This window comes from Pinus tabuliformis, chromosome 6, assembly GCF_031772625.1.
Source record: "Pinus tabuliformis cultivar Carrire ecotype Pingquan chromosome 6, CPIR1, whole genome shotgun sequence".
In the NCBI taxonomy this organism is placed as follows: domain Eukaryota; kingdom Viridiplantae; phylum Streptophyta; class Pinopsida; order Pinales; family Pinaceae; genus Pinus; species Pinus tabuliformis.
In genome coordinates this window covers 531,619,792-531,691,880 of record NC_142292.1, presented here as the reverse complement: position 1 = coordinate 531,691,880, position 72,089 = coordinate 531,619,792, and the positions used below count along the sequence as shown (strand labels likewise).

Sequence of the window (72,089 nt, the reverse complement as noted above, 5' to 3'; positions counted from 1 at the left end):
AGAATTACAGTAGATCAGTTCTCAACGAGGCTCGATGATCAAAGTTCCAATCTTTAGAGAAATTACATAAAACATAAGGATTTGACCCCTCGAGCTAACAGTGTTGCCCCTTTTATAATGGTGAAGGCGGAGATGTCTAGGTGCAAAAATAGTTAAAGCAGCGATCCCTCAAGATCAAAGGATCCTGAGGGATTCGCCGAACCATTAGTTCTCAGTTATCTCTTTTCCTTCTTGCGCCGAGCCGACATCTCCACTTCCTTTCCAGGGCTGATTCGCTTTGATCTGTTTTGCCTTGTTTGCATACGGTTCCCCGTCAAAGGGACAACGGTTAACCCGGCCTTGTTCTTTCCTTCAGCACGACAGTCTTTTGTTTTCCCTTCTTTCTGCATAAGAAAATGACAATTGTCAGTGTTTCCACTTTGCACATTAATCTCACAGGTTTCATTACAATTTCTTATCATTTTCCTAGTTCATGATGCAAAAGGTTTGTAAGTTCTAATGAAAAGATGCTGAAATAATTACCAAAAACATACCTTCTTTAGTACTCCACACACCCCCCTGCTTACCCTTTTTCATGCCCTCATGAAAACATTGTAGTTGACATGTAAGGCAGTGAGGGAGTAGGCTAGAGATGGAATCTCATGTGGAGGTCTACAGCCATGATGCATAACTAGGTGTTCAAAGAAATGGCCTGTCTGACCCTCAGGCATCTCATACAGGGCTTGGTACCCAGGTGCAGGGTGCCAAATAATTGGACTCCGGAACCTATATCCTAACCAGGATGGCCCTGCCCTCAAAATGACTTCGCCATAGAGGTGCAAGCGGTCGGCAACTAACTTAAAATTTTCATACTTAAATGGCTCCCTGAGTTGGATATTTGGATTAGAGATTTGATATCGAAATTTAGCCACATCAATGGCAAGGTATTTAATAGTGAAAAAGTATTCTATTCCTTGCTGATTGATTGCTGTGTGAATGGGTCCTAATGCTTCAATTACACCTGGAGTCTTCATGAGGTTCCTATGTTCTCTCCACAACTGTACTGGATTCCTAGGCTCAGCTCTTACCCACAAATCTAATCCATTTTCTTGCCTTTGGAAAGCGTTATAGGCTTTAAGCCATTTAATTTGATTAACCCCAAATGAAATAAATCCCTGCAATTGAATATCCCCAACAAAAGGCCCAGGGTTCAGCTCTGTCTCCTGGTCTAATACAAGGTTATGTAAGTAAAACTCACACAGTAGTCTTTGAACTTTTACCCCGTAGTGCTTACAGTAGTTTATAAAATCATCGAGGGTATTAATTTGTATGGGAGCACCTGCTTTAACAGCCTTTATTTTCAATTGCAAATATCATTCCATTAAGAACAAGGCATAATTCTTAGTAGGGGCTCTACATGCTAGGACGTCATTGTACAAAGAACATAAGGTATCCATCTGCTTGATAACTATATCTAACCTACGAGTTACCTTCGCGACTTTTTCTTCTTCCCTTTGCCACCCTTCAAAGGCCTGGCTTTCGTATAGATTGATGTTTCTAAGCTGCTGCTGTAGCTCTTCATACTTTTCTCGAGGGACCGTTTTCTCTCTAAGCTTTTCTACTGCTTGATGAGCTTGCTTCAAACCCTTTCGTAGGGTTACCGTTTTTGGATCTCTTTTCCATGCGGCAGTGGAGGCCGGGAGTTTTAACTGAATTTTCCTATTACGCTGTTTTGCGTTCATGACCCTTATCACTCCTGAGGGTGGTGCCATTGTCTGAATTTCCTTATTGCAGGTCAATCTATCATCCATTTCTATCTTAATGTGGATATCAAGCGAATGCTGTTCCTTTTTAATTTGAACAACAGGCTGTTTCTCAACAACATTTGGAACATCATCCCATTTTTCGACAAGGTTTTGAACAGTAGGGTGGACTCCGGTCCTCCGTTCCTTTGTCTTGAGGGGTTTTGCTGGATCAATTGCATGTTTCCTCCCCGAAGTCATTTTTACCCTTTTCCTTGCTTTCAAAATCTTGATTTGCTGTCGAAGCTGGACTATTACATTCAGTAGTCGCTGCTGTTCTTTCCGTAATTTCTTAATTTCCTCAATTTCCTTAGAAGGAACAATAGACTGTTCACTGTGGCCTGGACTATGATCAATTCCCTGATTTTGTTTCTGGGGTGCTTCTTTGTTGCTCTGCTCTGGCTGCTCCGGGGCAAGAACCCTAGCTGGTTCTGTTATTTCTTGGGTGACTTCCTTTTCTGCCCCCCTGCCTCCGGAGTTTCTTCTGGTGTCGTCTGGCTAGGAACGGATTGTTCCTGTTCTACATCTCCTGTCATGTTTTCATCATGAATGGGCTGACTCTCCTCTTCTACTTCCTCTGCATGTGATTCTTCAGGTGCATTTCCCTCCTGAGCAGAGTGTTCTTTTGGTTCTTCTTCAGCATGGAGGTCTGATGGGCTGGAAGATTGGCCATATTCACCCATATTGGCCAAAACTTTGGCCAATTCATCTTCTCTCAATGGATCCTGCACTGGGTTGCCTTCCTGTTGTCCCGTTTCCTCCTCCTGCTCAAATTGCTCGGTTTCTTCCTCATTTTCTCCTCCCTCATTTTCCTGCATTACTTTCTCATTGTTTTCTTCTTCTAATCATGGGGGTTGCTCATCCCCTGTATCTTCTATCTCTACCGGTTGGCTGGTATTTCCTTGGGGCTTCTCCAACCTCCCTCGTAGCCGTGCTAGTCGGGCCGATTTCCTTCGTTTTTCTGGACGCTCAGGTGTACTGGTGGCATGTTTACGTTTCGGGGATGGTGTGGTCAATCTTCCATCTATTATGGAAATTAGCTCTTCCCAGCTGCTCTGCTGCTGGGTAAGGCTATGGCTGACTATTAACCATATCAACCCATGATGACTAACAACTGATTCTACATGCTGTGCCTTTTTCATGCTCCGTGCAACATCATGCAGTAATGAATTCAAGAATGCAGGTAAATTTACAGAGCATTTTTGTTTTAACACAGCTAAAAGTTTAAGGTGCCGTGGTCTTACCACGTCTTTTCTTCCTTCACAGGTGATGTAGCTTTGAATGGTCCTTGCCAATTCCACCCACGGTTCTCCTAATGTTGCTGGCAGAACCCCCTTTCCTCTAATTGTCAGGCTCTGGCCTTCGTCTTGGAAGGTTTCTATAATCTTTTGCAATCTCTCCTTCTTTAGCGTCCATACAGGCCTAGTGGCTGAGACCTCTGCGATTATGTCATCGATGACTGCTATGTGTCTCCCCCTCACTGTGAAGTGATCCTCTTACAAGTTCTGCAAGAATTCAATTGCTACAGTCTCGTTGGATTCCTGTAAGCAATTGAAATAAGTTAGCCACCCGGCTCTTGCTAGGATTTCCCGTGCAGCATCAGAGACTGTTAACACCAGCGGTTCTCTCCGAATCGATCTCCCTCCCATGTTTATAGTTTTGCTATGAAATCTCAGAATTTTGACAATGGAACGGCAGCTGTTCACGCTGTTAGAAACACAGAGAGGCTGACAGACGCGAGAATCGCTCAAAATCTAATGCTGCAGAATATACAATGGAAATGGCTTAGGAACAGCAAGTCATGCAAAAAATAAAAAAATAGTATACCGTTGAGCCGTGCTATTCCCAAGTACGTAGTTTCCCGAATGGCAGTCGGACACGTCATCCAAGGAATGATGAGGTTAACCTCCCCCCTCGCAATGTGATAGGCCATCCTGGCCGTCTGTTCTGAAGCAGAGTCATAAAGGAACAGCGTATGGCAATATGCCATGTTTACAAAGGTAGCAGATTACCGAAATCGAGGTGTCAAGTTGGATCGCTTAATACGTAAGAGACTGCTGTGATATGATGCGAGGCTGGGAGGATAGGACATCTGCCGTACATACCGAGTCTCATGCGGTCATTGTCAACTGCTTTGTCATGATTGGTGATAATAGATTTCATGCGTTGTATGGTTCGGAAAATAATATGCATTCATCTTATATGATTGATTACTAAGGTATAAGAAACAGAAGGGTGATAATAACTACCTATTGGTGTAAATAATGTGACTTCAATACCATTAACAGTGCTCTGCTGCCGACAAGTGTCCATAACCTTGGCAGAGTTGTTTATTTCACCCATGGAATCATGATCCTTTGTGTATGCTTAGGAAGTGTTGTGTGATGTCAAAATGTAGGCCATTATGCTGGCTTGTTGACCAGTTAGCCATAATTCCATTCACGAGGAAGGAGCGAAAGGTGGGCAGGCTGGCTCGTGATGAGACCTCCTGTTCCAAGGGTTCTTTATTTGATATACCTTTTGGACCATATCCCTGGTGTGGTGGCCATAGTGGGAATGCCACTTCACTTTCTTCCTCATGATCATGGTAGGCTGGCTCTTGGTGAGACCCCCTATCTTGCATTTCACAACGTTATATAAACAAGTCAGTTTGCTCTTTTTTTCTCTTCTTTTTTCTTTTTCATAAACTACTATCCCATTTATACACAAAGGGTGGTTCAACACTCCTTAAGAGTGGAATGGTGGAAGAAGTCTTAACATCTCAATAGGAAGATATAAACCCTTTGCTCTTATTCCTGAATAATAATCAAAGAGGATTTAAAAGGAATCAGCATGCTAAAGATAACCAATCAGATTAGAGTTAGTGAAGCAATGACAGCAAAAGATAATAGGTAAGTGTGTCATTCCCTCTGTCCTTTTACCAATTCAGAGCAATTTCTTATAAAAATAACGATTTTATAATTCACCTGATTTCAGTATGTTGTGATTTTGTATCCATTGCATAAGTGCATCACTGTATTCCAAAAGACTTGAAAGAACAGGAACAGTAAGCATCCTTAATTTAAAATAGCAAGGGGAACAAGCATAAGTAAAAGGAATACGAGGATGTTGCTACTTCAAAGAGAAAGAGAAAAAGAATACAAGTGGTGTTCCTTTTAGAAAAAGGAACAACAAAGATCAGAAATGTTGTTCCTTTGGAAAAGGAACAGCAAAACACACAAATGCCATTCTTTTGGAAAAGGAACAGCAAAGATCGAAATTGTTGTTCCTTTGGAAAAGGAACAACAAGACACGCAAGTGCCGTTCCTTTGGAAAAGGAACAGCAAAAAGCAAAAGCGTTGTTCCTTTGGAAAAGGAACAACAGAAATCGAAAATGCTATTCCTTTGGAAAAGGAACAACAAAAATTGAAAATGTTGTTCCTTTGGAAAAGGAACAGCAAGACATCCAAGTGCCGTTCCTTTGGAAAAGGAACAGCAAAAATCGAAAATGTTGTTCCTTTGGAAAAGGAACAGCAAGGCACACAAATGCCGTTCCTTTGGAAAAGGAACAGCAAAAAGCAAAAGTGTTGTTCCTTTGGAAAAGGAACAACAAAAATCGAAAATGTTGTTCCTTTGGAAAAGGAACAGCAAGACACACAAATGTCGTTCCTTCGGAAAAGGAACAGCAAAAAACAAAAATAAAGAAAAAGAACAAAATTAAAGCAAAATGACGGCTGATCCAACAGGTGTTGTTCTTTTGAAAAAGGAACAACAGAACGAAAAATGTTGTCCCTTTGAGAAAAGGAACAACAAAAATAATAACATTGCTGCTGGTTCGAAAAGTAACGGCAAAGCATTTGATTCAAAAATATGTACAAAAACAAAATAAATTATGTACAAACTATGAAAAGAGATAAATTACTTAATGAATCACAGGTGAGGAAGACTTCTCTCCCTCCCCCAAAATTTCCATATTAGAGTCTTGGCGTAGCTGCTGGCAGAAGGACTCCCGAGTGAGTGGTTTGCGATAAAGGTGAACTCGATGGCCATTTGCCTTGAAGGCATATCCAGAACCATCAATAGTGATTAGAGTAAGAGTACCATTGTCATGTACCTTCTGGATTTCGTATGGTCCCAACCAACGAGTCTGGAGTTTCCCGGGAAAGTCCTGAAACCTGGAATCGTACAAAAGAGCCCAATCTCCTTCATGGAAGACTTTATTTTTAATGAGAGCATCATGCCATTTAGCTCGCTACTGTTGGATAAGTGCAGTATTTTGGAGTGCAGAGAGCCTGATTTCATCAAGCTCATTGATCTGCTGTAATCGATTAATCTGTGCCTCTGTTAAATCTAAACCAACTTCCTGTGTTGTTCGCAGTGTTTGGATTTCGAATTCTATGGGAAAAATGGGTTGCTTGCTAAACACTAATTGATAAGGTGAGTAACCAGTGGTACTTCTCCATGTTGTTTTGTAAGCCTACAGTGCCTCTGGTAGTCTGGCAGCCCAATCACATCTATGTGACGCGATTGTTTTTGTTAGGATTGCTTCTATGATTTTATTTCTGCTCTTTACCTGACCATTTGCCTGTGGGTGGTATGGAGTAGTGATTTTGTGCTGGACATGATAGTTTTTTAGTGTTGCAGCTATTTTGTTCCCAGCAAACTGTGGTCCACCATCTGTAATTATATCTCTTGGAAGGCCATAACGCACAAATATATGGAACAAGAACTGTATGACAGAATCTTCTGTAGCTCTCGGCAACGCCTCTGCCTCAACCCATTTGGTGACATATTTTGTTGCCACCAAAATATATGTTTTCTGGTTTGAGGGTGGGTTAATTGGTCCGACGAAATCAAGGGCCCATCGTTCGAATGGTTCAATGACTAACTGTGGATTCAAGGGCATCTCATCGGACTGACCAGGGCGTCCTGCTCTCTGGCAACTGTCACAAGCTTGGACGAATTTCTTTGCATCTTTGAAAATTGTAGGCCAATAATACCCTGTTTGCAGGACCTTATGTCCAGTTCTGCGATCGGCGAAATGTCCGTCATGGTAGGCTTTTAAAATGTCGAAGATTTCATCCTCTCGAACGCATCTTCTGATATGCATGTCTGCCCTTGTGTGGAACAGGTAGCCTCCAACCCACGAGAATCGAGCACTCTTCTGAACAATCTGTTTCCGCTCATTAGGGGTTAGATGTTTCGATAGTTTACCTACTGCTAGGTAATTGGAAACATCAGCATACCAGGGTGTTTGAACAGCAACAACAAATAGATGCTCATCCGGAAATTGATCTTCAACTGCTGCTACATCGATTGGCTTTGGCATTCTTGAGAGAAAATCGGCTACAGGGTTTTCTTTTCTAGGTCGATCCTTGATTGTAATATCAAATTCCTGCAATAAAATCAGCCATCTAGTTATTCTGCCATTTGTGATAGGCTTGTTTGCTAAATATTTGATGGCAGAATGATCTGTATACAAGATAACAGGGTATCTAGTAATGTAATGTCTAAATTTATTGACAGCATGTATTACAGCTAAAAATTCTTTCTCAGTAACAATGTAGTTTAATTTAGCAGGGGATAAATCTTTGCTAATATAATAAATTACATATGGTTTTTTATCCTCTTCCTGCCCAAGGACTGCTCCAATGGCTGTATCTGAGGCATCAGATGATATCTGAAATGGCAAATCCCAATTTGGTCCTTGAAGGACTGGGGCTGTGGACACAAGCTTCTTTAGATCTTGGAAAGCATGTTCACATTTTTCTGTCCAAAGAAAATCAATGTTCCTAGTTAGTGCTTACAGAGGTGCAACAATATGCGAAAAATGTTCTATAAACCTCCTATAATAACCAGAAAATCCAAGAAAACTGTGTACCTCCGTTTGAGTGGTAGGAGTAGGAATAAGCAAAATTATTTGGATTTTGGCTGGGTCTACCTGAATGCCAACTGCTGAAATATAGTGTCCGAGAATAAGTCCTTCAGTCATCATCATATAGCATTTTTCATGGCTTAAACAAAGCCTGGTAGCAATGCAGCGTTGTAGGACTTTTTCTAGTGTATCCAATGCTGGATCGAAATTGTCTCCATACGGTGTAAAGTCATCCATGTATACTTCAATTCCTTCATTTATTAAGTCTGCAAAAATGCTGAGGATAGCCCTTTGGAATGTGGCAGGAGCATTGCATAAGCCAAAAGGTAGAACTCTGTAGGCAAATGTTCCCCAAGGACAAGTAAAAGTGGTTTTGTCTTGGTCTTCAGGGGTAATCTGGATCTGATTGTATCCACTGAAGCCATCTAGGAAAGAAAAGAATTTCTTTCCTGCCAAAGTGTCTAATACTTGGTCAATGAATGGGAAAGGGAAGTGGTCTTTTTGTGTTGCTTTATTTAGTTCTCTGTAGTCCACACAAATTCTCCATTTCCCATTCTTTTTTGGTACCACCACAAGTGGAGAGACCCATTTACTATCGGAGATAGGATAGATGAAGTTGACATCTAAAAGTTTTTGAAGTTCAGCTTTTACCACATCTTTTAGATGAGGATTAAGTCTCCTCTGAGGCTGGCGAACAGGTCTCGCATCTTTTTCTATGTAAATGTGGTGGGTACGTAATTGAGGGTCAATCCCTTCATATCAGGATAGTCCCATGAAAATGCTTCTTTATATTTCCTCAACAGATGGATGAGCTTCGTTTCTTGTTCGGAGGTGAGGTTGGCATTAATGTTTAAGGTTTTTCCCGATTCGATTTCCACAATTTTACTATTTGCAACAGAGGTAACAGGTATCGTTTGATCATGTGTATCTTTAAGAGGATCTTCTTCTAATTTGTTATTGAATGCTGCCTCTATCATATGACACTGTGTGCGGGATCTAGATTTAGTTTGACTAATAAATTTATTAATGGCGTCGTCCTCTGTCTGATCTTTAAAATCAAGTGCCTCTTGTATAGTTAATGGAGATCTAATGTTGTCAGTAAGGTATGATACAGGGTTCTTATTAGTTTTGATCATTGTGACACTTGGCTGTGCTGGAGGATATAAGGCTAAGTTCTTGATATTTGCTTCCCTCATTATGGTCATATTGCCTTGTCAGCAGCCAATATAGGCATCGGCAGTTGCAAGCCAAGGTATTCCTAAAATCAATGGGTGTCCATCGAGTCGGCTTTTGGAATTTATTACCAGAAAATCAGTCGGATATTCCCAGGAGTCAACAGATACCATGACATCATGTAGCATGCCTTCTGGCCTAACCACAGATCGATCAGCCAGCTCTAACAATGTAGAGGTGGGTTCTACAGATGTAATGCCTAGCTTTTGGCAAGTAGTAGTTGTTAAGATGTTGATTGCAGCTCCTAGATCAACTAAGGCATTAGGGAAGGTTTGACCATAAATTTGTACGGTGACTATTGGATTTCCTGGGTCTTCGTATTTAATGGGCGTTTCTTTTCCTGATAGTAAGTCAGATAGAGTGCCAACTACTTGGACTTTTGGATTGTTTGCTGCATTCCTCCTTAGTTTCTTTACACACAATTCTTTGATAGTCTTTGCATATATCGAAATGTCTTGAATGGCTTTGAGGAATGGAAATTTTATGCACAAATTTTGTAATTCTCCCAGAATGTCAAAATCAGGATATTGTGTAGGTCGAGGTATGATTAATCGTTCTGGGAACGGGGGAGAGGATGTGGTTGTTTGGTTATGAGTTTTTTGTTTGTTCACATCCTCTTCTTGTGACAGATGTTCTCTGGGTAACTGATTTTCAACATGGGTTGTCTTTTCTCCCTCAGTTTCAATAATACGCCCAGATCTTAACTGAAGATCATTACACCCTTAGATCAGCTCCTATTTCTGATGTTTCTATTATTTGGATAGATTGGACCAGTCTGTTATTTGGATTGGGGTTGGGTTGGGCTGGGAGTTGTGGTCTTAGATTAGACTGGGGATTTTGTTGTAAGGCTGGCAGTGTAGGTTGAGGGAGTGGCATGGTTCCTACTAGCTGATGCATCGGTCTTTGCTAGTTTGTCTGCCAGGTTGAACTTTGTGAAGTAGGCGGAGTCCATTGTGGTGGGTATGCATTACTTTGCCAATATGGTGGAGTATAGGGAAAATTCGGCCAACCAGATGGGCTTGCCTAATTCAGCCACGGGGTTGATGAAGGAAACGACTGAGGTGACCAGTTTGGGGGCGGGGGTTGGGATTGACTTTGCCACATATTATATTGTTGAGCATTATACTGCGGAGACTGAAAAGAAGAGGTTGGGTCCGAAAACATACCAGATTGTCGCGGCTGCCACTGACGGCGCTGGTTGAGCAAATATACCGATTCTGGCTCTTCTTCTGCTTCCTTATATACTGCTTTTAATCCGGGAAGTGAGGGACAACTTTCCGTAAGGTGATCTTTTGTGCAGATGGTGCATGTTCGGACTGCATCTAGTGGACACTCCTTATGGCTATGTTTCTTCCTGCATCAGGGATAGAAGATTGCCAAATTCTGTTCTGCCTCCATTTGCTTCTGCTTGGCCTGCATAACATCAAGTTGTGTAGTTAGCGTCCCTAGTATATCAGTTTTAAAATTTTCCAATAGATTTCCAATTTTTGCACGCGTTACTCCTTCTGTCGAAATTTTATTATCTCTTACAAACCGATCATGTTCTGCCGGTTTCAATCTTGTGCTGCCTCTCGAACTCCTGATACATAAGTCAATAATGTCAGCAAAATTTTCCTGATAAATATCTCCTTTTCCCATAATATTTAATGTTTCAATCCATTGTTCCTTCATGCCCCTAATTAATGCTGTTTTTAACACATTATCAGGTAAAGGTAGTGATGCATAAGGAGATCTTTGAAGATTATACTGAAAACGTTCCACATACTCCTCTAATGTTTCATTTGGTCTAGCTACCATCTGGAATATTTCATCCTTTAGTTCTCTAGACCTGCAATAGTCTTGATATTTCTTTAGAAAAGATTCTTTCATTTGATCCCAGTTATTTATAACCCTGCCACCTAATCCCATAAACCATCTTAAGGCAGCCCCTTTTAATGTAGAGGGAAATAATTTTAGTTTCTGGGGGTCGGTGGTGTAATCATATCCCCTACATAGCACATCAAATTCAAATAGAAATACATCTGGATCTTCTGATGTAAGACCATGGAATGTAGGGATATGTTGAAGAGGTATTGCTTTCATGGGTGCATTTGTTGCAGTATCCACTATGGGGTATTGCAATGTAGAGGTTTGGGTGTTTGGCTGATTTTAAGCCATTTGGTCGAATATATGCCAATAACCTTCTGGGATATCTAGGAGGGTATTCCTAGGTTGAGAAGGAATGGCTTTGACAGGAATGGTTTTAATAACACTTCCTCTGTCTGGGATAATGAGAGTGCCTAATGTCTGAGGAGATTGAGTTTCTTCAACAATGATTTTTGCTGCACTTCCCTTGTCTGGGCTATTTAATGGCTGAGTTGTTCCAAGAGGAGACCTTGGTTCCTTAGTTTCCCCTGTCTCTCCTCCTCCTTCACAAAGATTACTGAAATTCCCTTCCTGCAATAGTTTTGGAGTAGAATTTTCAATTTCTTGAAATTCCTGCTCTTCAATTTGACTATGCACCTCAGCAAAGGCTACAGATGGTGATCCTGTGGCCTGAAGGGAACTAGTAGGCTATTTAGAAATAACTTTCCTGGGTCCTACTGAGGGCTGAGATTCTACTTTCTTGAAGATTTCGTCTATGAAGGTTGATCGGCCAAGGGTCACCGACCCCTTAGCTTTTTCTGGCTTGGGTAGAGGTTTGGAATTCTTTTCTGGCTTTTTCTGCTTAGTCATGCACACAAATCAACTGCTAAATTCTACCCAGACAAAACAACAGCAAATCTATAGGAAAGCGGGCAGGGGAGCAGGGCTGTTACATGCTCCACACATAGGTTCTTACCTTCCGTTTTTAAAACCCAATTCTTCCCTAACAGGTTCTTACACTACTCTGGAAAAAACAAATGGCTACACTCTTTCCCCGGCAACGACGCCAAAATGTGGAGCTATAAAAAGGGTCTCTTTCACCTCTAATTACCTCACATTAGTTGTCAATCCAGGAACGTTTTGTTATTTCAAAGAGTGTCTCAGTCTGAGGCTATCATTTGTCAGAGTAATGCTCGTAGCACAGTCTTTGAAAATACAAGAGTAAATGGGTGCTTGTTTACAGCTAACTACTTCAAAAGATTAAACCACACATTCAGAAAACTAAGCAATTTATCAGTCAAGGGTTCGGTAGCAATAACCCATCCCTTTGTAAATTGATGGAAAAGGAAACCAGTTAACAGATCATGGATCTGGGAGCCGGACAGTAAATGTCAATGCTCACTACAGCCTGAGATCATTCTTCACACCAAAATAACAAATGACAAGAAATGAAATGACAGATAAGAAATGGAAAAACAATTAAGAAATAGAACAGCAAACCTAAAATGGAACAGCAGTTAAGAAATAGAACAGCAACTAAGTCTAACAAGAAGTAACACCTTAGTCTATAAGATCAAATGCACTAATCGTAATCTATAGGAATCAAACGACAATCCTTCACTCTAAGGGCGGATTGAATAACACACCAAAATGGAACATCACTGATCAATGATGGATTATCAAACAGGGCCTGAAAAAAACCTTTGTAATGATATTTTGATTAATACAATTGTTGATCTTTTGAGTATTTTATAAATCTCAACCTTGCCACATCCCTGATCAAGAAGTTAGGCCCACTCTCCTCACCAAGCATTGTTAGATTAGATGTGTGGATAGTTTTATTTTTTGTTGTGTTATCTCTTTGTTGTGTAATGATTTAAGTGTGTTGTTGTGAGTCTTAATTTGTTGTTACAGTTATAACTTGTTGTTACACATTGTTATGTTATGATTAAATGTTCAATGTTGGGTAGGGAACCTCTGGCCTGCATATACCTTGCATGATAGCCTTGAAATAACCAGTCGAGCCCCAGGTTGACAATTAATGTGGAATTGGGTAAATTTCATTATTCATATCTTAACAAAAAAAAAATCCATCTCAACACTTTCCACCTCTAGGGAAAACATTCCAAATTCTCCAGTTACTAACACACCTTTACATTCATTCACCAAATTTTTATTTACCAAATTTAAATGCATTAGCTTTCCATTTGCAGTCCCATTTTTTGCAAGTTCCCTTGGAATGTCATTCTCCATTATCACCTCAGACTCATTGCTCTTCCTTTCACTGGTTGAACTCTATTTTTTGTCCTTGTTTGTTAGAGATAAATTCATATTATATTCCTTCATTATGACAATATTTTATGGTTTTCCTCCTTTCTTATCCGAAGGCTTGCATCCACACACATTTTACTAGTTTAAAAAACACAAGGTTCTTTAGTCTCATCCTCTGTCAACAACTCCTGTTGTTGTTTTGGACTATTTTCACATTCCATGAGACTTTCCACCAATCTCCTCTCCTTATCTTCGAGGAGTGGTCCTCCTTCTAGTTTTCGGTAATGAACTACTCCTTCCTTAGGCTCAACTTCTCTAAGCTCTTCTTTTTCCATCTAGGATTTTATAAAAGGACTAATTTTTCTTTTCCCCATCTCTATAGATTTTGGAAATTTATTCTTAAAATCCTTTTGTCTAATAGATATTCTAACCTTCCTCCTCAGGTCCCACATCCATCTTTATCATTCTTCCCTCTCTTGCACTAGCTTACTTATCTCATCGAGTCTTCTCTTTAACTCAACCATCACTTTATCAAATTCCTCTTGGATTAATTTATTCCACATGCCATTTCTCTTGCAATCCTTCTCCCCTCCATTGTGGATTTTAATAGAACCTTCATCATTACTAGCAATGGTCAGCTTCTTCTTTCTATGCATGAACTCCTCCATGCTCTTCATGAGTTTCAACCGAACCTTGTAACTAGCCTAACCTCACTTGTTACCTGAACACCTCACCTCTGTTTGGATATTGCTGTCCCTCTTGGTTCCTTCCTCTGGAACCTCTTGAACACTCTATTATTCTCTCTAGTTGTTTCACTTTCTACTGACCTCATGAGAATCTCTCTCATTCTCTTCTTCTTGAGGACCCACTTTGTCCCCTTCTCTCCTTTCCAACCTTAGCTAGAATTCTTCAGATGCAACTTCTCTGCTGCAAAGTCCTTCTGCCATAGTCTTAGAGAATAATCTTGGTTCTCTCGTCAAATATTATGACAATCAACTATAATGCTGCTACCAATTTCTTATCAAATAAAATTCAAAGACCAAGTTTACCTTCTTAAGATTGGAGTCTTACCTTTTGATTGGATATACTCTACTCCCAAAGCCCTTACATTCTACTCTCATAATTTTTATCAATTCCCTATGTTTATCTATCTCCTTCGAGTGCAATTTTCTTTGTCTCCTCTGCCATGGAACCAATAGTATAAAATGATGAAATTAGTGACTAGGTGACTAAAACAGTTGGTCACCGCAATTATTTCAAGTGAATTACTACTAAATTTGAGCAATTTTAAGTGATTGAACTAAAAATGACTAACTTAAACGACTAATTTAGTTTAGGGATAAAATATATGACTAGATAATAAGTGACCAAACTAAAAGTGACTAACTAAAATGACTAATTTAGTCCCGGACTAAAATATATGACTAGATAATAAGTGACAAAATTAATAATGATTAACGTAAACAACACATATTCAAACCATGTAAACAACACATATGCAAACCTTTACAGGTGTAGAGCCTCCATGCATGTGTGTGAGGGAAGGTGTTTGATATCTTATAGTTGGTTTCCCTTCATCACCAAAGAGGCTTAGGCTATGAGTGGATTGGCCAAGCAACCCTCATAATTCGTTCCTTTGAGTTTTTGGGAAATCTCAAGTTAAAGTCCAACTAGTGCTAATAGATGGTCTCAAAGGTGTTTGCTAGGGTTTTTAAACAAAATCACTAGATCCCAATGAAACAGAGGTGCCTTGGATTTGTTGAAAAGTAAAATACCCCACGTCGCACCAAATGGGTGATTGATGACTACCAACTAGAGGAATTAAACCAAATTAATTGTGGAGGTCAAAACTACAATTGAAAAAAGAACAAGACACACGTGATAATTCACACTATAATTCATCCTCTCACAATCAAGAGTTGATGAATAAAATGTTAATTATTTGATCAATTCAATGAAACCAATAAGATCCTTATCAAACCTTGATGAAGTTAATAAAATATTCACAAGGAGGATACATATTCCGTCCAATTAAGGATTGAAAGACATGCTCCTTTTTATTTCAAGGAAAACTTTATGGAGAAACTTGAGATAGAAAAATCATTAGAGTGACTTGAGCTACACTTGAGATGAACTAAAATGATTTCCATTGTAACCTAATTGTATATTGAATATGTTGCAATTCTACAATAATAACATATGATTTAGAAAGGGTTAAGACATCTCTAAATACACTTGTGGGGTGGTCGCACTCCTTGGGGAAACTACCCTTCTAGATTGAAAGTTGTGTTCTTTTTTAATTCTAGGAAACATTTATCGAGAAATCCAACTCTGGTAATTAATCAAAGTTATTTGAGCTACACTTGAGATGAAATGGAATGATTTCCAATATAACTCAAAATTATATCCAATATCTTGCAAGTGTATATTAATAACATGTGATTTCGTAAGAAGGGTCAAGACATTTGGAGATACACTTGCGGGGTGGTCCTACTCCTTAGAGGCTTCTACTTTTCCAGTGTTATAAAGATAGGAAAAATGTCTCATTAGGAATTTGAACCTAGGTGAGGAAATAAAAAACTAAACAAATACTACAACATTGATAATAACAAATAAAATTTTTTACCCTAATTTATTACCCCTCTAGTCAAAATTCCTCGACAAAATTCTCTCGGAAAACCCCTTATTGTAAATTTTTTTCTATAAAAAAATTACCCCATCCTTGTATTTAACCTAATGGACTCTCTTTACAAATAAAAGTTTTATTTTTCCAACGCTTAATGGAGTATTATTTTTCTAGTGTTCACTCAAAAGTAAAATACACATTCGGATTTTGTTCAAAAGAAACAATAAATGATAAGCATATTTGAAATAGGATAAATAAACATGGTGAACATTATTTTTCAAATCCACTAATACAAATAGAGTCCCATCACACAAAGACAATTTGATAGCTTTCAAAACTCGCACCCTAATTTATGTCGTATGAAGCAACAATCACATTCAAAAATTTGAGGGAGGATACAACATAAAGCACTGTAACAATAAGAATGAAAGATGGAGTCCCATGACCACTAAATATCTCAAGAAATAATTCGCATAGCCCTTGCAGAGCATGATGTCTTACTGGGGATTGGCATCACAATAATTGTTGTGAGAACATGGTTCAAATTTTAGTCTCATTCTCAAATTTCAGTCTCATTCAAAATCCCTTCAAAGCATATAGCATACACTGGGTCTTGCCAATAGCAGACTTGAGGTCACTCCTCCCACCTCAGCAGGACCATGGCGGTGATAGTGAAAATCAAACCCGTGACCCACAACAGGTCAAGCCCTTGGTTATAGTCAGAAGGAAGGTTCAACCCACTACCTCTATGGAGAGTGGTGGGAAGAATGAGGGCGATGACATGCCAACAATGCACAATTTAGGAGACAAGGTCATGGTATTTGAGAAGACTATTTTTCTTCTTCTAAAGAACTGATGAGAATAAATGGTACAACAAAATCACCCATTGCAAATCATTTTGGTGAGTCCATAGTAGGAACAATGACCATTAGGGCTTTCAGGGTTGAGGATCAGTTCTTGAAGAAGAACTTAGGCCTTATTGACAAAAATTTGAGCCCCTTTTTCCACAGTTTCTGAGCCATTGAATGGTTGATTCAACATCTAGAGGTGTTAAATGAAATTGTTCTTTGCTCCTCTGCTCTTTCTATGGTTCTACTCCCACAAGACAACTTCAATCTTGGTATGAAAAATGAAACTAAATGTCAATTGTGGGTGATTTCTATTGTTACTAAATGTTTTTATGTATAAGATGATCATTCCTAACAATTTGAAATGGTGCAGGTTTCATTGGGATGGCCTTCTCTTATGGTCTATCATTGAACATATCATTTGTTAAAAGTATACAAAACCAATGTACACTTGAAAACTACATTGTTTCTGTAGAACACATCAAACAATACATGCACATTCCTAGTGAGGCCCCAACTATTATAGAAGATCACAGACCACTGGATAATGGAGAAATTCATAGCAAGATGGAGTACTTGGCACAAAATTCCCTATACCACCAGGAAATAACTTTATGTACAAGTTCCAAGTGAAGGACCAGATTGGTAGCTACTATTATTTTCCATGATTGTATCTACAGAAAGTTGTAGGGGGCTTTGGAGGATTAAATGTAGCTAGTAGGGCCCTAATTCCTATTCCATTCCCTTTGCCTGATGGTGATACCACTCTGCTTATAGGTGATTGGTACACTACACAACCAATGTTTTAGTAAGTTATTAATCCATCCCTGATAAATGTACATCTCTTGAAATTAAAGAGACTGGCTATGTTCAACTTCAACCTGTACACCAAAATGTTCTCTTGTAATGCATCAATCATGACTATATTCTATCTTTGGCTAGATGCTTGGAAGAACACTTGATGTGGAAAGATCTATTGGTAATCCTAATGTTATTCACATAAATGGTTGTGGGCTACCAAATGAAATAACAATTATAGTGGAACAAGGTACTTATCGCTGATCTCTATCACAAGGCAGTTCGTTAGATTTAGTATAGGTGTGTCTAGCCTTTCAACAATTCACAAGATACAGTTTATTTCGATTTTATCTAATGGCTTTTGAATCCATTGCTTCTTCTCTTAGGATGTATCTAAAATGACCCATATGTTCATTAAGTTTTTTGTGCCAATGTTTCAAAGTGATAAGAAATGAATTCAAGATAATGAATATGCACCCATTTAGTTGGGATGAATTTGTTTGATTAAACAGAGTTTGAGAAGTCATTTTTAGGAATATTAGGATGTGAGAAGTAAATATCGTGCTCAAAGCTACAAGCCTACGAAGAAATTCAAAACAAAACATGCAACAAGTTTTCAACAACATGCTAACAACTCATCCTCCCACAATGATCACAATCATGCAGAGACATTTCCACACATGCTAAATATTTCCCAATCCGTATGAATACATGTAAGAAAATATAATGAATCGAGCACAATAAGGTGGAAAATACTAGCACAACTTGAATTTGGCTAATGTAGGGATTCCAATGAAATCCTTTAGCACAAGCTCAAATTATTTCATGAATCCAACACAATGAACAATCGAAGCCCCGAAACTGATTCAAGAAAGTTAGTGCAAAAATAAAGACAAAAATCCTCTCTTTACAATGATCATCCTCCATCAAACCTAAAACTACGAAGGCATATGCATCCACTTCTCCTCCTAGACAGAAGTACCAAACGTTCAATATTCTAGAAGCACTTCCTATGAACAATTGAGGGGCCATACTCACCATATTTTGATTCCGAAATCCACATCTGCAATAAACATAACAAGTGCATATTTTTAGGTGAATCCAAAACTTTTTCCCTGATAAAATTAAAAAGAAATATTTATCAAATTTGTATCAAATTTGCCTTGATGTCATTCTTATTATGTTGGGCCAACTATTGGGGATATTGTGGTGGTGGAATTGCATTTTTGATCAAATCTCCCACCCCATTATCCTCCAATACTATCATGATCCTCCCTTTCAAAGAGACGATGTTAGAGGCTCCCTCTAAACAATGATCTACTCTCAATACTTGGTAGGCCATTCTGCTTCCCACAAACAACCTTATAGTCCTTCACAATAGGCTAAACTATACAAATATTAATTTAAATATAAGGATTCCATTTGTATGTGAGGAAGAGAGTGGAGAAAGAAAAGAGACCAAGATAACTGATATAGGTTCACAGACAAATAGATCAATCACTCTGAACTCAAATATAATACCTTATGTATTGATACATATAGTGGTAAACCCAACTATGCTTATGCACCTCATTATGCAAGCATAGGCTGCACAAAAGCATGATCAATGTTAGTAGAAAAATCCTCCCTAAGGTCCTAGTAAAGCATTGTTAACACATCTGGGAAAGCAATAACATCTGACACAAACACACTTAAGTATTCAAATGTACAACATCAAAATACGTTACGAGCACTAGCAACTGCTTCCAAACCTGGCACTCAAGGAACTTCCATAGTAAGACATGTTGCTGATTCAACATAGTTAATTGAGTTGTATCTTGTGAGTAATGACTATTTGAGAGATGTAGTAGTTGAAAATATATTTTTCTTTTATTTTGTTTTCATTCCATTCCCTATATGTGGGTTGAAGTAAGTGACCTAAGGCATATGGCTTTGGTGATTTGTCTTGGATTAATTGGTAGTCTTTGAAAATATGACTTGAATCATTGTTTCTCTATGTTGAGAGAGACAACTGTGATTTCAATTCTAAATCATTTCAAATGTAACATGTTTCATCGTTTAACTATTTATTCTATTTTTTTTCAATATTCCCTTGGATGAATTATTCATCATTCATGTTATTTGTTGGTTGTGTAGGCTGGAGACTTTGGGAAGCCTCAAATGAAGCCTCATGATCCCTCTCATATTCTTCACATGAATTTAGGTAATGATAATGTGAACTTGAGTGGGACAGATAAACATTTCATCCTAGTGAGCATGCATATATGTATGGATTTATGTTAATTTTAGATAACAATGGTATGTTCTATGCTTAAGAGAAATTTTACTTCAATTTTCTTATTAGCCTAATATCAATTTCTAGATTAGCAATCACATTAACATAATAGTAAAATTCAGTTAGAACATAAACAATAACCAGAAGACAAGCCAAGACAAGAGGACATAATATTTAGCGGATGGCAGAAGAAAACCCCAATGTGGGGAAAACCCTTTGATCAAATCTTCTTATTATTCTTCAAAAGCTTAGCAGGGAAAGAGAGTATAATATACAAATTTATTTTCCCAATCATAGTCAAAATTTGTCCAGTCAAATAATAGTCAATAGGATGCCCTAACCAGAAATTCAACGTTGGTCAACATGGTAGAATATCTCCTCCAAATCAGCTCGGTCAAACCCAGTCAATTCGGCCTCCAAGGATAGTCTGAATCAACCCAAAATAGTCCTAAAAATATCAGTCAAACTTGGTCAACATAGAGTCAAACCTGTAATCAAACTTGTTGTGGTCAATGTTGGTCAAACAACTCTGAATGCCTTGATTTCTGTGCCCAGAAATGTGGCTTTCCCAAATAGAATATTCCCCAAGAAAAACACAGTCAAACTCAGTCAATTGTGGCCCAGTCAATGCTGGTCAAACCTTTCCTACAATTCAGTCAATGCCCAAAATAGAAAATCACAGTCAAACTTCGCACGTGTGGAGGAGAAGAAGGCTACCCTGAATTTGTATGACACAATTAGATGAGGCAAGGGAGATATGTGTGAGAATGAATGATGTCCAAATGAGGTATATTCAACTTCTATTTATATGCAACGTTGAAGATGAAAAGACATGTTGTTTGGGCTTCTGAGCCTACATAAGTTTGTTGGCCGACCTTGAGAATTTGTCCATAATAGAAATAAATTCATAATTCCATTTATACATTTCATAATAAGTTGATATTTATATCAATCCTACACCTCTTGGAAAGAGGAATCTAATAAAAATATCAATTGCATCATATGAGCTGTCCAAGGTGGATTTTGGCCCGAGTTTCCAAATTTAACACTCCCTCTCAACTAGGGAGAACTCCACCAACCAAGCCATCTATCAATCTATACCATCTCTAACGTCCATGTTATACTCTACTTTGTTCTACTCTGTTGAACCATGAAGAAATAAAGAAGAAGAAATGATCGAGAATGTGTCTTACCATTCTCCACGGACCTGAAGTTAGTCTCAAATAATCGAAAGTGTATCATACCACTCTCCACTAACCCAAAGTCAGTCTCCATTAATCCCAGATCAATATCAAACATCCTAACATAGGGAGTACAGTAGTACATGATGCGTCCATTAGTAGTACTATGGTCCCTATCCTCATTTCCCTACTCATTGGTTAGATGAGAGGTACTTCCCATGAGTCCCAAACTACATGGGTAGGATGTACCAGCAAGAAAAGGTGAACCACTCATCTTATGCATATATCAACATGGGGTACCATAAGGGAAGGTGAACCACTCACCCTGTACATAGCGCACCACTAGGGGAAGGTGAACCACTCACCTTGTACATAGCGCACCACTAGGGGAAGGTGAACCACTGATCTTGTACATAGCGCACCACTAGGGGAAGGTGAACCACTCACCCTATGGTCTCTCATCACTCCAAGAAGTACCCCAAGACCCCCGGAGCTCCCAAAGCTAAGTATCCATCTCATACAGAACCCTCATAAGAGGGTCTCTCCATGACTCCAACTTGTTCACGGAAGGTTAAGAATTTGACCATCCCCAGGGGCTTTGTAAGAATATTTGCGACCTGTTCATTAGTCCCAATGTGATGGAGCCTTATTTATCCCCGTTGTACCATATCTAAGATAAAGTGGTACCTAATATCAATATGCTTGGAGTGGTCATGAAATACGAGATTCTCAAAAAAATGAATCCCACTTTGGTTGTCATAAAAGATCATGGTGGTATCCATCACATGTTCAAACAACTCACTAAAGAGCTTCTACAACCAAATAGCTTCATAGGATGCCATGCTAGCAGCAATATATTTAGCCTCATCGGTGCCAAAGAAACCAAATTCTGCTTCCTACTCATTTACGATATCGAAGCAAAACCTAGAGAGAAGAAACATCTAGGCGTGCTTTTACGATCCATCATACTGCAAGCCCAGTTTGTATCAGAGTAACCACGGAGCCTCACATTCCCAACAATGTATCTCTGTCCATAGGTGATTGTGCCCCAAAGATATCTCAAAATATTCTTGGTAGCAATCCAATGAATGTGATGAGGATCGACCATAAAATCACTCAATATATTCACTGCAAAACATATGTCCAGACGGTAGTTCACCAAGAACATTAGGGACCCCACGAGTTGATGATACTTAGAAGGATTTCCAAAATCAGGCCCAACAACACTTGCACATAAATTCTTGAAGTTAAGTTCCATTGGAGTATTCACGGACTTGCAATCCACCATCCAAAATCTCTCAAGTAGCTTCACAATGTATTTTCCTTGAGAAAGGATAATCTCACCTGGATTTTGCTAGACCTTCAATCCTAAGAAATAATGCATCAGCCCTAGGTCACTCATCCCGAATTTAGAATCCAACTCCCTCTTGCATTGATGAATGAGAGGGTCTGCACCTCTTAGAAATAGATCTTCCACATAAAGTACCAATATGAGAGGTCTATCATTCTCAACCTTAAAGAAAAGGTTCAGATCAACTTCACTTCTTGTAAATCCCAGCTTCATCAAATAGTTGTTGATCCTCTCATACCAAGCCCGGGGTGCTTGCCTCAACCCTGTTGATGGCCCCAAAATCGGGTCAACAACAAGGGGGATACCCACCCGGTCCGGAACCTGGTTGGCGGCTCCTTGCCCATTTGGTGTAGCGGGTCCGACTGGGGATAATGGGACCAGCTTCCCAATCTAAAGGTTATGTGTGTGTGTGTGTAGACTCTGATTATGCTGATTCTGAAAGTATTTTAGAGCTAACTCAAAAGCTAACTAGTAAACAGACTCTATACTATTGCAATCTGATGAAAACAACACATCTAATCTACGCTAACCCGGGATATATCTCTTCTATTATGCGATCTAAAAAGATTTCGAACAATAACTGGTAATAAAGATCATTCAGCTATCATAAGAATATGAACCATTTAAGATAAACCATTCTGCATAAGAAGTTAGGAAAAACAGTTGTGAACAACATATCACATAACAAGTCATCCATATGTCAAGCATAAACAAATGATTCCACCGTAAAGAAGTGCCAAATGGTAACCCAGACATTCATACATCAACATATAAACAACTAAAAATGAATATCACTCTAAGAATATAAGCAGAAATTGGTCAAGAGATAAAAGTACCATTTATGACTAATTTCACTCACAAAATTCAAGCAATGGCGATTTATCTCTACTTACTTCTAACATCTACCAAGAGTACAGAAGTGCAACATCAGCAGCAGACATTAAAATGCAAACATAAATAAATCTCGATCCATCCATTCATCAAAACCTCCTCTGAGGGTGCAGAAGTGCATATTCCGAGGACAAGTTTTTGACAAATTTCTGGACCCTTCTCTAAATGCATGAGAAGGGTTAAAATAATACTTCCTAATTCTAATAATAGTATCATTACAAAATTTCAGGATACGGTTTTCAAATGACCGTCCTTTTTCTAATCTAGTTAAAACAGAGAAAAAACAACATTCTAAATGAAATCACTTATGGACTTGATCTTTAAAGTTGCAAGTATCCAGCATAGGCTTGAGGAGAGTCGGCTGACTGATTTCTGTGCTGAGCTGGGCTGCGAAAACGGCATCTACAAGAGCTGGCGCTAACTTCTCGGCTGCATTTGTAATGCATTTCACCGTCATCCATTGGCTGTGTGGTTTAACCAAATACGTCCAGTAACATTCCCAATTTAGTCTGGCCAATGCTTGGATTGCCTTCCCTTTTGCCTGTGCTTTCTGCCTCCATTCTGTTTCCAGTTGCAACTTGTTTGGTAGGTACCCCGGGGTGGTCTCTGCAATTAAATTTGCCCTGTGTAAATTCTCATTTACACAGTCGATAAGAGTGCTTGCCTGTGTCGCTGCTGTCTCTACTGCCTGCTCCACCCTTGTGATTTGATCATCCCATTTATTAAAGAGCAACTCTTTATGATTTTCGTTAATCTTGGGTGCACCTGCTCTTTTCCCTTCCTCATCATCTTGCCAAGTCAAATATTCTGTCACCCTCTTGTCTTTCTGATCATAGTCGCTCCGCAGATCCACTACTTGACTGGTGATTTTGTCGCTCAGCGCACAATAGTGGCTTCACTGTGATATTTTACGTCCCAACTCTTCCTGTTGCTGCAGTAGTTGCTCGTTCAAGCCGATAGATTCTGAGATAAACTCTTCTAGCTTAGGTTCATCTTTGTGCGCTTCTTGCAAAGTCTGCAATTGTTTTTCTTTTTCTTCGAGACTCTTTTGAGAGCCTACCTGCATCCGTTGAAAGTCTTCCTGTAGCTTTTCTAGCTGTCTAGAAGCTTCAGTGTTCGCGTTGGCTTGTTGCAACTGTTGTTGTAGCAGTTGTATATGATTTTCTTGTTCCTTTAATAGTTGCTGAACTTCAGAGGCTTTATCAATAGTTGCAGAAGCATACGCTCCTGCAATCTGAGACAGCTTCATAAGATTTTCCGTCGGATTATTATTGGGGTCTTTCCATAAGACGTCCAAATGTTCAGCCTCTTGAGACATTGTATTTTCAAGCTTTCTTTTCTTTCTCTGTCTTCTTACAACTGCTTTGTGTTGGGGACTATAGAATACATCCAGTGGGGGAATTTCTTCTACGTTAAGTAGAAGTTCTGAAGCTGGAGCGATAGGAAGGTGTTCAGCTTCTGTGGCACTACTGACCATGGTCGAAACGACTTCTTGCACCACCTGTGTATTATTCACAGGTGTTTTCAGGACTGACCCTTCAAGATTGATCAATTCATTGAAGGTTTCCCACTCTTTATCTAGCTCTGTCGTGACAAGTGGTGCTTCGATGACAGGAGGGGGGACATCTCTTGGTGGTGAGGTGATAACTTGCTGCTGAGACATTGCACTTGACTGAGCTGTGTCTTTGGTTGTTTCTTCGTTTTTTCCTTGGTTGCGAACAGACTCCTCAGGATGCTCAGATACTTCTTGCGCGGCGTTGGACTTAGATTTGGAAGTGCTGGAGTTTTCACTGAGGCTGATGCTTGGAGTTGGTTCTCTAGTAGGTAGATGCAGCCTCTCTAGTGGAATACTGGCAAGCCTTCTTTCTCTATATAACTTGAATTTTTGGAGGTCATCTGGAGATAGCCTCGACTGAGCTGCCCGCAAGATTTCTTTGAGCGAGCTTTTACTCTGAAATAGATCATCAAACGGATGTTTCCTTCCAGAGAATACTCTTATCTTGACGTTCGTTGTGAATTCTTGGGCCACATCATTTGGGTCGAATGGCCTCATTGGGAACTTAAATAATTGAAGACACGTCACATTCTCCACCTCGCCAAAAGTGTGTCCTACATCGAACAAAGAGAAGGCCCCACAAGTAACGGGAAATGGAGGCCATATGGCCTTTTTCTTGTCCTTTAGGTCTTTGGTTAGGCCGCCTTCAGAACAAGTTTGATAAGCGATTTCCCTAGCCAAAAGCTTATCAGGGACATATAGGGGTAGGACATGTGGAGGTACAGTGCTTCCAAAAACTCTAATGTAAGTGAACCATTCTTCCCCAAACCATCTCGCGACGGGGATGATGTCAATTTGGGCCTCATGGGAGCACCTTGGGGGGTCCTTATCATATATCATTCTATATAGGGGCAAAATAACCCCATGGCAAATCTGGTAAAAGTGAGGGGTAAACTGGGAATCCCATAAGGTCTTATGATAAACATGGATGGGCAATGGGTCTTGGGTAGTCCATTTCCACCCCATAATAGGGAATTCAGATACAAGACAAATGGAATCCATAATATAGGCAGACAGATAAAAAGGAGGATAGACCCTTTGAGAAAAGGATCTCTTAGACCGGTAATTGATAACAGCCATGTATAGAGTATCAGAAAGGATTTTGGCAGGATCTCGGCGTTAATGGCAGCATCAATTAAGGGCAGCCATTCAGATGAAAACTTGTTGATGTCCGGCATCCCAAATAACCTACAGAGCATGGCCGCAGCAAAACAATATGGAGAGGTGAGGGAACCAGTGCTATACATACCGTTTTTATCCTTTATAAGCGGCTCGTCCCTTCTGGACCATTCTTTAGTGGTGTCTGATAGATCTGGATTCTCTGCCGCAAACTTCTTAACAAATTGTGCATTATAGGTCACTTGCGGTTCAGGGAGATGACACATAAGCTTCAAATCTTGCGCAGCAAACGATCCCACGACTCCATGTCCATGAACTTTGAATTGTCTGTTTTTCAATTCTGCATCATCCAGTATCCACTTGATCATATCTGTGTATGGTAGGATCTTGGGCCTTGCCGCTATTCTGTGAAGGAACGAACATGCTAGGTCTTCCAAGGATGCTTCAAAAGAGCGTGGTGCACCCGCGACAGCAGTCATCTTCATTATTCTAGGCTTTTCTTCCTCTAGCAGCCTGTACATGCCTTCCCATGTTGATATTCCTGCGTCCTTGTTACAGGCTGTGTCTGTGTACAAGGGCGCCATCTCCTTGGTCTTCTCCCTCGCTTCGGAGCTTTGAGCTCTATTCTTCTTTCCCATTTCTCTTTGTGTTTCTGTCTGAGACGTCTTAGCGTTTTGTTCCTGCAGATTATGAGTGAAATGGAAATGATTGATTCAGAAAGGTGATGGGAGAGTTTTAAATGCAAGAGATAAAGAAAATATGCCACCTTATGTAAAGCAAATCTCCATCAAGGCACGCGTCTTTAATCCATTAAATAACTGATAAATAATTCATTTACTATCATTAAAAGTGCATGATTTCGGGTCAGATTATAGTAAGTGGTTTTTTCTTTGAATGGCGCACCCGGAGGATTCGTACGGAAGTGATTTATGATTTGCTGACGCAAACTCGCATGTCGCGTGATCTCAATATCGCATTATCGCAAATCACATGGATGTGGCATCGCGGCGATCGCAATATCGCAGATCGCAGAAATTTGGTGTTCACCAAAACTCGTCTGGCTCGTTTCTGCGATATGTGATCTAGCGATCGGCGCTATCGCAGATCGGTGAATCTTAAAGTTTTTCTTTATGAGCATTACCATTTTGCGATGCGATGTCATTATTAACATGAGGGTGGTGCGCATAAAAAGGGAAATGAAGGTGTTTCCTATCCTTTTGCAAAGCGACCTTAAAGGCTTTCTCTTTTATCATAGACTTGGGCTTCAAATATCCAAGAGGGTTTTTCTAAGCGTATGATTGCGACTTCAAAAAGAAACTCTTGTTTTACCCAAAAAATTAACTAAGGGTCCCCATTCATTCAGTATTATGGTTGATACTTAATTGAATAAGGGGGGGTGTTGTTGGCCACAACAAACCCATATAGGGCTTTCTTCAACCTGCATAGGAAAGGGGTTCGAAGTCCAAGACTTCCTTCTTGGACTTCGAACCCCTCAGGTTGTTCTACATAGACTTCCTCCTTAAGTGAACCATGCAAGAAGGAAGTCTTGACATCCATTTGGTGTAGGTTCCATCTGTGTAAGGCGGCAAGGGCTATGATTGGATGGATGGTGATATATCAAGAAAATGGTGAAAATATCTCATCATAGTCCACACCTTTCCTTTGAGAGAATCCTCAATCAAAAAATCTGGCCTTGAATTTTTCAATGCTTCCATTTGCTCCATGCTTGATCTTGTAGAACCATTTAGAGGTGACAATAGATTTGTCCTAGGGTCTAGGGACCACATACTAGACACCATTGATGAGCCCCAGAAATGGGTAATTATATGGGCTCATTTTGCCTCTTACTTCGACTTAATCAACCATTCTCATTAGTTTATTGCATGTTTTTGAATATATTTATGCTAATAGAGTGAATTGGGTTAGTCATTTTTCCATGTAGTCTAATGTGTGCTTTATGCAGATTGTTTGGTCAATTTTGGACAAAGTCAAGGGCTTTATGAGAAATTGGTAGCAAATACTTGAGGAAAATAGGAAAGAGGATTTGTAGGGGGGTGTCTCCTTCATTTATGACCCCTTTCCTTGAATCCTCCATCAGCAACTCAGAGCACAAAGGTCCACATTGATGTATCCAAGGGGCGGCCAAGCAAGTAAAGAAGGACTGTTGTTTATCTCTAGTTCTAGGAAGCTGAGCTCCTTGATTTTAGGAGGACTGTTGGAGGACTCCATTTGTATAAATAGGGGGGCTTAGAGCCTCAGTAGGTTAGGCAGTCATTAGTAGAATTTTCATACTTTTGTGCAACACTTGTTCAGCTCATTTTCTTGTTTCTTTTTTAGAAAAGTTAATGTAATGTGACTATTATTTTGATAATGAAGATGAAATATTTCCTGAGCCAGTACTGATCTCTTTCATAGGGCTGAAGCTCTTGGGTTAGGGCCCAACCCAAGCTGCCCACCACCTCTTTCTTTGTACTTATATGTTTTTTCTTTATTTTATGAGTTAATTTCTGTTACATAGATTCATTTTACTTTGTTAGATTAGGTTGCTTTTGATGGTTTGCATAGTTGTTTTTGGTTTCAGTTGCTCAAGTAGGTTAATGCAATGACAAACTAAGATTCAAAAAGGCCACCAGTAGACCCTGATCTCCTTTCTCCCTTTCTAGGACTGTGATATGAGGTCAAGGCACTACTGCTGCCACCAAAAACACAGTTTTGCTCTCCCATGCAATTTCTAGTGTGATGACTTGATTTGGAAAGATTAATGTATTGCTTCAGATTCAGTTGCCTAGATCATTTCCTATTCATTTACAATAGATCTCTCTGCATGCTTTTCTATTCAAAGGGTACTATTCATCATTCTCTGTTTGTAGGTCAGAAATTAGGTCAAGCTAGAGAAATTTATGTTTTCATGGTATAGTTAGTCCTTTCTTTGATTAGTTTTTGTAAGTAGATGTGTAGATCTCTTGCAGGACACCTAAACTCACCATACATCCATAAAGTAGCTAGCATCAGCTCACTTCTCATAGATTTCCCAAGTCATTCACAACATTTCATCAATCTGCCCTAATTTCTGCATTTTTCTCCGTAAGCTTCCCTCTTGCCATTTGAACAAATCCAACCATCATGTTCCCTCTTGATCTTCCTTGACAAGCTCTAGACACCTCAACAGCTTCATCTAGCCTTCAGTTACCATTTTCCATCATTTTTCCACCTTCAAAACTTCCAAAAATAGCTCTCGGCTTCCTCCTGTAGATCCTCCTGTAGAATTCCCCGTAAGTGGTTTTTCAAAATCCGATTGCAATGGAAGTCTTTGGAATGGTACTAGGGGCTTCTTTAGGCCTCTCCACACCTTCCTCCACCTCTGCAAAAACCAAGTCCATCTTCCTTTGCCACCAAACCTTTGCACAATCACAACCAGATAAATTAAAAGCATAATAATTTCACATAAAAACACTCAAAAGCACAAAAAGATGTTTTCTTCTCATTTCTTTTCAGAAGTAGCTTGAATAAATGTAATTTACCTTTTTCAGTAGTCAATGGAACTCATCGCATCAGTTTCTATCTCTTTTTCTGCAAAAGTGGGCTTAGTTGGATAAATTAGGGTTCACTAGGGTTTTCCTTACATTCCAGTCTTCTTTCTCTTTCTGCAAATAGAATAGCCTCCGTAGAGTTAGCTTTCTTTCATCACAGTTAAAAGATTCTTCTGAGAATTCATGGAAGTTGGCTTAAGCTCATAATGATCTTGCACCAGCTGACCAAGTGACAGCCTGTAGTAAGAGCTAGTACTTGTGCATATAGCACCGTCGCTTCTAAGTTTGTTACGAACTACCGAGTTGATAAAAGTAAAGTAGGAAGCCCCATGAGTTGCAGCATTATTGTTGCAATACTGGAGCTCACCACTTTTTTTCATCGTTGCCGGGGAAGCATCAGAGTATTTTATGATTACTGCTTTCTTCTATTTCTTCTTGCAACATTCTGCTAAAGTAGTTTATTTCAGCAAAAGTAGAGTAGCTGTTCTTTCGATTTCTACATTTCCTTGCTTTCATTTCAATTCTGCAATTTCCATTTCAGCAAAAGTAGATTAGTTCTTTCAATTCTGCAATTTCCATTTCAGCAAAAGTAGATTAGCCCTTTCAATTATGCAATTTCCATTTCAGCAAAAGTAGATTAGTAATTTCCTTGCTTTCATTTCAATTTTGCAATTTCTATTTTAGCAAAGTAGATTAGTCATTTCCTCGCTTTCATTTCAATTATGTAATTTCCATTCCAACACAAGTAGATTAGTCATTTCCTTGCTTTCATTTCAATTCTGCCATTTCATTTCAGCAAGTTCGTTTCAATAGTTGCAATTTGTTTGTTCAATCAATTTCAGTTTTGCAGGTACAAGCAAAAAAAACAAAAATAACCCAAACAGATATTTCCTTTCATGCCTCTTAGGAACAGAGATAATTCAAGGAAATTCCTACCCAACACCCCCACCACATCACAAAGTCACCCTTCTCTCTTCTTCAGTGGCAGTGATCCAGAAGAACCTATAGGTGAACAACCAGAGATATACGAAGATCCTATAGCAGAAGAAGAGGAAGAAACCATCCCTCCTGAGACCATGGCTGAAAACAGAAACATTAGAGGGAATGGGGAAAGAGTAGAGGGTACCTTTCCCATCCGAGAGACCAATGGGGACACTAAAATGAAGAACATAAGTCCTTCAGCCTTACCTCACTTCCATGGGTTGACTACCGAAGATCCTGATACCTTTTTGTTTGAATTTGCTGTTATCTGTCGAACCTATGACTATGCAGAAGATGAGAAGAAGTTGAAACTGTTTCCTTCTACCCTCAAGGATGTAGCATTGCACTGGTTCATGGGGTTACCTGGCAACAACATCACAACTTGGGCTCAGATGTAGCAAGCCTTTAATAACAAATACCGGGACTACTGTAGGTCAAAGGATACCAAGGAAGAAATCTTCTGAATGACCATGGGAAGCGATGAATCCTTGGAAGATTATGAAGAGAGGTTTCAGCTCAGTTATAAAAGGGCCAAGTGCACACTTGACCCTGAATCTCTAAAGTTGGTCCTGCTCAGAGGAGTCCCAGAAGACCTTTTAGATACCCTCCATTTCCTAGCTAGGGGGGACATCTACCAACTACCTTATGAAGATATAAAGACTGTATTTAAAAACCATTCTAGGGCAACCAGAAAGAGAGGTAGGGGAAGTCAACCCCTAGCTAGTACATCCTCATCCAGTTCATCCCTTAGAGGTGAATTTGGAAATTTGTTGGAAGATTTCAAGAGCAAGATGATGTAGACTCTTGCCATGAAAATGGATACCTTGCATATCAAAAGGAAACAAGAAGAAGCAGAAAGGGCCTTGGCCATTTTTTGTCCTAGGTGCACCAGAAGGCATCCTAGGAACGAATGTCCATTGAAATCTATAGAAAAGTGTTCAGTCTATGAAGAAGACCATTCTATGAATTAGTGCTCTTCCTTGCCCAGACTTAAAGCTACATACCAAGGGGCCAAAGTAGCCACTAAACCACTCTATTTCATGAACTAGAGGAGGCCACATGGGCCCAGACCTTACCAATAGGGAATGCAAGGGACATCCCAGACATATTACAACCCCAATCAAGCCACTTCCATGCCTTCTTGGGGTCCCTTTGCTCATCCTTTTTGGTCCACACCCCCTCCTTGGTCATATCCATCTCAATACCATGCTCAACCAGCTATTCATTCATTTCACTCTTATGCTCAGCCTCAGCCTTAGTGGAATGCACCTCATCAGGGGTGGAGGCCCTAGTACAACTCTCCTCCCGCTCTTTTGCCTCCACCACCTACTCAACCACAACCATTGCCTCTTGCTCCACCAAGGCAACCCCAAATACCTGCTCAACTGAACCTGAACCCGAATAACAGACAGGCCTAGCAAGTATATAGTGGGGAACCATCATGCCCGACCTATGCTGTGGAGATTCAGGAGATTAACCTATGATCTAGGAAGGTTCTCCCAGATAACTAGCCTCCCCCTAAGGAGGATGAGGAAGAAAAAGAGGAAAGTGAACCAAAAGCCATTCCACCCTTTCCTGAGAGATTATTTGGAATAACACAACCTACCCCAGAAGAAATTGAACTTCTGGGAGAATTGAAACAATTATGTGTAAAGATACCACTTCTCCAAGCCATAAAGGATGTGCCTATATACAACAAGATGATCAAGGAGAAGTTCTTCAGGCACCCAGGTAGGTGCAGGAGAGATGCTCCAACTATCAATGTCATAGGACAACTGTCTGACCTGATGTTGGGGTAAGTAATCTGTCCAAAATATCTAGACCCTGGAAGCCCTGTAGTCGATGTCCACATCAATGGCACCATAATCCTCCATACCCTGATTGATCTAGGGGCTGCCATTAATGTGATGACCAAGGACACTATGCTCAAGCTCAACCTTCAAGGCTCCCTAAGAAAGACCACAACAGTACTACAGTTAGCAGACCGCTCTACCATGACCCCTGAGGGGACTGTGGAAGATGTAATGGTTTCCATCGATTCTTGGGAGTACCCTGTTGATTTCCTGGTTCTCCAACCAAAGGCAAAGCTCACTGGGTATCCTCTCATCCTGGGAAGACCCTGGTTGGCTACTGTAGATGCCTACATCAGTTGTCGAGCTGGGAACATGATAATCAAGAATGGGCATATGTCCAAGTAGCTAGTCCTACATCCTCCTGCCCAGCCTTTGTTAGAACATGATTTACCACTCTACTTGGAGGAGGAAGATGAGGATGAAGTCTATTCCACACCACTATGTGTAGTGGAAGCTACCATGGGGGGGAACCCACAAACCGAGGATGATCTTATTGAAAACTTGATTCAGAATCCACCCCCCAGTGTGTTGCCATTAGAAGAGCTGGTGGAAGAAACCCAAGCCAATCCTTTAGTTGATCTCTGTGTGGCTGACCCGACCTCTCTCCGAGTTAAGAATATGGAATTTGGCCTAGAAAGAACCTTGAAAATCAACTCATCCCTATCCACCTCTCAAGAGAAAGAACTGTGTAGCTTATTAAGAAACCACTTGGATGCTTTTGCTTGGAGCTATAAGGAGATGAAGGGAGTGCACCCTTTAGTTTGTACTCATCACATTTACATTAAGGAAGATTGCAAACCAGTCAGGCAGCCTCAAAGGAGGATGAATCCAGCCCTTAAGGACATTGTCAAAGAAGAACTGCAAAAGTTACTGGATGCAGGATTCATCTACCCTATCTCTAACAGCGAATGGGTCTCTCCTTTGGTGCTAGTGCCAAAGAAAAATGGGAAGTGGAGAATCTGTGTCGATTATCAGGAACTAAACAAGGCCACCAAGAAGGACCATTTTCCTTTGCCTTTCATAGATCAAGTGTTAGATGGCCTGGCAGGGAAGAAGTTTTTCTCCTTCCTAGATGGGTTTAGCGGGTACAACCAGATCCAAATCAGCCCGGAAGACCAAGATAAGACCACTTTCACTTGTCCTTGGGGTACCTTTGCATATCGGGTCCTTCCTTTTGGATTGTGCAATGCTCCCGCCACTTTCCAGAGAGCAGTATTGAGTATATTTGTTGAACTGGTTCATGATGCAGTGGAAATCTATATGGATGACTTTACCCCTTATGGTTCTAACTTCCAGGAAGCTTTGTCTAACCTGGGAAAAGTTTTGGACAAGTGTATTGAAATGAACCTATCCCTTAGTCCTGAAAAATGTGAATTCCTGATGACTGAAGCGACCATGCTAGGTCATGCAATCTCTCAGCAAGGATTACAAGTGGACCCCCACAAAATTTCCAACATCCAAAGGGTCCTACCTCTTCAGAAGGTAAGAGATGTTCGAAGTTTCCTAGGTTTAGTGGGGTATTATAGAAGATTCATTAAGGATTTCAGTAAGCTAGCCTCTCCATTGTTTATTCTTTTGGGAAAAGATGTTGAGTTCCTATGCACTGACAATTGTCAAGAAGCTCTGGATACCTTGAAAAGTAAACTGGTGACTGCCCCAATTTTGAGAGGTCCAAACTGGGCCCTACCTTTCCACATTCATACAGATGCCTCAAACAAAGTGATAGGAGCAGCCTTAGGGCAAGTTGATGAGAAGCTACCTTATGCCATATATTTTGTAAGTAAAAACTTGTCGAAGGCAGAATTAAACTACATTGTAACCGAAAAGGAGCTCCTAGCTGTAGTCCATTCCTTAAATAAATTCAGACACTACATCACCGGCTATCAAACATTTGTACACATTGATCATGCTACAATTAGGTATTTAATGAACAAACCAGATGTAAATGCTCGCATTATTAGATGGTTGCTTTTATTGCAGCAATTTGATTTAACCATTGTTGATAAGCCAGGTAAGGAAAATGTTGTTGCTAATTTTTTGTCTAGAATAGATCTGCCTGTAGGTGAAGAAGGAATGGTGGATGATCAAATGCCATATGAACACCTATTTTCTATCTCAGTACTCTCTCCATGGTTTGTTGATATAGCAAATTACTTGGTTTCCGCACAGTTCCCGCCACACCTGTCCTCAAAAGAGAAGAGCAAGATCGTGAGGAAAAGTGCCCCTTTCACTTGGATTGGGGGCAATCTCTTCAAACTTGGCCCAGATTAGGTTTTGAGGAGATGTGTTAGGGAGGAGGAAGTTTTTGACATTCTCCTAACCTGTCATGATGGGCCCTGTGGGGGCCATTTTGCAGCAAAGAGGACTGCCTTCAAAATTCTGCAAGCAGGTTACTATTGGCCCACTCTTCATCAAGATGTAAGGCGATATATCAGCCAATGTGACCAGTGTCAAAGGATGGGGAAACCTACTCCAAGGGATGAGATGCCCCTGCAACCTCAAGTGACTTTCGAGCCATTTGAGAAGTGGGGCATGGACTTTGTGGGTCCTGTCAACCCTCCTTCAAAGCAGAAATCTTACATCATCATGTGCATTGATTATCTAACAAAATGGGCAAAAACAAAGGCAATCAAGGTAGCAACAAAAGAAAAAGTAGCTGAGTTTTTAAGAGAGAATATATTCTATAAGTTTGGATATCCAAGAGAATTAGTCACAGATCAAGGGAGTCAATTTACCTCCAATCTGATTGAAGACCTGCTCACACATCACAAAATTAAGCACAGAACTTCCACCCCTTACCATCCGCAAGCAAATGGATAGGTGGAAGTCACTAACAGAGCTTTGGAAGGGATTTTGACCAAGGTAGTGAGCAACAGTAGAAAAGATTGGGCAGATTGGTTGGTTGAGGCCACCTGGGCCTATAACACCACCTGGAAACCACCACAGGGTTCACACCCTATGAGCTGGTCTATGCGAAGAAGGCTTTGCTGTCAATAGAATTTGAATATAACACACTAAGGATGGCAGCGCAGCTAGACCTACATCTCAGCCATGCACAAAAGGAAAGGTTACTCCAGCTAAATGGATTGGATGAACAAAGATTGCAGGCCCTTCTCCACTCAGAGATAGTCCAGCTTCAAAGGAAAATATGGTGTGATAGACACCTCAAAGATAAACAATTCCAAGAAGGAGATTGGGCACTGCTGTGTGATTCAAGGTATAAAGATTTCAAGGGAAAACTAAGGACAAGATGGCTGGGACCAGACACAGTAGAAAGTTGCAATGATAATGGTTCAGTTCTAATCAGGACCATCGATGAAGAAGCCATCCCCATGCTTGTCAATGGGCATAGGTTGAAAATCTATAGGAAGCCCTTCTCCAAGCAAGAATTCATTGAGAATCTAAGTAAAACAGTGTTCGTAGTAGAGCAAGTCTTTGCCTCCACTCCACCCACACCCTAAAAAAAAAAAAAATATGAGGAGAGTAAAAGGTCCCTGGGTGAAAACCTCCCCTTGGAGGCACCTAGGGCAAGCAGCGAGGGTGAAAACCTCCTGGAGGCGCCCTAACTATCTCTTAAAAAAAAAAACAGGAACATAAAAATTAACTTCTTTTGAATGCATTGCAGATTGCAGGAGGGCCACAGAAGAAAAAGGGACATGGCCAAGCTAAATACACCTCTGATAAACCATTTCTCCATTGCTATTGTCTTTTCCCAGTCCCTGGTCTCACTTTTTCTGGAAAACTATGCATCCTATAGGAGGCTTTGTGCATTCTACAGGAGGCTCCTGTAGAAATCACAGAGAGCTCGAAATCAAGTCAAGAAAAGGATCAAAGGGTTAGAAACTTGTCCAGAAGACCTGTGGACCCGCCCTACCACCATTCATCCTCATAACTCTCCATTCCATACCTGCACCACTGCATTTCCACTCGCTTCTTTCTTCCCTGCACAGAAAGCACATAAATCCTGTTTCTTTTGTTTTTTGAAAAATAAAGAATAAACAAGTAGCATCCTTAACTTAACTCTTACCTAGTGCATACCAGCTGCTTTTCCTTAACTGACAGAACCTTCCTCAGCTACCTCTCTAGTCCCTGCTCAAGCCTCAGCCAAAATTTTTAGAGGGAGAAGCAGCTACAGGAAATCCTACAGGATTCCTATAGCAACTGATCCCCTTAAAAATCAAGCTCCAGAGGCAGCGTCAGTGCAACCACACATGTATAAAATGTGCAAGGAGCCTGGTCCTGATTAAAGATCACTAGTACGAGGTAGCCGAGCCACCAATTCAGAAGCCATGGGCACCAGCAGCAGAAATCCATGGATAGAATGCCAAAGTCTGATCATGCAACAACACGGTAACACGCAGTTCTCGACTAACAGATAAGTGACAAAACCCATTCCTCTATTGCATGAGTATAATTTAAAAACTACATGGACAAGTGAGATGGTTGCGATTAAACAAGATCGGTGGCCAGCTAACTAGCCACCCTCGTCCAGTTCAAACAGCGCTTAGTGGGTGCAATTAGCATGTGTGTTCAGTCAACTCGAAAAAATCTCAAAACAGGTAGTGGCAGCATCTAACGGGAATGATTGAAATAATTACAGCAGGCGGCATAAAAGTTTCATCATGACACTGAAGTAGGGACCAATGGTCCAGATGAGGGTAACGTACCCTTCCTGCCACCTCACCTCGTCACCGCAGAATGCTCTCATAAGCTTAAGTACGCTACAGTCGACCGCCTTCACCACCTTTGTTCTCATTTGTGTTGACGAGCTCTCGATTGTAGCAACCTACCTACCACCTCCAGAGCCTTGAAATAGTCACTCTCTGTCAGTTTCAGAATCCTTTCACTTATCGGGCTCTACGGGAGTGAAAACACAGTCCTATAGGAGCCTCTCTACAGGAAGGCTAGTGAGCAGCACTGCAGAGGAAAACTCAGGATTTCATGACAAATTCAGCCTGAAAAAGGGAAGCTTAGTAAAACCCACTCTACATTTCGATATATATACAAAAGGTGGTGTGATTCCAAGTGAGGTATTGAGTTGAAAAGGGAGGGAAAGTGAGAATAGAGTCTGCCTGTGTTTTTTTTTAAATATATACAGTTTCTCCATTTGCTCTTTGCACTGAAATATTGTCTCTTTCTCCTCCGTGGTATTTTCCTATGTAAATATATGATGCAACTCTAGAAAATTAAGCCTGTAAAGAGTGAACTTGCATCAGGTAGTCTGCTTATTTTGTAAAAGGAAAAAAACACAGTTCTATGTGTTCTCTATTTTTCAAGGTATTGTTTCCCTCAAACAGACAGAGAAGTAATGTGAGTCTAGAGAACAGAGTTTGGAAGGAAGGAAAGTTGCAATTTGTTTTTATTTAAAAGAAAGAACACAAAAACTCTCTCCCTATTTCTTGAAAAAACCTCTATTGTTCATGTGTTTTCGAGATTGAAACTCGCTGCCTCCCTCTTCAACTGAAATTTTCCAGCAAAATCTGAAACATCATGATAGGGGGTTTTATGAGGAAGGAGCCTTTGAATTCAACTAAGCTACATGAACATCTAGAAGTGGTAGCCCTCTTCACTAGAGCAAATTGGATGCATTTCTTTGAAAAGTTGCATGGATACGATGATGAAGTCATAGAGGAATTTACATTATCTTTAAAACCTCACTCAAAAACCCATGCCACTATTAGTTTCAGGGGTCTAACTATAGAAATCACTCCAGAGTTCATCAGCAGGATTACCAGCCTCCCACTTGGACTACCCTGGAGAAAGGAACAAAAACCACTGGGTCACGTTTCCAAGAAAACCTTTTTCCAGCCTAATGAACATCCTATGGAGGACAAGAATGGCATCAGGAGAATAAGTATACCTTATCCATGGGATGAGGTCAATTATCAGATTATGAAATACATCTCCTGTGAAGGAAGATACAACATAGTTTATGGGTACCATTTGAGACTATTACATGAACTCAGATATGGCATGGACCTTCCTACATCCAGAAAACTCAGTATTCCATATTTTCTCCTCCAATCCTTAATAGAATCTAGCACCAAATTGAAGGCAGCAGTTCCACACCAATTAGATCACCATGGGCTAATTAAATTGCTGGTGGAGGATGCCCTCCACACTTTCACAATCGCCATAGCCTGGGAAATTTTCAGAAACATGACTAAAGAGGATGATATAGAAACTCTCACCTATGACCTTAGTCCGTCTGAAAGTGAAGAGGAAGAACAAAAAGGAGAAGCTAAGAAGGGAATCCATGAAGAAGAAAAGAACACTCAAATGGAAGAAGAGGAACCCCACACAGAGAAAGAAGGAAACCAGATAGAAAAAGGGAAACATGACACCACCAAAGATAAGCCTAAAGCAGAGAAGAAGAAAGAATCAAAAGCAGAAAAGGGTAAAACCACAACAGAGAAAAAGAAGAGGCCAAGAACTGAAAGGAAGAAGCCTAAGACAGTTCAGAAAAAGGTTGCCACAGGAAAAGCAGAAGCTAAGCAAGAAGAGGAGCAAACAAAACCAGAGATAGCAAAAGCAAAACCAGCAGAAGCAAGAAAAATAGCAGATGAATAAGAAGAAGCAAAGCAGAAAGAAGTGTCTCGTGGACAGTAGCAAGGGAGGCAACAGTTGTTCTTGCTACACTTAGTACTCCAACCAAGACCAAAGGAAAAAGAAAGAGACAACCATCCATGTACTTAAAGGCTCGAAAAAGCACCAGAGTAAAGATGGGGAAGCATCAGCCACCTTCAAAGGAACCCATCATCATTGAAGATGCCCCTACTGCAAAAAAGGAGGAATCTCCATCCAAAACCCCCATTACCTATGAAAGGGGAAGTCCTAGAGCTTCTACTTGGAAAGAAAGGATCAAACTCATGGACTCTAAAATAGTCCTACAGGAGGTGCAGACTGCTCTGCAGGAGACATTGAAAAAGCTTCAAGAGACTGAGAATCTTGAAATGAAGGCAGAAGAACAGACCAAGGAGAAAGATAAGGCAAAAGAGATACCAGAGCCTAAGCCTCAGCTTAATTTAGGCTCTTATTACAACCTTCTAGAAGGAGGGAAAATCATCCCACAAAATTTTGCAGTCCCTCTTTTCTTTGAGTTGGAAAAAGAAAAAGTAAGGACCCATACATGGATGCAGATTGCAAAATCAAAAGGGGTGGAAGACATTGGGCACATGGAAAACAAATTGAGGGAAATGGGCAAAGAATTGAGCATGGTCAAGCATATAGAAAGCATCAGAAGAGCTCAATTGGAGGCAGAAAATGAAATGTTAAAGAAGAAGCTGCAAGAAAGGGAACCCTAGGCAGAAAATGAGCTGTCAATCTTAAAAAGACAGCAACAGGAAAAGGAACCCCAGGTAGACAGTGAGACATTAATAAGATAGCGACAGGAAAGGGAACCCCAGGTAGAAAATGAGACATTGATCTTAAGAAGGAAGCTACATGAAAGGGAAGCCTAATTAGCCTGCATGGCCAGCTGGGCTATGGAGGCATTACAGTGCAGGCAGCCAGCCAAATCATATGCAGTGTACCTCAAGGATCAATGGCTCCAATTTCAGATCAAGACACTGGCCCAGAGGGGCACAATACCTTTTCAGGATTATGGCCAATTCATGAATCTATGTGATCATAGTTCAGTTGAGAACAAAGCGAAGCTGGCAGAGTCTTACTTGCATAACATGGACCTTACTGATATGAACCTATGGGATCCCAATGTTGTGTTAGGAGACTTGCAGCTGATGGCCATGGCATCTTGGATGAGCCATGAAGAGAAAAGGGCAACAGAAATCTAGAAAATCATGGAAAAAGAGCTGAATGAACCCTTGATGGTTAGAGCAGAACCAGCAGACCCCATGGCTCTCATCTATGTGCACCAACACCTTGCAGCTAATCCTCAAAGTGTCCCCAAATATATCGATGAGTAGGCCCAGGCTATTGCACATTTCGAGGACATGGAGAGATTGTTTGGAGATGACTGCATTCACGTCTGCATGAGAAGGTGGAACACAATGCCACACAAGCTACAGATTAGGGAGTATCACTCCCTAAACAGGATGAGAGAAGCCTTGAGGAGAGTGCCACTATATAAGCACTCTATGCAAAGTTTGAAGGCCAATTGGATTGGCCTCAAATTCAGTCCTCCACTGCTACTAGGACTGCTGGAAGGAGTAAAAGAGGAGGAAGAACAGAAATAGTGGGAAGAGGTGGATAGAAAGGTAGGATTCCATGATAAAGAGGAAGATATCACATCAGAAGCATGGGATGTCAGGGAATCTATCAGAGCCATCAAGGATGAAGAGTTAGACTAGTTGCTCAGAGGATGAGCAACCCATTCAGTAGGGGGTGATGATGAGCCCCATAAATGGGTAATTATATGGGCTCATTTTGCCTCTTAATTCAACTTAATCCACCATTCTCATTAGTTTATTGCATGTTTTTGAATATATTTATGCTAATAGAGTGAATTGGGTTAGTCATTTTTCCATGTAGTCTAATGTGTGCTTTATGCATTTTTTTGGTCAATTTTGGACAATGTCAAGGGATTTATGAGCAAATGGTAGCAAATAATCGAGTAAAATAGGGAAGAGGATCTGTAGAGGATGTCTCCTTCATTAATGACCCCTTTCCTTGAATCCTCCATCAACAACTCGGAGCACAAAGGTCCACATTGATACATCCAAGGGGCAGCCGAGCAAGTAAAGAAGGATTGTTGTTTATCTCCAATTCTGGGAAGCCGAGCTCCTTGATTTTAGGAGCACTGTTGGAGGACTCCATTTGTATAAATAGGGGGGGCTTAGAGCCTTAGTAAGTTAGCCAGTAATTAGTAGAATTTTCATACTTTTGTGCATCACTTGTTCAGCTCATTTTCGAGTTTCTTTTTTAGAGAAGTTCATGTAATGTGACTATTATTTTTGATAATGAAGATGAAATATTTCCTGAGCCAGTACTGATCTCTTTCAGAGGGCTGAAGCTCTTGGGTTAGGGCCCAACCCAAGCTACCTAACACCTCTTGCTTTGTACTTATATGTTTTTGCTTCAGTTCATGAGTTAATTTCTGTTACATAGATTCATTTGACTTTGTTAGATTGGGTTGCTTTTGATGGTTTGCATAGCAGTTTTTGGTTTCAGTTGCTCAAGTAGGTTAATGCAATGACATACTAAGATTCAAAAAGGCCACCAGTAGACCTTGATCTCCTTTCTCCCTTTCTGGGACTATGATTTGAGGTAAAGGCACTATTGCTGCCACAAAAAACACAGTTTTGCTCTCCCATGCAATTTCTAGTGTGATGACTTGATTTGGAAAGATTAATGTATTGCTTCAAATTCAGTTGCCTAGATAATTTCTTGTTCTTTTACAATAGATCTCTCTACATTCTTTTCTGTTCAATGGTTACTATTCAGCATTCTCTGTTTGTAGGTCAGAAATTAGGTCAAGCTAGAGAAATTTCTGTTTTCATGGTATAGTTAGTCCTTTCTTTGATCAGTTTTTGTAAGTAGATGTGCAGATCTCTTGCAGGACACCTCAGCTCACCATACATCCATAAAGCAGCCAGCATCAGCTCACTTCTCATATATTTCCCAAGTCATTCGCAACATTTCACCAATCTACCCTAATTTCTGCATTTTTCTCCATAAGCTTCCCTCTTGCCATTTGAACAAATCCAACCATCATGTTCCCTCTTGATCTTCCTTGACAAGATCCAGACACCTCAACACCTTCATCTAGCCTTCAGTTACCCTTTTCCATCATTTTTCCACCTTCAAACTTCCAAAAATAGCTCTCGGCCTCCTCCTGTAGATCCTCCTGTAGATCCCCTGCAACCTCCTGTAGAATTCCCTGTAAGTGGTTTTTCGAAATCTGATTGCAATGGAAGTATTTAGAAGGGTACTAGGGGCTTCTTAGGACCTCTCCACACCTTCCTCCACCTCTACAAAAACCAATTCCATCTTCCTTCGCCACCAAACCTCTGCACAATCACAACCAGATAAATTACAAGCATAATAATTTCACATAAAAACACTCAAAAGCACAAAAAGATGTTTTCTTATCATTTCTTTTCAGAAGTAGCTTGAATAAATGTAATTTACCTTTTTCAGTAGTCAATGGCACTCATTGCATTAGTTTCTATCTCTTTTTCTGCAAAAGTAGGGTTAGTTGGATAAATTAGGGTTCACTAGGGTTTGCCTTACATTCCAGTCTTCTTTCTCTTTATACAAATAGAATAGCCTCCATAGAGTTAGCTTTCTTTGATCATAGTTAAAAGCTTCCTCTGAAAATTCATAGAAGTTGGCTTAAGCTCCTAGTGATCTTGTGCCAGCTGACCAAGTGACAGCCTACAGTAAGAGCTAGTACTTGTGCATATAGCACCATCGCTTCCAAGTTTGTTACGAATTACCGGGTTGATAAAAGTAAAGTAGGAAGCCCTAAGAGTTGCAGCATTATTGCTGCAATACTGGTGCTCACCAATCATTCTTCATAATCGATTCATACTTTTCATTCATAGCATCCTTCCATACTTGGTGCTTCACAACTTCTTCAAGTGAGCAAGGCTCAGATTGAATAATGGTGCTCATGGAAGTTAAGTACCCTTGGTACCTATTCGGCTTCTTACTTTCATGAAATGTCCCCCTTGGTGCAATATGTCTCTTAGCATCTTCGAGAGTTTCCCTAAGCCATGAGGGTCTCCTTTTAGAGGGGGAGGACTCATGAGGAGGTGGATCAATCGGATACATTGGTTCTTGAACAGTGGGAATCGACTCATCCTGCTTTTCTCCCTATTTTCCTATATCTTTGTCTTTGTCCTTCCTTGGAATAGGAAGGTTGCTAATCTTCCCAAGGGAAACATCTTCATTGAAGGTGACATCATGACTTATCTCCACTTCCTTTTGACCAGGCACATAGATCCTATATTCCTTGGAAGTTTCATTGTAGCCCACAAATGTTCCTTTCTTCCCAAATGCATCCAATTTTCTTCTCTTTTCTTTCGGCACATGAAAATACACGGGACTACCAAAAATTCTAAAATGAGAAACATCAGGTTTCTTACCGGTGAAAACTTCTTTAGGACTTTTGGAGTCCAACACTTGACGAGGGAATCTATTTTTAATGTACACGACAGTGTTGGAAACTTCACCCCATAGAAACTTCGAAAGACTTTGATCATGTAGCATGGCACAAGTGGCTTCTATGATAGATGATTCTTCCTTTCCGCAACACCATTTTTCTCAGGAGCATATGTGGTATAAGTCTCCCTCTTAATGCCATCTTTTCTACAATAGTCATTCAATTCATTTGATTCATATTTGGTTCCATTATCAGTCCTTATTATGTTGATATTCTTCCTAGTTTGATTTTCAACCAAGGCTTTGAAAGAACAGAACCATGATAACACTTCGTCCATCCAAGTTTTGCAAGAGAAGTCATCCACAAAGATAGCATAATATAAATATCCACTGAAATATGTCACGGGAAACATACCAGATAGATCAGAATGAACCAATTGCAAAATGTCACTAGTCTTTCTATCACTTGAGGGTAATGGTCCCCTTGTATATTTTCATTCGACAAATCCCTGAGAAATACCTTCATGTTCTATTTTGAATTCGGGAATACTTGTAACCATATTCCTTGCATCGGGTAGAACCTTATAATGAATATCGGAAAACCTCCGGTGCCATAGTTCATTTTGAAGAGATGTGCTGCAAGACATACCTCCCAATGGACTTACTCCAACTTGATATAGGCTATCAACCCTGAATCCAAGAGTAAATGATTCTTTAAATTTTCATTTCCAAACACAAACATTTCCATCAATGAATGTCACCTTGAATCCTTTGTCTTCCATCACTGAGATAGATACCAGGTTCTTCTTTAGATCGGGTACATATAGTACTTCTTGTAGATGAACGATGTTACCTTGATTCAATTGAAGGGTAACATTTCCAACTCCCTTCACAAGATAGGTGGCATTGTCTCCAAGGATAATTTCAAAATTTGTATCCTTTTCTATCAAATTTGAAAGAGCCTCCTTGTACCGAGTGAAGTGCCTTGAGACACCACTATCAATCAACCAATTTCCCATGGTGTCCGAAGGAGAGGTAATATAGAGGGAAGATATAAGATAAAATTATTTTTGCTTGTTATCTATAACATTATATTTATCATACCTGGAGTTTCTTGATATTTTGGGAGGTCAATCATTTCTAGGTTGAGTAGCTGAAGAATTCCTTTTTCCTTTGTTGTTAAACCTGCCATTCCTTTGATTGTTGTTGCCCCTAAATTTGTTGTGGTTGTTGTTGTCATCATCATGAGGTGTATCCCTTCTATTAGGACACTCCCTAACGTAATGGCCAAACTTGTTACAAATGAAGAATCTTCCCTTCCTTCCATTTTTTAATCTCATTCTTCCTTGACATTGCTTCTTTGAACCTGCATTGTTCATCTTTTTAGCATGAACGGAGAATGCAGTAGGAACATTCCTATTTGAAGGCATGTCTATTTCCATGATCCTTGTCTCTTCTTGACAACATCTAGTTAGAAATTCTTCAAAACCTAGAATCATGTCATTATTGAGGATAGTAGTGTTGAACACATGCCATTCACGAGGGAGACATCCAAGGGAAATGAGAGTGAGCTCCCTATCAGCAATAACTTCTCCAATTGAAAGTAGATCATTTTTTATCTCGGTAATCCTCATGAAGTAGGATTGGATATCTTCACCTTTTCCCTTCTTTATGTCCTTCAACTTGTTCTTGAGAAAAAGGACTTGGTTTGCATTGCTAGCTTTGAACATGCCAACCAACTTGTCATATATCTCCTTTGATGTGTTCAAATTGGATATGTAAGCAACTAAATTCTTATGAATAAAATCCTCAATGATCTTCTTGGATTTGATTCACCTTTCTTGTACTTTGTCTTAGTAGCAGTTGGTGCATTTGAAGGAGGTTCAGTCATTGTTCCCTGCACATAGTCCATAGAATCTTGCTCTTCTAAAGTCAAATCAAGAGACATCTTCCATGCATGATAATCAAACTTATCATGAAGATTGTCATCAGATCTGAAGTAAGATGTGGAGGCTATTGACTCTTGTCCTTGATCAATAAATCTTAGTGATTTATCTTATCACTCTTTCTTGGGCTTTGTCTTCACCTCAACTCTAATACCATGTTATTTTTAGATAACAATGGTATGTTCTATGCTTAAGAAAAATTTTACTTCAATTTTCTTATTATCCTAATATCAATTTCCAGATTAGCAGTCACATTAACATACTAGTAAAATGTAGATAGAACATAAACAATAACTAGAAGACAAGCTAAGACAAGAGGACACAATATTTGGCAGATGCCAGGGAAAAACCCTAATGTGGAGAAACCTTTTGATCACATCTTATTATTCTTCAAAAGTTCAGGAGAGAGAGAGAGTACAACATACAAATTTATTTGCCCAATCACAGTCAAAATCTATCTAGTCAAGTAGCAGTCGACATGATGCCCTAACCAGAATTTCAACATTGGTCAACATGGTAGAATATCTCCTCCAAATCAACTCGGTCAAACCTAGTCAACTCAACGTCCAAGCATAGTTCGAATCAGCCCAAAACAGTCCCAAAAATATTAGTCAAACTTGGTCAATGTAGAGTAAAAACTGCGGTTAAACTTGTTGTGGTCAGCACTGGTCAAACAAATCTGAATGCCTCGATTTATATGCCCAAAAATGTGGCCTCCCAAATAGAATATTCCCCAAGAAAAACGTAGTCAAACTCAATCAACTGCTGCCTACCCAATGCTGGTAAAACCTTCCTGCAATTTGGGCAACGCCCAAAATAGAAAATCACAATCAAACTTTGCATGTGTGGAGGAGAAAAAGGCGGCCTTGAAGTTGTACGACCCAATTAGATGAGGAGAGAGAGATACGTGTAAGAATGAATGCTGTCCAAATGAGGTAGATTCACCTTCTATTTATATGCAATGTTGAGGATGAAAAGATATGTCTTTTGGGCTTCTGAGCCTACATAAGTTTGTTGGCCGACCTTGACAATTTGTCCATAATAGAAATAAATTCATAATGCCATTTGTACACGTCATAATGAGATGATCTTCAGATCAGTCCTACACCTTTCGTAAATAGGAATCCAGTAAAAATATCAATTGCATCATATGAGTTGTCCAAGGTGGAGTTTGGCCCTAGTTTCCAAATTTAACAATTTAGGACCAACAACTACAAATTTGGGTCCAAATTTGTAATAGGCTCCTTGTTTTCCTAATATTGAACAAAATTTCATGGAAAAGCTTGCAATAATTGCTGAAATTCTAAAAAATTATAACATGAAAACATTATTTGTTCTATCATCACAAATGTCTGTTGGGCAATCCATTAGGGAAACTTACCCCATTGAATTGGGCCAAGAATTTAGTAAATCTTCTAAATATCCAAAAGAAGATACTAAACAAGACATAACACTTCCAAAGTATTCTGGCATGGGTATACCGCTCTTATAGAGCTTTTCAAATGAAAAAAACCACAATCACACAAAATCATTTGAATCCTTGGGTTGATGTAATATCTCCAGATATGAAGTTCACTCAATGAAGGGCTTGAAACACTCTCCAATGTCTTCTAATACTTTTGGCCTCTACTATGGTTGTAATATAATTTTACCTTTGATGGATCCACCATTGCTTTACATGTAATTGCATTAATACACTGATTGATAATTTTGAGATCTTCATATCAAGGCAAGAGAGTGTTGGTTGTCTGCAACGTGATGATTGAATCCTTCCAATCATGAAGGATGCATGAGTTGAATAAGATCTCAAGCTTGTCTATAAGGTTTCCCTTTTCCATTTCCTCTGGCAGCTTCTTCAATGTAGAAGGTGTCTAGTTTTGCCCCAAATTTCATAAACTTCATTGTTGCTTGTACTTGACCTAATTGCAAAGATTTCTGATATTCCGTTAAGAATGTATGGTTGAAGAAAATATAAGATAGTCGTTGGAATTTTTGCATTGGGTAGGTCTACTAAAACATTATCCTTTGATGCTTTATGTCTTTTGAGTTCTGTGAATGCTGCAACTATCATGGAAAGAACATATAAAAATGTCCCAAATCCTATCCTTTGGAGCATCATAATGTTGTGCTTGAGACCTGTAAAATTTTTGGCTAGTGGAACAAAGATCCAGTTAGACACAGGAACAAGCATAATAATACTAAAGGCTATGAAACACTACAAGGATGCAGGAGGTATCTTAATATGTTCACTAATCATTATCCACTGCGTTTCCCTGTTTTATGAAGAAAGTTGAACAATATGCAAATACAACCCCATACATTGAACAGGTTACCCAAATAGGAATCAATCGTACATACAAATTGACCTTTTTGGCACTCAATACAATGTCATGAGACGATTTTTCTGGGAAACTGTTATGACATCCTTCTGACATTGTTTTGGTTTTGAACTAGAAATAAATTAATTACATAAACTGATGTTCGCTCTAAGTTCTCAACCCAATACTATATAAAATCCCAAATTATAGAAACTTGTGTCTTTGTAGTGGCCCTCTTAATCGTTTGCTAAACGTAAATGTTATTCAGAATGACATCATTTTTCTATCTGAGCCAATGTCAAATGCACTAGAAGGGTAAGGCAACCTCTGTGTAGATATGATACCCAACATTGTAAGAATTCCATGTTCAAGAGAAAATTGAACTTGAACTTCATAATTATCTCTGGGTTCCAATGACATGGTTAAGATTACATGATCTAGTATATAGCCACCATATAGGGAAACATATTTCACTTCGCAAGAATCTCCTACATCAATGAAACCATTTTCACCAGGTGAAGTCTACAATACCTTGTACTAGCCATCATTGAAGTCCCAAGCCCTGGCAACATTTAGTTTGTGAGTTGCATCTTGTTCAAAAGCGGAGGTAACCCTATTTCTCTTTGTTGGATCTATTGCCATAACCAAACCATGGTCTAGTTGCAACTTGGAAACTGCCTTGCCTATAGCTATCATGAATTCCATCAAACGTATAGCACCTAATCACTTTCTTTACCACGAGCTTGTTTATTTCAGTTGTCTTAGAAAGGTTATTATTCTTAATGCATTCACCTTTTTGAGGATTTAAAATTTTGTCCCAGGTCCTTGCACAACCACCCTATACCATTTTAATTTTAAATGATTTAAATTAAGCACATGTAAGTCATTGGTAGAAATCCTTATGGGACCAATTCCACCCTAAATGATAACTATGGTGGTACCCACTACAGTTGCATTATGCACTGCCCATATGCCTTAAGAAATTTCTGTTTCTAGTGCCAATATCAATATGCTTTCAATTCCAGCAAAAGAAAAGAGAAAATAGCTATGAATCATACTGGTGAGTCGTTCTTGTTTGAAATAATACTGAGAGGGGGGGTGAATCAGTATTATCAAATCAATAAAACTTTTTCATTTCCATACTTAGATATATATACGCTAGTTCAGTTAATGGAACCTGCGTGTATATGCAACTGTGTCTAATGCAACTAGCATATATCCAGAATACTTATGATTCAGTTAATCCATTAAATGTTGATCTTTAGTTAGTGCATCAGAACTTCATTAACCATATGTATAGTAAGCAGGTGCAGTAAAACAGAACAGATCATCACACACAAGAAGCACACATGAACACCATGATATAAGGTGGAAACCCAATGTGGGTGAAAACCACCTGCTGCAAGTCGTCTCTATCTTCTTTTAATAAGAAACTTCATTTTACAATATTTCTATATTGGTGCAGTCTTATACCAGTACACAGGCTTCTACCTGCAGAAGGCTACAACCTTCTCTCATTCTCTAGACTCTCCTGGATGGGAGCTACAACCCCCTTAGCTCTTGTACTAGCTGATCCATTTACTAGTACGTAGGTGCCTGCCTACTGAATGCTCCAATCTTCACTTGTTCTCTAGCTGCTACTGGAAGGGAGCTACCACCCCCTTTGCTCTTGTACTAGCTGATGTACTAGTACGTAGGCACTGGCCTACAATCTCCTTTCATCCTCCAGGGACCACATTTCATACATTTTCAGACTGGATACTCCTGAAGCACAACACTATAATCTGAAGGCCACGTTTCATCAAATTTTCATACTGGACCCATAAATATCATTGAAGCAAAAAACAGTCAATACTAGCATCATCAATTTCTGAATCACTGAAACACTGAAACCCTGTCAACAACACAGTCACCAAAACACAGAGCAGAACACTGAACTCTGCAACAATATTCAGAACCAACTGTATCATCAAAATCATGCATCAGAGTGCATACGCTACTTGGAAGTGCTGAACCAGCGTGTATACGCAACTTCACCAAGGTGAACCAACGTATATGTCATCAATTGCTTACTTATAACTTGATGCACTTCCTGTCTTCAGACATATCCAGATTATTACATATACAAGGATAATATGTGTGTTAGCACCCAGATCTAGTCCATCAGATCACATAAATATGAGTCATTATGATCCTGATCCAATATTAGTTCTCATCCATCAATACTGAAGCTAAACACAATCAACCAAACAGGATATGCAGAATACTGACACCATTAAACTGTCATCAAAACTCATCAACAACCAGAACCACCTGTAACTTCAAACATCATAGCTCAAATCGTATATGCTACTACAATGAAACAAACCCGCGTACATACACTCTTACACCAAAACCAACCCTATACATATCTATAAATATTCAATCATGACTTGCAGCGATTTCAAACTTAAGTTATACCCAGTTCATATCATTACATGCATCTAGAATAAACATAATCAATCATATAGAGATAGTTCATTTCAAACCATTTGATCCCGATCTATCCTTAGATCTTGTTCTCCGTCAATCGGTGAGATCCCTCCTTGCCTCAGATCAAGCAATGCATCATCAACCCTTAACCTGCAAACTAGATCTCATGCTTCATCAGATATTCAAGACTTTTTCCATACGCTTGCCTAATGATCTTCTTCTCCTTTTATAGTCTTAGGCCTTGCTCAATACCATGGTCCAAAACCATAACAAACCAATACCATGGACCCAATACTTGGGATCAACACATCTGACGAGATACTATGGTCCAAAACCATAGGTTCAAATACCAAGGACTAACTACCAAAAGTAAGTTCTCCAACATATACGCGCTTTTCCTTGCATGAAAGTGCGTGTATACGCATACGCGCCTTTGTAACGTCTAACCCGCGTGTATACGCGGCTCGGTCATGATGAACCTGCATATATATATATTTTCTCGTCATTCTTGTAGTCTGATCATCAAATCCTTGCTGCTGACCTGCTGCACTATGATCTGTCATCTGTGTGATTTGCCATCAAGGACAAAACTTGTCTCATAATGCCAACAGTCCTAACTATTTCAAAACTTCCAGGCACAACATTAAAGATTGTTCCCTTTGATGGTAATATGATGAATGATGTAGTGTCTGGTTTACACCAAATACAAGTACATAGGCTTGATTCCACATATTGTTGATAGAAAATGTTGAACAGAGTTGTGACATTTCAAATTAATGAGAACACCCAAATAGATTTGAAGAAGATAAAAAGCCAACAGAGTTTGAGCCAATATAGAAGAGGCAATTTATTTATTTTTTGGGTCAATTTGAGTTACAACACATACTGTAGCATTGCCCTCCTTGCTGTATGGGTCTATAGTCTGTACATGCATGTAAACAAGCTGCAGTATAACAAGGTTTTTTATGGTTGTTGTGTTGTACGAAAGGTTTATTTTTAGTAGGTTTCTTACTAGGTTTGCACAGTGACCAATATACTGAGGAACTTTTTGAAACGAAGATCCATTTCTTGCAACCCTATGCATTGATTTCTTGGTTACTACAAACTACATTTTCATAATTTTGGAAAACTTTGGAATATCAAATTAATTTGAATATAATAGCTAAGATTACCATATCAAACATATTTACACCCCTGTCCATGATTGATGGACCTAGATATGAATTTTCTAGTATGGTGTTTGAAGACTTTAAGTGAAAGCCTTTATCTTCTTAGAAGAAATAATTTTGGAAATACTGTGATGCTAGCTCATGCACAAACTATGAAGGATTGGTTCTATAGAAGGGAAAAGACTCATGCACCCTATAAGATTTTTGGTTTTATGCATCATGCCTTTATCTTGTAACTTTTTGGTTTCTCTAATAAGATTTCTACACCAATCTTGTAATATTTGTTGTCTATGAGTGAATTTTTTTTTTTTGTGCACCTCCTTTGTGAAGGTTTTAAGCATGCTAGTGTAGATGCTTAAATTTCTCTCTCAAGATAGATGAGGCATGCTTTCCCCACTCTATTTGTGATACCATTGTTCAGATAGTTTTGGGTATTGTTTTTGTTTTTCCATGAAATCCATGTAATAAAGGCCAAACATATATCCATTCAAAGTTAGTTAGCAATGCCCATACAAAATTCCCACACACATTTACTCCTCTACAATTTGTTCCATTTCACTTGTTATTCTTTTTTTTCTTTTTTTTTTGCTTAAGCAAGAGTAGTTCCTTCTATTTCATTATCTCAAGAATAAATTTACAGAATATACATAAACCCTGAACTCCAAGAGGTGACCAGGAAACCAAGGGCATGATGCCAACATAAAGCATCACCCCGCTACAACAGACAGCAAAATTTTTCATTCCAAACTTTAGGATGAACCATACAAAACAAAAGCCTGATCTACGGCAAATAAACATCCACGTCACTCATGCGATAAGCCCGTCAAGACTTGTGGCCCCACCAAAAAGCACCAACAGATCTGATGGTTAATACAACCCCATGAAATCAGACGGCACCCCGAAATATCGCACCACCTAACATGTGCGAAACTTAACTCGCGATGGAGGGTGGTATCATCACCTCGCTCTGGCCACGTGGCAGTAGTCTAATGGTATCACTCCCAAAAAAACTAAACCACTTACCATCCCAAATCAGCGCAATCACCTGTAAACCACTTTATCCTGGTTTTCCAACTAGGAAGAGGAATGAAGGGGAATCGTCATCACCGAGAAACAAAACAAGCCACAGAGACCTCCGTTGACTGTGGAAAGAACCTGCTGAGCAATCTGAAGAGGAAGGGGCCTAGTCCCTTTCCATCGGGGAGAAACAAGACAACTTCGAACCTGTTTGTCTACCCATAGCCACCCCGAGAACTGAGATCGAACTTGATTAGACCTCATCAAATGTTTGCTTTCCTTCAGGCCCAATGTTTGAAGAGTTCTCTATCCTCAGCTGCTTGTTCCTCAAAAAGGGCTTTTACTCTTCCCAAAGACATTTCCTTCCATTTCATCTCAAATCTATTTTCTGTATTAAACACTCCTTGATTGGCAAGAGTATCCGCTAGTTTGTTGGCTTCTCATCTAACATGTCTGAAACTAATAGTTCTTAGACTCAGGAGATGTTTTTGTATTCTTTGATACACTTGTATTAGTCTCCAATGTTTTGAGACCTTCTCCGGCGCTGCTCCACAACTGATTCTTCTCATAGCTTTTATAGAGATTTCTGAGTCTGCCTCTATGATGACATTTGAGTTATGATTTTGATTCAGTAGTTCCAGGCATTGTTCCAAGGCCATTAATTCAGCCATGTTATTTGTGGCTTTACCTAAGTGGCAGTGGAAAATGAAGCTTATGATTCCATCTTCATCTCTTAACACTCCACCATAACTAGCCATTCCAGGGTTGCCTTTCGAAGCCCCATCTATATTGCATTTCAGGTAGCCTTTCGGCGGAGGCTGCCAGAAATCCTTTTCCTTTCCCAAAATTCCTTCTTTTCTTCTGAGTCCATTGATAATGGTCTCTTGCAATCCTAGTTGCCTGAGGGTTCTCATCTCATTTATAGTGGGCGAGTTTTTGGGAAAATTGCAAACAGTTGTACCAACTGTCTCTCTAATCTGCTTCAAGATCAGATCCAACAAGTGAAGAGGACTGGATTTTTCATCCTTGAAAATTCTTTTATTCCTTTCTTTCCAAACATTCCAGATGATGAAGCTAGGTGTAAAGGCCCATGCCAGATTGAGAATCTCATTTTCCGAAAAGTTCCTTCTCCACTTGATCAGGGTATTTGTGATGCTTTCTTTATCTCGATCTGTCTGTTGAAAAATGGTTGCAAAAGAGTCCCACACCCAGGTGGTAAAGGTGCAACTGTTAAGAATATGCTCCATTGTTTCCTCTTGAGCTTCACATAGCTGACATCTAGAGGGCCCAATAATCCCTTTTTTCCTAATGTTGTCCCAAGTTAAGATTTTCTTATGGTGCACTAACCACATGAATAGCTTGATCTTCATCCACCCTTGTTGGCTCCAGAGTTGTTTCCAAGAATTTGTTGCAGTGCTGGAATCCAGGTTCAGGAGAATCTTCTTAGCTTCCTTAAGATTAAAGGAGCCTTCTTTATTGAGGCCCCATCTTAACTGATCTTGCCCCTCTATTACCAAGATTTTCCTTTGTTTTAGTGTGCTCATAATTTCCTTGGCTTTTATTTTTAGGGGACTGTCATCACTACAGTATATGCTTCTCCAATTTCTCCATTTTTCCGAGCTGTAAGGAGGATTCCAGAAATCTTTAACTCTGGTTAGTCCCTGGGAATATGTTTCCTGCTTGAGGTCTTTATAGTCATCTTTTAGTAGCATTGGTTCTTGTTGCCATTTGTCCTCCCAAAAGAGAGCAAGATCCCCTGCTCTGATTTCCCAGAAACTGTGGTCCTGTACTAGGCATCTGTTTTCCCAGGCTTTATTCCAGATGTAAGAGCCCTTTATGTTTCCAGACATTCTAATAAGATCATTAGTTTGCCAAGAGCTTGCATATTTTTCTTTCCAGGTTTTAGCCCATTGAGCTTCTGGTTCTTTGACCCATCTCCACCAGAGTTTGGCTCCTAGTACATTACTTAAGATTTCCTGATCATCTAAACCTAGTCCCCCGTGACTCTTCGGTTTGCAGATTTTGTCCCATGAAACAAGTGCCCATTTCTTCCTTGTCTCTTCCTTGCCCCAGAGGAAGTCTCTCTGGATATTCCTGAATTGTTGTAAGACCCCTTTGGGGGCTGGGAGAGCTGATAAAAAGAACACCGGGATTGACTGTAGGACAACCTTTGTCAGAATCAGCCTGCCAGCCAGGTTCAAAGATCTGATGGTCCATTTTTTAACTTTGTCTTGCATTTTATTGAGTACCAGTTCCCAAATGCTCTTGTGCAGGGGTTTGTCTGTAAGGGGAATTCCCAAATACTTTGAAGGAAGGGAATCCCTTTGGAAGCCCAGAATTCTTGAGATATTTCTCTGAATTGCAATGTTAGTATTTAAGAAATTTTTTTTTGATTTGGAGAGATTTACTTCCATACCTGTGGCCAAGGCAAAATTATTCAGAATTTGTTTGTACTCTGAAGCTTCTTTGATAGTAGGAATTCCATGTAGCATTGTGTCATCCACAAATTGTTGATGAGTCATTGTCTGGCCATTCTCAGTTAATTGAAGTCCTTTAATTTTTCCCAAGTTTTTAGCCTGCTTAATGGCTCTTCCCAATCCTTCCATCATGAGGATAAAAAGGAAGGGAGAGAGTGGGTCGCCCTGCCTTAGACCTCTAGAAGGAGTGAAGATAGCTGAGGGAGATCCATTCACCAGAATAGAAAAGCTGGAAGAAGTTACGAGAGCCATAACCCATCTGATCCAGTTATGATCAAACCCAAAAGCAGCAAGGATCCTCTTGATATAGCTCCAGTTGACTTTGTCATAAGCTTTGGCAATATCTAATTGCATGATCATACTGGCCTGCTTTTTACTGGTTAGCATGTGGACTGTCTCGTGTGCTAGAATGATATTATTAAGAATTTGTTTGCCTTCCACATAACCAGATTGTTCACCTGAGATTAAAGAAGGAAGAAGAGGTTTGAGTCTGCTAGCCAATACCTTGGATATAATCTTGTAAACCACATTACATAAGGCAATGGGTCTAAACTTATCAGCAGTTAGGGCTGAATCCTATTTGGGGATCAGAGAGATGAAGGAGGTGTTGAGGGCTTTTAGAATAGTCCTATTTCTTCTGGAATCCTCCACAACATTCAAGATGTCTTGCTTGACAATGTTCCAGTAGGCCTTAAAAAAATCCACATTGAAACCATCTGGACCTGGAGCTTTTCCATTCTGCATGTCCTTGATAACCTCACTGATTTCCTCTTCAGTGACTGGTTTGTTCAGGTTGAAATTGTCCTCTCTAGTCACCAGCTTAGGGATGTTCTTTGCAATTTCTCTGATGCATTGCTCCCTGTCTGGATTATTTTCCTTGGTGATACTTCTGAAATGTTGAACCAACACTTCTTCGATATTCTTGTGAGAGGTCTGGAGCTGCCCTTTGTCATTCAAAATCGCAGAAATTCTGTTGTGAGCCCTATTGGCTATGGTGGATCTATGAAAAAAATTTGTATTACGATCCCCTTCTTTGAGCCATTGAATACGAGACTTTTGTCTCCAAAAGATTTCCTCTTGTTTGCATAAATTCTCCCATTCTTGATGGTGTTTATCAGCTTGCTGACTTGTGTCTTTATCAAAACCCACTGTGATCAATGCTTGATTGAGTTCCTGTAGTTTGGCTTCCACTGCCTTTTTCTCCACAAAAATGTTGCCAAAAACCTCCTTGTTCCATTCTTTGAGTCTGAATTTAATGTGCTGAAGTCTTTTGTGTAGGATGAACATATTCGTGCCCTGGATCTGCAGGTCTTCTGCCCACCAATTTTCAATGTTGTTAATGAAATCTGGGTGGGAGAGCCAGATATTCTCAAACCTAAAGGGCCTGTTCTTGGGAGAATCAAACCCCTTGAGTTCTATTTGTATCAGCCAGTGATCAGAACCTCCAAAGGGAAGAACCTTAGCTGTTATCTCTCTATTTGCTAGCATAAGCTCCTCTGAGATAAAAAATCTGTCTAACTTGGAGGCGACCTGAGCCTTACCTCCTCTTTTATTGTTCCAAGTATAAAGGCCATTATGCATTGCCGAGTCAACCAAAATCATGTCATCAGTAAAGGTTTGGAATAGTTCTGAGTCCTTATTTAGCAATCTGGTGCCTCCTTTTTTTTTCCGAAATTGATTTAATCATATTCAAATCTCCTCCCAAGACCCAGATATTCCTTCATGTCTACTCTTGAGCTGTGCCAAGGAGTTTAATAGTTTTATTTTTTCATCTATTCTTTGTGGCCCATAAACATTTGTGGCGAGGAAAGTGTCCACAACTCCCACTGGTTGAATAATTACAGATAGATAATTTCTTGATGCCTCCACATCCAAAATACTAACTCTTTGGGGGTTCCATAGAGTGAGGATGCCTCCCGCTGTGTTTTCCGCTTTCACTTCAAGAAACTCAAAACTGTTCATCCATTTGCTATGGATCTGCTTTAACTTTTGAATGGAACATTTTGTTTCCTGAATAAAGATGATATCTAGTGTTGCTAGTTTCATTCTGTGACTTAACATTCTTTGTTTTCTTTTACTGCCTAGACCTCTAATATTCCAAGAAATGATCTTCATAATTAAAGATTGGTGAAAGAGTAACTGGTTAGGTCTTTCATCTTACCCGAATCTATCATTAGCTTTCCACACTCCATCAAGAGTTCATTTTGCTTTTTCCTGCCCCTCTTCTTTCCTGGATTTCTAGTTGCTAATCCTGGAGTTGATTTCATAGTTTTCACCCCTCTGTGTTCCTGCTTGTGAATACTTTTACCTTTATCCAATCCTCTTTCTTGGGTTTTCCATAAAAATAATTGTTGTATTCTAGAGCATTCTTCTGGAGGTATTGATTCTATTCCTTCCTTGGATCCCTGCCTCAAGAATCCTTCCAGATCCAAGTTTTCCTTGTCTAAAATTTCCTGTAATTCATGATCTTCCAGATCTAGTTCACTTTGGGTCATTTCCTGGTCCATCTCCATTTCTGTCTCACTCATAACAGTCTCATTTTGAAGAACCATATCTTGAGATTGTTTTATATTTTCTTCCGTTTCTTTTTCATTGGGATCTTTCTCCTGAGATTGATCATCCTTCGTGTTATCCTCATTCTCATCCAGCACTTGAAACCTGTTCTGACTGACCTTCTGCCTTTCGTTCTGTTGTTGCTTCATTCCCCTTTTTCCCCCTTTACTTTTGCCTGCCACTTTCTGAAAGCTTTCTGTATCCTTTGAGGTATTGAGGTATTCTTTGTTGTCTGCTTTACCGAGAGGGCAATCTCTGAATAGATGTCCATGTTCATGGCATCTACGACATCTGAATGGGATATGCTCGTAGTCCATGATCTGCACCCATTCCTCATCATAAACTTCCAGAATAACTTCATCCGGAAGAGCTTCTGATAGATCCATTTCCACACATATTCTTGCAAAGGAAGTATATTTCCTTCTTTTTGTGGCTTCAGAAACTTTGACAAAACGTCCTAGTTTATTACCAATGGCTGCTAGCGATTCCGTTTGCCAATAATCAAGAGGTAGAGAATATAGCCTTACCCATACTGGAACCGAGGTGAAGGTCTCCCGCTCTGGGACGAAGTTCATCATCCAAGGCCTCATATAGAGACCAGCCGCTGCATAGAAGTAGGGTCCTCCTTCGAATATTTTGTCTTTGTCTTCGATGTTTGAGAACACCACTGTGAAGAATCCCTTTGACCCAAGATGTAGGTCAATGCTTCCTTTGGGCTTCCAGTGATACTTGATCCACATTTGCAAAGCTTTTTCAGTGGGCCATATTCCCATGAATTTACAAATAATGGCATAGTTCCCCATGTGTTCTCTGTGCGCTTGCAGAGCAGGGTCATTTAATATTACTCTGGGAGTGATTGTCACTTTAGGCTTGCAAGGTCCCTTTTGCCTGTGTTCTCGTGAACCAAGATTTTTGTCTTCTTCCTCCTTATCCTTTATGCTGCTATTTGCCTTGGTCTTAGTCCCCTCTGTCCCCTTAGCATTATCTCTGTTTTTTTCCCCAGCCACACCTTTGTTGTTACCTTCCATTGTTTTTCCTTTGTTGGAAACCACGTCCTTGTAGGAGGGAGTCGAGCTCCCTCCCTTGCTGCCCTCCATCAGCAACCGTCTCTACTATCCTCTGAACCGTCGCCGCTTACTCCTGCGTTTTTCCCTCGCACCTTCTGAATGAAATTTCGGTGGGATACTCATTGTCCCATTTCACTTGTTATTCAAACATTCATTTAATTCTGTAATAAATCTTTCTTCAATCTCTAGCACATTCATAAATATTAATCAAACTTCAACATTAACAGAACACATGCCTCATTGTGTTTGTCAAATGATGTAGTGTACTATGTAGATAGTCCACTTGAAACATATCATTCCATATTTATGAGAGTGGGAGGCTGTCATTATTGGCATCACCAAAACCTGATACCACTAGTCCTTAGATTTACCAATAGCTTTGCTTTTCTCATAGGCTTACACCTGCCAAGTGAAATTGCAACATCAAGAGTATGGACATCACTCCAGTCATCATGTGATCTTACCATAGGTATGGAAGAAGAGTTCGAATGAATCTTATTGTTCTTTTTCTACTTATACTACAACCCTTGGTTATACTTTTGGATATACAATGTAGTTTTTAGCGGTGCACGCAATTGCATTTCGGATGAAGCAACCCTTTCTTATACATTTGGATATACAATGTGGTTTTTAGCAATGCAATAAATTTCATTTTGTATGATCAATCACTTTCATGTGACCCAACTAGACATTTTGTATTTGCATTTTGCCAATATAAATGTATAAATATTGTAAAAATCAAGGGTACATGTGCCCCAGCTAAAGTAGAAATATACCAAAAGTAATGATAATATATTTGTGTCAATGAAAGAAAATTTGCATCGTGAAAAATTCAGTATTCAGATGGAAAATGTGTCCTAAATATAGGCATATGGTAGTAACCTTCTCAAAATAAATTAGCAAGAGGAGTGAATTTCCTTTGAGAGAAAACCAAGGTGGGAGAAAATCAATTGATTTCCCCATTGGTAGTTTGCATTCTTTGTTATGATATAATACCATTCAAAACAATGAGTTTCATTTGAAATTTTGTGATGTAATGGGGACCATTTGAAAATTCCTGCCTCTTGGTGAATCTAGCATGCAACAGTCTCCATTTATGGTTTCGAGCTAATTTTTTTAATGAACTCTTGTAGCGATGCCTTTTTTTTCAATCCATACCTTTTTCTTTGCATCGTGGTTTTACCATTTATCTTTTTTGGTCTTTTCAAAAAATGGTTTATGTTCTTAGAATATGTGTGGCTTGTTTTTGTTGTATCAATTTTTTGTGTACACATTTCCTGTATTAGAAAACAATTCATTGTTCTATTTTTAATTGGAATTTGTTCTTTAAAATATAAATTGCTAACTAGAGCTACATATTCAGTTATCTAAGAACACAAGCCATATCGTAGTTCCAGATTTCTCTTTTGATGTTGAGGGTATGAAATGTTTAAATTCTTGATACAATATATTCCTTTCATGGATACTAAAGACTGATCATTCTGCTTGGCTTCATGAAACTAGATAACATCAAAGTCTGGTTCAGATTCTGTAGGCACTAAGCAAGTTATGGCAGAGGCCAACTTCCATGAAAACTTTGGGACTGCATATTGGGTGTCCTACATTCAATGTATGAACACCAAGGGTGGCTTCCCTCCACTAAATAAAATCAAGTATTGCTCAGAAAATTCACCACTCATAGTTCCCTTTGAAGCAGAATTCTGGTTTTACATGCAGGACAAGATACCTCCCTTGGCACCTTCTACCATTGTAGTGCCAACCTTTGATCATGTAGTGGTGGAGGGCTTCTTTTTCAAAGGCATGATAGACTACTCTTATGATGGCTCTTAGTGGTAGAGGAAGAATATGCATGGAAAACTATACCTTGTGCCTGGAGGAGATGAAGTTGGATCCTTCTACATGTCAGACAAACCAGATAGCCATGGTGGAAGATTCTCCTTGGAGACCTATAATCCCAATGGTTGGAAAGATTATTGGTCACCCTGTTAAAGTAAATGATGATTCTATTCCATGGTACCTCTTCAAAATCACTAGGAGCAGTGGAAATGTGTATGCTTTTTTGTTTTTATACTTGATTTCAGTGGTTTTTTTGGTTCTTTCACCAAAAATTATCCCTATGAAACTCATGACATTCTAGTGGTATAAGTCCACACCATTCATAGAATGATTAATAATATGGAGCTCACCAATGAACCAATACTTTCACACATTTCAATAATATTTTATGGAATATAACTTTATATCCTAATCCTTTTTGTTTGTTTTGGTTAGCATAATTTTTTTCAGCTAAAATTTTCATGGTTTTTTATTCAACTTCAAGAAAAGAAAGGTCACTAGTGGGACCTTTCAACTATTATAAAATGGTGGGAACAAAAAGAGGAGTTCTTCCAATGTCTTCAAATGTTACAGTGAAAGGGGCTTCATGGACATGGGTATTCAGTTGTTAGTTATGGATGTAGAAGCCTTGTTCTCCTCTGTTTTGCTGAATATGAAATTCTTCTACCCTTTTGGTCTTGTTGGTTGTTAATGGAAACTTCAAAAATCATAGAGATTGAACAAATATAATTGTTACCATGGGAAGATACATGCTTGAACGACATACTTTTGATAAAAAGTGCTTCCCATAATTTTTGAAAAACTTATTTTATATTTTATGGTGAATTGTTTTTTATAATAATCATAGTTTGTAAATCTAATGTACATGTATAGTTTTGTTGAGTTTTTCTAATAATCCTATTGAATTTTGATAATAATCGTAGTTTCTAAATTATAAGTTTTCTTGTTTTGATGACATTTTTATGCTCAGTGCAAAATTTGAATATCGTAACTGTTCTAAGAATTGAGCACTTAGGTTTCCAAATTTTGATCATGTTGTGTGCTTCTCTCCATTTTGGCCGATTATGTTCCACTACCTCCTGTAATTGATCTTTGCAAGAGTTTGATAAGTAAAGGTCCAGAAAATAAAGCATCATCCTTCACACCTGTTTCATTTGATCAACATCCAACAATAATAAGTAAGCTCAATGTCGTTGAGGAAGATGGTGATGGAGAATTTGAAAATGTGGATGGAAATTCAAAGGCTGATGTGACTGAACATGGAAGTCTTATTTTTGGTCCTCCTGAGTTTAAAAACATAACACTTTATAACTTCTCAATTGTTTTTGAGGGAAACCTTCCTGACACTCAGAGCTTTTGTCATTTTAATGTGAAGGTTGATGGAAAGAAACTTCTAGAAATGTGGCACTCATGATTATGTACAACCCAATTTTCAAGGCCCTTGTCATCTTGTTGAAGAACACTTAGCCTACAAACACAATGGGGATTTTCAAAATGGAATTCAACATGATGCTAGTCCATAGCTCCTTCACGATAATTATGGATTGGGGATACCATATTCTGATAGATTTCCCACAGTTGACAACAATAAGGATTGAGCCTTTTCTAGCATGATAAATGAACAAATGAAGAAGATATCCACCAGTTTTGTACCATGAATGGGAAATCCATTGCAGAAGGCAAGGATCATGTCACACTTCTGCATGCCTGATGACTTAGAAGATCCATCACATGGTTAGATTTTCAATGAAAGGTGGAACAAAACCTTGAATGTAGGTAATGAACAGAGTTGTATGGTAGAAGAGCAGGTTTGTGAAGCCTTGAAGGCAGAGGAATCTAAATTTTTTGAAAACAGGGGCAATGGAGCCATTGGTACCTACAACAATACAAAATTTCGATATGAGTTTGAGAAAAATAATAATGTGATTCCTATGTTGAAATCTAATGATGATCATCGGTCCATCCCTCTGGCTGATCTGTATGGTAAAGTGAAGGTTAGTTGCTCCCTATTTTTCAATTATAGTTTTGAATACCATGGATTTTGTCAAAATTTTGAAATGTTGGGTGAAAATGGAAATTGTGATGAGAAGGAAGAATAATGGTGTCTTCAAGTTGAAAAGGTGGATATCTATGCACCTGATCCTATGGTGAATCTAACTCATGAAGTCAAAACTGACGAAAAGTTAGAATTGGAATGGCAACATGGGATCTAGGAAACATCTTTGTTCCATTGATAACAAAAACATCTACATACAACTCAAACACTGGAGACCTAGGTCATATATTGTATTTTTTTATGGACCTCCTATATATGATTCATACTGTTTCAAGAAAGAACAACAAAGACGTTCTTACACCTGAATTTGTCCAAAAAATGACTCGTATGTGTAGAAAAGGGAACAATAACATGGTAAATGTAATGAAGGTAGGTCATATATTGTATTTTTTGATGGGCCTCCCCTATATGATTCAAACCATTTCAAGAAAGAACAACAGAGACATTCTTACACCTGAATTTGTCCAAAAAATGACTCATATGTGCATAAAAGGTAACATTAACATGGTAAGTGTAATAAAGATCTAAACATCAATAGAAGAGCCCTTCCTAAATCACTGCCCAGAACATACTGGTCACCTTGCTCGGAACAAAACAAAAATATGAGGTATAATCTATATTTTGAAGGTTCCCCTGTATATGACATGATGATGCACCCAGAGTAGAACAATCTTTGTGTTTGATCCAGACCTAGTGGAGGTTGAAAGCTTGTGGATGCTAATGGACCTACAACCTGAAATATACGAAGGACATATGCCACAATGGGGAGAAAATTTTTTCAGCACAATGTCTCTCTAGGATCATATTTGCCCCAAATATGAGTTTCTAGAACTTGCTATGGAACTTCCAACACACTGCCCAAGTTTTGATTCAAGCCTAATATATCAAAGAGTTTGTGATGAAAAAGTTACATGTTTCAAAATGAAATCAATATGAAATAAAACTATGTCTTCAATGGAAACCTCAGATGATTTTGATGAAGTTTTTTCATTTGTAGAAATATCCCCTTGATCAAGTGATGGAGGGCTATCTAATGAGGCTGTAGTAAAAGCATATATTGCCACCATGAAGAGATACGATCAGAATCAAAAAAGAATATGCATTGAAACGACCATGAACAATTCTCATCAACCAGCCCAAAATACAATTAAGGTGGACAAGCATTTATAAAAGGTCCAAAAATAAAACAAATTTGGTTATTCTTGCATTCAACCCCAAAAATTGTATTTTCGCGATGTGAGACTTTGAAGCCTGTAGACCACATAATGAAGAAATCAGAGGTTGAGATGTTTGTTTCTGGTGGGTTCTCATTACATTGTCAAGATGCCATTAGAAGTTGTTTCGCCCAAGTGACAAACAATCATGAGAAAATGGGTGATGTAGTAAATTTTAGGACCAAAAATGCACTGTCATTTACAAGATATCAAAAAAGGAAACTGTCATATCATTGTGAAATACAACATTTTATTCAAGGTCGGGAGGTAGAGTTTATATTAAAAAATCTATGGCCATACCATACAACTTGAGTTTACAAAAAATATGCAGTCTTGGAATTCCTAGCTAAGGATGAAGGCTGAAGTAGCCAAAAAAAATTCTATGGATGCTAATCCATATTTGCCTATTATAAGTCCATAGATATACTACTTAACACACTGGCATAATGTAAATGGTACTCAACAAACACACTAGGTTACTAAAAGAAAATTAAAAATGTAATGCCCATTTTGGGCTTTTGTTACTAGGTCCACATAAGTTGCTGGCTTCTAGGTCTTCATATTTCATTGTTGTAGAGTTAGTATCAAAGTAGATAGCCACATGTTTATCTTTAGCGGGGCCTTCCTGAAGCTTTGAGATATGAGCAATTAGGGTGTATCCATAGAATGATATATGGAAAAGGAGGTAGAGTCTACAAAGGTGGTTCTTAGGTTGAGAGTGGGAGATAACTCAACCTCTAGAGGGAGGTTGAAGTGAACCAATGTGCACCCAACCATCATTTATAGACTCCATATTTGAGGCCATTTCCAACTAGTTCCCTCTAAAAATGGTCATGGATGCTTGAAATTCATCCTCCCATTCCCTCTATGCCAGGAAAGACTACGTAATATTTCTAGAAATTCCACCAAAAAATGCACTCATAATCCTACAGAAGGACATAAATATGAGTTACCAATATTTAACCCTCACTCATAGCCAAAGCCCACCTACAATTCTGATGGAATTCTCACAATGATTCTGGCATAAAGGGTATTAGCCCTAACCTCAAATCCATTAACCACAAACAATTGTAATCATTATACAGTTGAACCCTTATCCCTCTCACCAAGGCTTGCTTTAATGTCACATAGGACCAATGTTCACCCTTGGATGAATCAATTAATCCCACATGTAGGATCCATTTCCACCAAAATATAGTTCTTTAGAGAATGAATCAAATATATGTGCATAAGATCAAAAGGTGAGGCTGTTTAAACCTTGTCCTCCAAATTTCCCTCATGATATGATAATTATTATGGGAAGGTTTTCCTGTCTTAATGCTTTTCTACTTCATGTGAGTGGGCACATGGAGCTTAAGTCTCTTAACCCCTCCTTTACACACAAAACAACTCCTTGTATTTGAACCCTTTAATCAACCTTTTAGTTTGCTTCAACATTTAGACTTTAACATATTTTGGCAAGATTTAGGTTTGTAATTAGGGGGAGTTTGAAGGAGGGTTTAGATAACTTCCATTGAGTTGTTGATTGTTGTCACCTTTCAAACACCTTTGTATTTTAGTACATCAGCCTTTTAGTTTTCTTCAACATTTAGACTTTAACATATTTTGGCAAGCTTTAGGTTTGTAAGTAGGGGAGTTTGAAGGAGGGATTAGATAACCACCATTGAGTTGTTGATCACTGTCACCTTTCAAACACCTGTCTTTTAGTACATCAAGTCCTTGATGGACTTTAAGAGCTTCTGCTTCATTGGAATATGCTGACAATAATTGCAGTTGTGCTTAGATTCATGTCCATATCTCAACAGTTAGAGAAAATATCTAACATTTATGATTTTACCTGCTATCTAATAGAGATATCCATATGTCTTGTAGCACATTGCTCAATAATTCAATCTTTTTGATATATATATTTGTTTGTTGGAGTTGAATTCAAAGGGAAAATGTGGAGACAAGTAGTGTAGAAGATTATCTATTGACTGCTTTGCTAGGTTGTTGCATTAATCAACTATGTGCTAAGTCTCTTTCTGAAGCTAATTTTAGGAGTAATTTGTAGAGTATATGGTGTTGTTTATCAGAGATTTTGTATAATGCATAATATATTTCATGCAAAGAGGGGCAGGAAAATATTAGGATTTGAATTGAAAAGGAAAATGTGAAGACAGAGTGGCATAGAAGACTATTTATTTCCCACCTTTCTATGTTGGTGCATTAAAAAATTATGTGCCACAATTTGTGGGAGATTTAAACTCTTCTGTATTTGTTAGAGAAGGGAAAATTTCTATTAGAATAGGGCAAGCTGGAATAGTGTGCTTAAACCTTCAAATGTTAGGGTAATACTTAGCAAGTGAATCGTCATTGGATCCAAGTGGCACATATAAATTTGGACTGCAGTGAAAGACAGTAAAGGTGAGGTTGTGTAGCTCCTCACATGATCATCATTAAATATTGTGTTATATACCTAGGGGGGATAATATGGGGTACAAAGGGAGGTACCCAAGGGAATAATGTAATAATGGGATGGGCCATAGTAATAAATAAGGTGGTTAACCCGTATCATGTAAGGGACCACAAGTAGTTAGTAATAATGTAATGGGCCCATGGTATTAGATAGATGGTATTGAGGGAACCATGGTAATGACCCATGGTATTGTATGTATGAGGCCTATATAGAGGCTAGAGACTCCACATTGAGGGATGTCAAGGATTATTGTATGAACAGGCATATGGCTTGTGGAGTGTTCTCCTTCCTTAAGGAGTGAATGTATGGTGTTGCCCTACCTTAAGGGTTTTGATCAATAAAGAAGCATTTCTATTCTATATTCAGATCTTGTTATTTATTGGGTTATTTCTATTATCATATATTTCTGGTTTAGATATATAACAAGTGGAATCGAGTGTACTTCGATGAATGACCCATGATCATGTTAGCCAACAAGATATATCATTCCACATTCCTTTGCATTGAATTATTTCTTTATATTTTAAAAAATACATGGAGTTGTACATAGCTAAACTTGATTAATCAGAGCTAAAAGACAAGAATTTGGGGGCAGCTTGCTATGGGAGATTTAATGAATTTTTCAAGCAACTATTGATAGAATGCCAACCTTGTGGTTTTTTTGCATTTGTAATGGAGCACCCATTGCAACTGCAGGGAGTTTGTGCACAAGTGCATGCAGGCATGTGGCAACAGAATGGTCACTTGTTCTTTCTTTGTGAATATTGCCATTACATTCATTAGTGAGTCAAAGGGTTTTCTTTTTCATTTATGGAGAAATATTCTTCACATGGTAAATTTTGACATTTAAGGTTGCAAAGAGTTGTTAAGTGCCATGTTTAACAAATTTACAAATTCTATTTTGCATTTATTTGCAAGTGTGATGACAGTTGTGAGCTTGATTTGTTTCTCTTACAATGTTGTGCTGTAATGGCTCCACCAGAACGATTTGTTCTCAAAATTTTAGAATGGTTTGGTTTGGTGGTGGGTGTTGTGATTGTGGAGATGAAACAACATGGAAATCAAAAGGGATTTTCTCTAGGCATAGAGGTCCAGGCCACGTGTAGCCCCTACCACCAAAATATGCAAAGATTGCATAGCCTATATTAGGGGCCCTTATAGTTGAATGGAAAGAGCGGTTACTTGCTGCAGAAAGAGTTGCTGAAGGTAAGTCGAAGAAGTGGGATGCACAAAAAGTAGAGGAAAAGGTTGCCAACATGACAACTTCTATAACTGTAGAAATTCTTCTTATTTTTTGTGAGTGAAGCGAGAGTCTACTAAATTTTATTGCAACATTGATGTGTTCTCGTCAGTATGTCTTGTTGGATATTCTACTAAGGACTGAACAGATTTTGCATAAGAAAGTAGCGGCAAAGCTTTGCAAGTTTCTTTTCAAGTTATGGAGAGTGTCAAATTTGAAGTATGAATTTGCAAAGGCTTTTATTAGACTATATACAATTCTTATGTCTGAGGCCATACTAGAGAGTACTAATCAGTATAGGGATTATCCCATGTTAAGCAATTTTTCTGTGTAGATTTTCACTTTGCCAATTCTAATACAAAGGCTTGTAATGAAAGTAAATCTTCTGGACATGTTACTTGGTAATCTGAAACAACTTTTCATCTCTTGCACTGGAGAATATGACCATCTCGTGGTGATGTGATCTTTTCATATCTAATGTTATTTTCACTTGCTCCTTAGTTTAGCCTTTCTTGTGCCTTGAGTAGTTAACTAGTTAATTTTTTCAAGTGTAGTTCAAGGAAATGAAGGGGATATTGAGCTTACTGCAGTAGTGGAGCATTGTTTTAACTTTCTGGGTGCATGTGTCTTGGAAAGAGGCCTTATTATTGGGTTACGGGTATGTTAATGATACATCCTTGGCATAAAATTCTCTGAGAACATTACCTTGCCAACATTTTTAAATGTAATAATGTAAGAGCTGTGTGATGCACAGACTCGTTTGAAATAGTGTTAATGAGAAAATGATGTAGTTGAGAACATGGGATGTACTTTTTAGTTTCCATGTTAGGATTAGGTTTTTTAAATTCTTATAATTATTTTGAATTTTCCATTTGAAAAAATTGGCCCTTAATTTCAAACATTAACATAAAGACATCTATGGAAAATATCATGCCACTTCCCTGATATTGCTATTGCACAATTCTCCACATCCTTCAAACATTAACATAAATACATCTATGGACAATATCATGGCACTTCCTTGATATTTCTATTGCACAATTCTCCACATCCTTTGAACATCCACTTGGCACTTCTTTATAAGTTCTTAATCACATTTAGCAGCCTGTTATGTTCCTTTTGTGGAGATATATTATCTTGTAGACTATTTATACAAAGTAGATGTGGAGTAAGAGTTTCATTTGGTTCATGTGCTTCTATTTGTTGTTTTCCTTCTTTGAAGTTGATCCAAAGATCCTTGCCTTCTGACCCTTCTTTTAATTTGATCCAAAAAAAATGATTTTATCTTTTAGAGGGGCTCTTTTCTACGGTGCTAACTTCCTTGTCCCACCAAAACATATAGCTAACATAGGTCCACTTGCAGTGTATGATTTTGGTACCTTGGTACTGTTGTTTTGCACAATCATCGACATTATATGTTATGGATGGGGAACTCATTTCAAATCATTCTTACACATTGTTTTCATCTAGTTCTCTTAGAGTGGCTCCTCACAAGATCATCCTTACATATTGTTAGGCCTCATGTCATGGGACAAGAATTATACATGCAAGTCACCACTTTAAGGCAAAATAGATTTTTTATCTCAACCACATACTGGTTTTTCAAATAAAATTATTATGGGTATGGAAAATCCATTTAAAACTTTGTTTTTCTTTCGTGTTTGTCTGTCCATGGATGTGAATGCACCTTCGAGACTATTTACCTAAAAGGTTAGTTGGAAATATGAAAATACAACTTGGTTTTGCCTATGGAGTGAGAGCGTCTACATCTTATCACAAGTGCTTTTTAGGTATATTTTTGTCCATGTCTTGATTGCATTGTTGGATTTGATTCAATCATCTAACCAAATTTCCTACATAAATATTTTAAGCTTTTTGACCAAAATCAGTTGTAGATTAGGGAAATTTTGAGTTGGGTTCTTAAGGCATGTTTTTCCATATTTTTGCAAGAGTTCACAATGTAAACTTATTATTAACAAGCACATTTCACTATTGATGTGACATTGGGGTGTTGTTCTGATGCCAAATGTTTCATTATTGATGTCATCTAGGGGTGTTATTCTGATGCTAATTACTTGTAGCATTTCAAGAAGTTGATACTATCTGATTTATTTGGAACTTGGTATAAACAACTTAATACTTGTTTTCACAGGTAAGTAAAGGGCCGATTTCAAATCAAGTTTGTGTTTGATTGATAGAAGACATATGGTTTGTAATGAGCCACATATAAGAGGCCAAATATGTGGCTTACGAAAGGCTTGATCATTCAAAAACATGGATCAAATTCTTGGCTTTTATGCAAGGTATGAATCTATAGAGGAGAGTAACAAGTATTTACAGGAGGAGTAAATTGAACATTGGCTTCCTTAATTTATCTTAGAATAAGAAATGGCTCGCACATATTCACTTATGTCACTGGGGTAGGTTCACTAGATAATGGAGAATGGGTAAAAAATAAGATGTTGGTATCATAACAAGATGATTTTGATGATGATAGAAATGTAGATAGGCATGCTTGTTGGCTTGAGGGGGTTTGACCCAGGTTCAACGTTAATTAGACAAACAAATCCCTACACTACTGGCCCTTTCGGCATCAGCCCGCGAAGCACGGACCGAGGTCTCACCCGAAGCAATATGGGGGGATGTTGGAACCAAGTTTCCACACCCTGAGATGGTTGTAACATCGTTTGATTTCTTCTATCCCTGCCTTCACGCAGGTGGTCCCGTTCTAGGGCTTCTAAGACAAACTCTCTATTCCAACTTTCAATACCTTCGCAAAAGTATAATATCGACCTTCGCGCAGCCCTAACCTCGGGTTGGTACTTTTGCGCTATTATGGTAGCACGCCATGCATATTCCTCAATTACCCTAAGTGACTTGCTTATCTTTTCAACTACTTAAAGTTATCACTGCGCAAGCAGATATTCGTAATTGTGTTCAATTATTCAATGTAGTGGCATTCATTCGCGCATCGTATAAGCATAATAAAGGAAAGTCATACATAAAATATCCAAACGCATCAACAGAACAAAGACACAGAAATTGTAGAATAACTCCTTTTATTAATATCTTCCAAGTGTTTACAAACTCTGTCCACCTTGCGCACACAGCTATAGGGGTCCGCGCACTCAGCTTGGACTTCTACCCTAGGCCTCTACACACTCAGCTGTAGAGCCTCTACCTATGCTACAACCCAAGACTTAGACTTCTTTCTCTAAAGCTATGACTCTCTTAAATTTTCCCTTCCCCTAACTACTTAAATCTTAGCTCTTTTTATACAATCCCATGGTCTGCAAACCATGGGTAGATCTCTTACAGTCAAATTTACATTACAAAACTAAGGGCGGACTACCATTTGTGCCACATAACACCTTCATGCCCTGCGACCACAAAATGTGTAGTCTTTACAATAATATTACAGAATTTCGACTTAAAGATGGGCTTTTAGCCCCAAAACTGACCTTGGGGGATCCTGCTCCCAACAATGCTATAATTGTTTGGTCAACTTAGGAAGGTTCAATGATTAGAATGACTGGAAGAAGCAATGCATTTGATACTGAAATAAAATAAGCTTTCCTTGAATCTATGAATGTTTCCCATCTAAGTGGTGGATTTCTAGTTGCATATGCCTTAAGCTAGCTTATTTTTTATTGCATAAACTTTTTGGATAACTCACTTGGAGTACATATAAAAAAAAAAAAAAAAACAAAAACCAAAGGCTACATCTTCAGAGTCTTATGATAGTTATTTGATACAAAAGATAGTACATTGGAAGGGAAGAGGTGGAGGTTTAAACAAAGTACATTCATTGACTTCAGTTGAGCCTTCTCCAAGAACTGATATAGACGCAAATTTTGGAATAGGAGGCAAAATGTTCAGAGAACTTTTGGGTCACATGTGTTAGATTGTGTCATATTCTGAGCCTAAGTATGAGTCTGATGAGGATAGAACAAGAAGAACATTACTAATGGCAAGAGATAATTCTCATGTTGTTAGTGAGATAGAAATTTGTATGGCTGATAATGAAGATCTAGGAGAGCCATGGACCTAGTTAGATGTAGAAGTACAAAGTTCAGGTGTACTTAGATTAGATGAATGGCTCATGATCAATTATGATGTTAGTCAACAAGATATATCATTCCACATTCCTTTGCATCGAATTCTTTCTTTATATTTGCATAAATCCATGGAGTTGTACACAACTGAACTTGATCGATCAGAGCTAAAAGACAAGAATTTGGTAGCATCTTTCTCTGGAAGATGTCATGATTTTTTTCAAGAAACTATTGAGGGAATGCCACCCCTGTGGATTTTCTACATTTGTAATGGAGCACCCATTGCAACTGCAGGTGTTTTGTGCACATGTGCATTCAGGTACGTGGCAACAAAATGGTCACTCATTCTTTTTGAATACTACCATTACATTTGTTGGTGAGTCAAAGGGTTTTCTTTTTCATTTACGGAGATATATTCTTCACATGGTAAATTTTGACATTTAAGGTTGCAAAGAGATGTTATGAGCCATGTTTAACAAATTTTATTTGGCATTTATTTGCAGGTGTAATGATATCTACGAGCTTGATTTGTTTCTCTTATAGTGTTGTGCTGCAATGGCTCCACCAAAACAATTTGCTCTCACAATTTTAGAAGGGTTTGGTTGATCTCATTATCTTTCACTTCATCTAGTACAACAAAATGAGTATGCATTCAAATTTCTTATGGTCTTATTATCTTAGGGAATAATATGTATATTTGGTATAGTTTTATCTCAGCATTAGGCTAGAATTTATAATAGGAATTATTTGTTTCCTTCACTAGTTTTGTCATAACATTCTACTAATACAAATTTGTGTTCCTGAATAACATCTTGCTGATGAGTCCTACAAGGTGATTGAATACTAGGGTTTAACTTATTTGAAAATAATAATAATTATATAGATTGTTTACACTCATATCTTCGTTCATGTGCTCTTGATGAATGGGTGAGAATGTATATGACCGATGAAGGTGGCAGAGATACAATGGCATGTTGTTAGCTAGTGATGGTTGTCAGACGTTGCATGGTTGGTCGGTTAAATGTGAAGAATGAGAAAAACATTCTCCTATAGAATCACCCACTTCAATGGGTAACTATGTGCACAATGCACTTTATTTTATCTTTATCTCTCTCATCATATATAGTTCTGTGTAACTACTGAAATGGCTCATGG

General features: G+C 38.9%; 1 pseudogene; it reads left to right on the top strand.

Moving 5' to 3' along the window:
* Nucleotides 1-38,861: 38,861 nt before the first annotated feature.
* Nucleotides 38,862-60,561, top strand: LOC149259629 (uncharacterized; annotated as a pseudogene).
* The last annotated feature ends 11,528 nt before the right edge of the window (nucleotides 60,562-72,089 follow it).